The sequence below is a fragment of the Chenopodium quinoa genome, unplaced genomic scaffold (genome assembly GCF_001683475.1).
Source record: "Chenopodium quinoa cultivar QQ74 unplaced genomic scaffold, ASM168347v1, whole genome shotgun sequence".
Taxonomy (NCBI): domain Eukaryota; kingdom Viridiplantae; phylum Streptophyta; class Magnoliopsida; order Caryophyllales; family Amaranthaceae; genus Chenopodium; species Chenopodium quinoa.
The window spans coordinates 738,580-810,668 of NW_018742476.1; the positions used below are offsets into that span (position 1 = coordinate 738,580).

At 39.2% G+C, this 72,089-nt stretch overlaps 1 protein-coding gene across 1 annotated transcript; it reads right to left on the reverse strand.

Moving 5' to 3' along the window:
• Positions 1-11,149: 11,149 nt before the first annotated feature.
• Positions 11,150-54,611, reverse strand: LOC110719069 (probable serine/threonine-protein kinase At1g54610). Its single transcript, XM_021897980.1, has 8 exons — positions 53,540-54,611; positions 39,984-40,268; positions 39,571-39,888; positions 38,475-38,702; positions 36,569-36,669; positions 18,558-18,672; positions 11,942-12,400; positions 11,150-11,703 (listed from the first exon to the last, which is right to left on the reverse strand). The coding sequence occupies exons 1-8, from the start codon at positions 53,921-53,923 to the stop codon at positions 11,539-11,541; spliced, it is 2,055 nt and encodes a 684-aa protein (XP_021753672.1). The 5' UTR covers positions 53,924-54,611; the 3' UTR covers positions 11,150-11,538.
• Positions 54,612-72,089: the final 17,478 nt, after the last annotated feature.

Below are 72,089 nucleotides of genomic sequence, written 5' to 3' on the forward strand. Positions count from 1 at the left end.
CCCTCAAAAAACATGTTTATGGGAAGATTTTGGCTTCTGGACAGTCCTCAAGAAGGGTCAAAAACGATTTAGGACATCGATTCCACCCAAAAATCACAATTTTTGAGTCGAAATCTGGGTTCGTTGGCCAAAATTAGTAATATATGAGATTAAAACTAATTAAAATGAGCTTCTAATCTAATTACTAGAATTTAAATCCATTTTAAATCACCTTAATTAATTATTAGTTATAATAATTAAAATGAGCGCGGCTCCAATACCGCTGTTGGGTTTCGTAACGTCCAACGCTACGTGGAAGCGGAACCCGCCCAAGACCCCCCCACTAATTAAAGCAACTAAAATTGCAATCACATAATTAACAACATAAGAGAGAGAAAGAGAAAAGACATTCTTACCCTTGACGCGTGCTTCGCTCGATTCACGAGCTCTTACTTCAAAGCTCGAGCCACACAAGTGCGATGGCCTCCTACGTCTCGCACCCTTGACCCGACCTGAACGGTCTTAATCCCGAAGGTTGGTCGAGACTTAACCAAATAAAATCAGAGTATTACGAACTTAAAGGTTTTCTCACTAATGATGAGGTGCCTTATTGAGTTGAACTCAAGTAATTTTTCCCAAACCAAAAACTTCGGTATTTATAGGGAATGGAGACTTGATCTCCTTTCTCCCATCAATGTGGGAGATTTGCATTTTCCTCTATTTTATTTTAATAAAAAAAAATGCAAGACAATTAACAAGCTCTAAGTGTCACATGGAGGAAGAAAGTTGGTGAGGACCACCAAAGGGGGGGGGACCAAATTACCATGCTCCCCAAGCCAAACACCAACCCCTTAGTCCCCTCCCTTGACCGGTTGACCATGCCACATGGCTGGCTGGCAGCCTGTATTGGCTGCCAGCTGGCGCCTAGCACCAAGGCAGGGCAGCCGAGCCAACCAGCACGCATCACATGCGCAGCCAGCCAGCACGCATGCATGCGATGCTGTTGCTTTGTGCTACAACGCTAGCACGCACAGTTACGCACACGCACACACAGCACGCTACTGCGATGCGTGTGCTATGCAAGTACGCTGCTTGGTGCGAGGCTGCGAAGAGCTTGGCACTAGGCCCTAGCGTGCTAGCAAGCACGCAAAGCATGCATACGAAAGGCATGCACCACGCTTGCGATGCTTGCATGCTAAGCTCAGCCTACCTGCGGCTATGCGTGTAGCTGGGTGCAATGCCCACCACGCTAGCATGCATGGAGTTGGTGCCCTCGCCTAGCCTAGCACTCGCATGGCTACGCCAATGCGAGGCTACGGCTTTGCTCGTACTTGTCGCTTGCTTGATTCTACGTCTCGTCGAATTCTTGCGACGTTCTAAGCTTGATATTCGAAGTCTTTGTTCGTAAGATTGTAATGACTCATCTAATCCTTCAGATTGATTCGTCATTTTGGATCGGTTGTTCGATAGGGGTGCGACCCGAAGGGTTCAATCAAGATTAAGCCATAATATTAATTATACATTAATATTACTGATCGGAAGCGGCCTCCACCTAGGCATTCCGATCACTTGACCTCACTGAAGAATTAGCTTTCTAATAATTCCGAACCCTCTATCGGAATAATACACTTGTTGGAAGGACACCATTCCTTTCAAGAGAGAAGAGGGAGAGATTAAGGTTAGGGTTTTATTGGTTGCTTGGTATGTTTATGAACTAACTGATTAACCTAGGCAACTCTAATTATATATCATATATATATATATATAAGTAAAGTCCCAAATCAAGCCCAAACCTCTTCTCTAAGACTCATATGGAAAACCACCTATAGAAGGGCCCACTAATGGGCCTTTCTCTTTTGTCTAATACATCAATACTCTTGGATGTTACCTTGAGACAAGTTACTAATTAGTGAGAAAAAAGTGGGTTAAGATGAGAGATGTTCTTCTATGCTTTGTACTTATTATAGCTCTTTGTTATATTTAAAGTATCTTTATGAAAAAGTAAGACTTTTCTTCAAATAAGTATTTTACTACAAGTATGCAAAAATGAATTTTCAAAAATACAATTTTAAAAGTACAGTTTTGCATTCCTTGTTCTAAAACAAGTATTTAGATTATAAACTTTCATAAGTCTTTTAAAATCTTTTATTAAATATTTTGATTTCAATTCATACCTTATAATTAAATATATGAGACTATTATAGTTTTTTTTACCAATTTCTCCAAATGTAAATATTTTAAAATTTTCAAATGACGCATAAAAATGTTACGAGTTTTTCTCACTACTTTTGAAAACAAATCATTTTAAAACCTAAGTTCTTTAAGATGTCTGAATTGAATAGTTTTGTGTTGAGAAACTTGTTGGTTTTCCTTACTTGGCTTGATAGTTGTTAATAAAGTGTAAAATATAATTGATTTAATGAGTTAATGTTTTGGTCGAGTTACGGGGTCGTAACTCCTTTTAAGGGGGGTAGAGTGCGATAAAATTTCACGCATTTGCTTTTCGAGTTATTGTTTTGAGTTTTGTTGGAGTCTTTCTTGAGTTAGTTATGATCTTGAGTCTGGTTAGGATGTGCATGGATCTAAGAATTAAAATCGATTTCATTATTATTTTACTAAGTTTCGGGACGAAACTTCTTTTAACGGGAGTAGACTATAATACCCCGTATTTTTGAAAAGTATTTTCTAATTAATTGATTATTAATTATTTTCTAAAAAGAGTATTTTGGTAATTTAATTATTTATTTGAATTTTGGAGCCAAAATGATGTTTAAATTTTGGTGCCAAAACAATTTTCAAACTTAATTATCATTTGGATTTTAAATAAAATTAATTATTCGTTTATTTATTTTATATTAAACCAAATTTATATACTTATATTATATTCGAATATTTCATACAATATTACAATATGATTTTTACTTATTTCTTTTGGACGAATTTTAATTAATTATTTTCATAAAACCGAAAATTATTAAGAAATTTTCTGATTTTTGAGAAAATAAAAACTAATTTTATTTTTATTATTTGGTTCAAAAATTTAGAAAATAAAAATGAGTTTTGGAAGCTTAATAATTTTTGATTTTATAAGGAAAATAAAATAGATTTTGTTTGATTTAATTATCTTACTTTAAACTAATTAAATTTCTAAGTTTTCCTAATTTTATAAAACAATATCTTACTTATATTTGATCATATATATTTTGATACAAAATCTCCCATACTTATTTTCCAAGCAAGCTTTTATTTCCTTAAACTATTTTCATGATCATCTTACTATTTAATAATTTCCATAATCTATTTTTTTAATTATTATCCAAACTAGCTCACTTGCCATCTTTTATTTCATGATCAAACTATTTCCCCTATTTCCTTATTTCTTAATCACCATAAACTAAAACTTTTTTAGTTCTTAAACTCTCTTTTCCAAGTAACTCCATAAACTAAATTTACCATAATTCTTTTGATAAAATCTTGCCGTAATTCTTTCATTCATGATCCTATAAATACCCCCTCATACCTCTCATATTCTTCACGCTAAAACTCAATTCTCTTCTTCACTCTTACTCTTCTTTTCCCTCAACCTTTTCCTACTTTTCTTCTCCTCTTTTCTAAAAGAAAATCAGCCCTTATACATTTAAAGCCAATTTTCGAGCACATCTGATTAGTTTTTGGGGTTTTAGTGTTTCACAAAAAATTGTTCCTCTCGAAAAAATTTTGAGGTTAAGCTCAAGAATCATCCAATTTGGAGTTATATTGAAGGAGTTATGGCCTCTGAAAGTTCTGCCTATTATTTCCAACGAAAATCCAATTCTCTTTAATCCAATTCTTTTATTTTCTTCATGGTTAGTTTTCTAAAATATAAATACCTATTTCAAAGTTATAATTGAGGTATTATTTTTTTCTTAAAAAAAAATAAGAGTTTTATAGTCCATGCACACATTAGATTTGGCTTAATGTCCAGAGATGTTGTGATAACCTTATGCTTATGTTAATTGCAAGGTGTATTCGTGATTGAACTTTGGAAGTGCGAAGTGTTGATTGATATCCGGATTCAAGGTACGTTTAGGTGGCTAGATACCTCTGAAAGTGATAGGTGTGAATAGCATGTTTTATTGGTTATTGAATTAAATTGATTTGAATAATGATTTATGAAATAATTTGAGAATTCATGTTTTAAAATAAAGATGTTTGAGAATGGATTTTAATATTATGTTTTGAATGGTTTGAATTATTAAAAGGTTTAATTTTAAATTATATTTAATTAAATAAAAAGGATTTTGAATTATTTTATTATAAAGGTTGATTTTATTCAAAAGAGAAATTTCATGAGAATTATTGAATTATCCATTAAAGCTTTACAAGTATGTTTATTTAATCCCACTATGCAGATTTGTTGATAAGACTATGGACTTTGTATGACCTAGTCTTTCCTCAACGATAGTCTTTCAATATAAAGATACTAACTTGGGGGTGTACACACTTAGGAGAGGAAATTCGAATAAATTAAAGGAATGGATTTTCAACGCTCTGAAAACTATATTGATATTTATTGAATTTTGAGTATTGAGTTATTGGAAAAATATTGAGAATCTTAAGAATTAGTTTTGAATTATGAGTTTGAAATTATTGGAATTGGTTTTAAAAGCATGTTTGCAAATAAATTGAATTTACATTATCTTGCACTTATCGTACTTAGCATATTTTGCTAATCCGTATTTCCTATTTGTTTTGGTTCGTCCTGTTTACCTTAATGGTAAGCAGTGTTGACCATTTTCTGGTGGAGTCATGAATGAGCATATAGGAGTCCCGGGATTTGCTTCACTAGTCTAGGAATGTTGGTTTTTGTCTTAAGCATTTTGAGTAGCCTTGCGTAATCACGCGGCGGTAATACGCCTAACTCTATCTCTACGGTATAATTATATGTATTATACTAGTATTTCTGTAGAGGGAGATTTGGGAGTGTTACATAAGGCTAAACCCATCTTAGGCAATTCTCCCTCATTTGTTATTCATTATTCAATGGATGCAACTCCTACTTCCTTCCTAAGAATCCTAACTTTCTCATTCGTCAACCAATCCTTTCTTCATATGGTCACATATTCATTGTACCGTATGCTTCTTCGCCACATGCTTATCTTATGAATGTGATAATATGCTATAAAAGTTCAAAAACGAAAAAAATTGGCACCAACGACGCATAAAGCGTATACAATAACACAAACTATTGCCGAGTGCAAACATTAGCCAAAATTTCAACCAAAGTAAAGGTGCACAATGACACAGATTACACTATAGGTGACATAATTTTATCTTAATTGAGTTGCATGTGATGCCCATCAATATACAAAAATTTCCAGGTGTGTCCAAGACGTATTAGTGATAACGGCTTGACACCAATAATAATAGAATATTCACTTATTATGTTAGTATTAGTTCTAACATATTCTCTAGAAGCTTGTGTATTTGTTGCTATAATTAGCTCTATAAATACGTGGTAATGCTCTCTTGTATGAATAATCCAAGAAATAAACAAAACTTCTCTATCTCTTCCCCCACCCCCCCATCTCTCTCTCTCTCTCTCTCTCTCTTTCTCTCTCTCTCTCTCTCTCTGACTCTCTTTATGTCTTCTCTAATCTACCCTATTATGTTGTTGTAGGGAAATAGGTACTATATTGCGGAATTTCACGAATCATATCCGTTCACACCTAATCAGGATCTACAAGCATAACACATAAAAAATCACATAATTCATACCTTTGACGCGGGATTTCCACCAATGATTGACTGCATTTAAGGGAGAATAAGAGTCCCAAGTGTTTCTCCTGGCCTCTATTCAATCCACGGCTAGGATTGAACCTCCACTAATGTTAGTTTGTCAAGCATGAATGCTTCAAACCACCTTCTACGGAGATGAGGAGGAAACTGGCCACCATACACCACCACAACCACATTCCACACGCACGATAAGGGAGAGGAGAGATGTTGGGTTTCGTAGCATCCAACGCTACGCGGAAGAGAAACCCGCCCAAGACCCGCCCACTAATTAAAGCAACTAAACATGCAATCACATAATTAACAACATTAGAGAGAGAAAGAGAAAAGACACTCTTTCCCTTGACGCGTGCTTCGCTCGATTCACGAGCTCTTACTTCAAAGCTCGAGCCACGCAAGTGCGACGACCTCCTGAGGCTTGCACCCTCGACCCGACCCGAACGGTCTTAATCCCAAAGGTTAGTCGGGACTTGACCAAATAAAACTAGAGTATTACGAACTTAAAGGTTTTCTCACTAATAATGAGATGCCTTATTGAGTTCAACTCAAGTAATTTTTCCTAAACCAAAACTTCGATATTTATAAGGAATGGAGACTTGATCTCCCTTCTCTCATCATTATGGGAGATTTTCATTTTCCTCTATTTTATTTTAATCAAAAACAAAATAAAAATGCAAGGCAATCAACAAGCTCCAAGTGTCACATGGAGGATGAGAGTTGGTGAGGACCATCAAAGGGGGGGACAAAATTATTTTGCTCCCCAAGCCAAACACCAGCCCCTTGGTCCCCTCCCTTAACCGGCTGACCATGCCGCATGGCTGGCAAGCTGCCTGCCTTGGCTACAAAGGCTGCCAGCTGGCACCTAGCACCAAGGCTGGCAGCCCAACTAGCCAGCACGCATCACATGCGCAGTCAGCCAGCACGCAGCATATGCGTAGCCAGCCAGCACGCATGCATGCAATGCTACTGCTTGGTGCTGCAACGTTAGCACGCACACGCACACACAGCACGCTGCTGTGATGCATGTGCTGTGCGAGTACGCTGCTTGGTGCGAGGCTGCGAAGAGCTAGGCGTTAGGCCCTAGCATGCTAGCAAACACACATAGCATGTATACGCAAGGCATGCACCATGCTTGCGATGCTTGCATGCTAAGCGCAGCCTAGATGCGGCTATGCGTGTGGCTGGGTGCGATGCCCACACGCTAGCATGCATGTAGTTGGTTCCCTCGCCTAGCCTAGCACTCACATGGCTTGGCCAATGAGAGGCTACGGCTTGGTTCGTACTTGTCGCTTGCTTGATCCTAGGTCTCGTCGAATTCTAAATTCGACTCTACTTGCGACGCTCGGTCTCGATGCTTTAAGCTCGATATCCGACGTCTTTGTTCTTAGTACTCTAATGACTTATCTAATCCTTCGGATTGATTCGTCGTTTCGGATCGGTTATTCGATAGGGGTGCGACCCAAAGGGTTCAATCAAGATTAAGCCGTAATACTAATTATGCATTAATATTACTGATCGGAAGCGACCTCCACCTAGGCATTCCGATCACTTGACCTCACTGAAGAATTAGCTTTCTAATAATTCCGAACCCTCTATCGGAATAATACACTTGTTGGAAGGACACCATTCCTTTCAAGAGAGAAGAGGGAGAGATTAAGGTTAGGGTTTTATTGGTTGCTTGGTATGTTTATGAACTAACTGATTAACCTAGGCAACTCTAATTATATATCATATATATATAAGTAAAGTCCCAAATCAAGCCCAAACCTCTTCTCTAGGCCTCATATGGCAAACCACCTATAGAAGGGCCTACTAATGGGCCTTTCTCTTTTGTCCAATACATCACCAATAAGTGTGACTTTGTAGAATCCATTATATTGGGATTTAGACTATTTGACTAGCCCAAATATCATTGATTACGTCTAGCAACGGATAATGGCGACCCAAAAGAATGAACTAAGTATCCACATAATATTGATCTGATAATATATTTAGCAATTGCACTTGACGAAGACATAATTCCTTCAATCTCCCACTTGTATGAGATAAGTGTACAATTTTCAAATTCCTTAAATCCATTAGTGTCTGACTTGATAAAATGATTGCATCACATGTTGAGATCATATTAATCTACAAATCATTTCTTGAAACCTGAGTTTGAATAATTGTAAAACATATGATTACTATGTAATCCATTTGAGCACATCCATGCATTTTCTCAATCCTCACCCTTCAAGAGGCCATGACATTTTATCCTTTTAAAGGACGACTTGGTCCAATCTTTGAGCATTTAAAACTCCCACTCAAATTTTGTAAAAACCAAAAAGTACCCTATATAGTCCCCTTTAACGGCATAACGTTGGAATACAAGTTAAACTAATCGACAAGCAAGAATAGTGTTCCACTCATGTCTAATAAATCCACTAATATATTCGGAAGTTCTTTACCTGAACTTCAAGGTAGGTCAAAATTCGATCATGTATCATTTCTACATATCGATGTGGTTAACTAAATATCTCTATGTCCTTATAGCCTATGAAACTGCGCTATTAATCAATCTTACATGCTAGTTCATTTATTGAAACCATTTATGTCCAATTTATTGATTTCAAACTAGAAACTTATAAATAATTTATGAATTCAGTTCACTAATGGGGTTTCAATTACCAATGGCTCGTGTTTAGTATTCCCATCTAATTCACAATTATTGTTGGACATTTTATTTAATACTAAACCAAGATTAAATAAGATTGATAAACATATGGAAACATGATCGATGATTTTTGCAATTGTAACTTCCTAACACACAATCAAAACATTCACCATCATGTTCATTTCAAATGAGTCTTTTGTGTCTTTAGGCTATTGAATTAGTTTAAGATAATTTATGAGACATTCTCATCCTCATGAATTTTGCAACTTCTATATTTTATAATATATTTATCTCCATACACAAAATATCTTCCTTCATTATTTCACAAGGAATTTAGGAATTTCCAAATTGTATTCCAATGTTACATTGGTTTTTGATTGAAATCTATCACCACATGTTCTCAAAACATGTGATTTAAATAGACGAGTAAGGTTTTTTAGACTTGAGGGCAAGTCTTTTTTAAGGAGGGTAGTTAGGGCTGTCAAAAGTTGACACAACCGATAACCTGAAACAATCAACATGAACACAACCCAAAATAAGCGAGTTTGGGTCAAGAATTCTCGCCCCATTTACATAAGTGGGTCAACACGAACTGACACAAAATTAAACGGGTTAGGTTTGGATTGAAATTTTTGACCCAAAATCAACACATTTAACATGATAATATAAATGGGTTGAATGACAGACCGCTAATCCGAACCCAACACGCTTAATCTATTAATTAAGTATTAAAAAAAATGATTTTCTATTAAGAACTTGTAAGTTTGTAAATTGCCTCGGCACCATTTATACATTCTGATAATTGTTTAGTGGTTAATTTGGCAGACAAATTAAAATTTTCAACTTTTGTAAATTAAAATTTGGCGATTAATTTGGGACAATTCTTATGTATGGTTTTGTTGCTAAAACTACTAGCTTTAAACTCTTGTCGTATCTTTTGCTAACTTTAAACTCTTGTAGCATCTCTAATGAACTAATTATGTATGTCTATTTAATTTTTAAATTGAATATTATTTAGTTTGTAACATACTATGTGGGTAAAAGGATACCCGGATAACCCGTTTAGGGTTAGGTTTGGGTCAAGAGTTTTCAACCGGTTAAATAAATGGGTTAGGTTTGTGTCAAGGGTTTTTTTAACCCATTTAATATCGACACGAACACGAACCAGACACGACAAGATCCGTTTGACATCCCTATGGGTAGTATTGACTTTGGCTTGACACCAATAATAACAGAATATTAACTAATTCTGTTAGTTTTAGTTTCTAACAAATTCTGTTGCAACTTGTATACTTGTTATTCTTCCGTTACATAATAACAATTTCCTTTTTCATCCGTTTCATAATAATTGCAACACTTTCTTATTTGATGAGGACCCTCAACTTTTGTATAATTTTTCTCTCCTACCAACCCTACTTACATTACTTTTTTATTGTTTCTCTCTCCTACTAACAATTATATATAAGTATGTTTGCCTCCAATGGTCCCAATGACCGGTGACCTGCTGAAAGTATTTTTTTTTAATTAAACGCCACATGTCAACACGTGAATGATCCAAAATTAAAAATTATAAAAAAAACATATAAAACATAAAAATAAAAATAAGTAAAAAATAAATAAAAAAAACTAAAATCCCAGCCACCCTCTCTCCTCCCTTATCCTCGCCGGAACCCAAACCCCACCCCTTAACCTCGCCGGGAAACGGCTGGCCAACCCCCCTTAACAACCGAAAATGGCCGACCAACCTCTAACACCCATCCCCGACCCCCGAAACCACCTACCCTGTACATCCCCACCCCTAAAACCACCTTGAAAACCTGCTTAACCACTCGAAACATCACCGCCAAAAATCCCATCGCCGGCGCTTCTTCTGACAGCCGTCGCCCATGTCGTCAGCGAATCAATCGCATGACATGAGCTCGAGATATTCAGTGAGAGCCGTTCAGATGGGACGAGTCTCGGAAGGAATTGTGACCATTTTCGGTGGTGGTTTTGGGTTGTTGGTTTTGACGCTTCTTCAGTCTAGGTAGGTCGGGAATGGGTGGAAGAGCCCAGCCGACCATTTTCAGTGGTTAAGCGGGGTTGGCCGACCATTTTCCAGCGAGGTTAGGGGGTGGGGTTAGGGTTCTGACGTGGCTAGGGGAGGGGAGATGGTGGCTGGAATTTTAGGGTTTTTTTAATTTTTAATTTTTTTTAATTTTCAATTTTCGACCATTCACGTGTTGACACGTGTCATAGTCACTTGTTATAACAAGTCATTGACCGGTTGGGACTATTTAAGGCAAACCAACCCCATAGTTGGGATGACTAGATAATAAACTTAAGTTGAAATTATTAAAAGTAGATTGTCTGTAGTTGGGATTATTAAAGCGTATTTTTCCTTAAATATATCCCTACTAACTATACTTAATATTAAAAAATTCCCCTTTTGATCCCCACCCTATAATTTCTTAAAACTTTGTGTCAACTTACTATTGCAATTATTACGAAACAGAGTATACTAGAATTAGCTTTATAAATATGTGGTAATGCTCTCTTGTATGAACCATTCAAGAAAAAAACAAAACTTCTCTCTCTCTCTTTCTAACTCTCTTTATCTCTTCTCTATTCTACCCTATTCTGTTGTCTCAAGCAGTATAGATTAGCTCACGCAAAAATTTGTTTGACAAAAGTACTCACTCTTGTTCTCGAAAGATAAAACATAAGCTACTCTAATTCAATCAAGTTAAAGTTTCTTTTCTCACGTATTAACTCCCAACTTTTTGGATATATAGCATAACGGTAGGGTACAACAAAACACTCCAAAGGATGAAAAAAGAGGTTGGGTGAGGTTATAAAAAAAAAAAAGTAGCTTTGCTAATAATAGCTCATGAAATTAAACGAACATAACTTAGCTAATGAGCCTTATATAACCAAATTTACATATACATATGTATTGCTTGATATAAAATTTCATCACCACCACCCAACAAGTTGATGATATGTGTATTTACATGGAAGGTTGAATGAAACTTGACCTGTATCAGTATTAATTAATCGGATTATCTAGTCAGCAATTTGTTGCGCTTAAACTTATCATGGCGAGCTGCCTCTTGAAATCACTAATCATGCTCTTTAAGCATCTGTTCGAATCACCTAGCCAGCACTTTGTTGTGCTTTAACTTATCATGACGAGCACGACGAGCTGCCTCTTGAAATCGACGATCATGCTCTTTAAGCATCTGATCTAGATCTTTTGAAGGATGGAGTAGTGGGCCAGATAAGTGAATTCTGTCACTGTCAGGTCCAAGACTTTGCTGGATAGACAGAAACAGAAGAGATAACGCATAAGTTGACAGTTAAAATATTTCTAGTGCACTTCCCAGAAAAATTTGGAGCTTTTAAGTGGAAGACAGCCAGCAGAACATATATGTTAATATAGATATTAAAGGGAAGGAAGTTTCAATATGATGACTTTAATCAAACGATGCATGCAGTTTACACTCAAACTAGATATTTGACTAATGTCACGCACGAAACGGATAAAAAACTTACCAAAGCCGCTCTCCTTGGATGTGTATTTTCTTCAAGCTGATGAGAACCCATCATACTTCCAGAGTAGGGCAACCAATCATCATTTCTTACTCCCTCGAAATCATTAATAGGCCCTGAAAATCTTTCTGCTGCATCAGTTGCCTTTTTATTTTTCAAAAGGCCAAATCTTCGGCGATTATCATCAATAACTGAAGTCCTACTCGGCACCAAACTAGATGATGTTGTTACATTGGGTAGCCTTGAAAATGATGGAGGATTATTCATTTTCCCCTCACCATTTGACCATCGATCCACACGAGCTAATGGACCTGAATATACACCTCTCTGGTGAAGGCGATCAAAGATTTCTTTACTCACTTCTTTGACAGCTTCTGAATTACCTGGAGAACCAGATGAAAAATCCACTTGAACAGGCCATAACTCATTTTGAGGCTTTAATTGGGATTGACTCTTCTTTTTCTGCAATTCAATCATGGTATAATGAGCAAGAGGGCATATGAGCAAGTCAAGCAACAAATTGGAGGAACTTTCTAAAGAGAAACACAAGAACAAAATGACATACATAAGAGGATAGACAAAATTGCCTATCCATGAATATATACACATGATTTGCAAATTAATAATATATGGGACTTGCAGAACTGGAGGCAGCAAAATTTGAATCAAAATGTGAAGGATAAAAGGTTGTTCTAGAGACGTGTATCAATCAATCAAAGCCTTAATCCCATAAGTGGGGTCGGCTAACATGAACCAAATTTGATTATTTTGTGTAGTTATCGACATAAATCTTCCTCCTCCATCCCTTACGATCCAATGCTTCATCCTCATGCAAATCCATAAACTTCATATCCTTCCTAACTCCTTCTAACCAAGTCATTTTCGGTCTCCCTCTACCTCGTTTAACCCCTCCATGGTCCCACTCTCCCACTCTTCGAACCGGTGCACCCTCGGGTCTCCGTCTTACATACCCAAACCAACGCAAACGATTTTCCCTTAGTTTATCTGCAATGCCTGCCACACCTATTTTCTTGCGAATAACCTCATTTCTGATTCTATCTCTTAGAGTGTTCTCACACATCCACCTTAACATGCGCATTTCCGTAACCTCCATCTTTTTAATGTGCTCCTTCTTAGAAGCCCAACATTTTGTACCATAGAACAACACTGATCTTATGGAAGTCCTGTAGAATTTTCCCTTCAACTGTAAGGGAATGCTTCGGTCACATAACACTCCTGTGGCCGCTCTCCATTTAAGCCACCCCGTCTTAATCCTATGGGCCACATCTTGAACAATGTCACCATTCTTCTGGATGATCGACCCAAGATACTTAAAACATTCGCTCATGGTCAAATCATTTCCATCCAAAGTCACCACTTCATTGCTTGTCCCCCTCTGAGTACCAAAGTGACATACCAAATATTCAGTCTTACTCCAACTTAGCTTAAACCCTCTAGATTTCAACTTTTGCCTCCATTGCTCCAACTTGGCATTAACCCCATCCTTAATTTCATCCACCAAAACAATATCATCTGCGAACAACATACACCATGGAACCTCATCTTGAATTGGTCTAGTTACTTCATACAGAACGTTGCAAAAAGAAAAGGGCTTAATGCAGATCCTTGATGCAATCCGATTGTAATAGGGAAATCTTTTGTCAACCCTCCACATGTCCTCACATTTGTTGACACATCTAGGATACCTTTTTTCAACATTGCCCTCCAAAGTGCCTCCCTTGGCACCCTGTTATATGCCTTCTCTAAATCAATAAAGACTATATGAAGATCCTTCTTCTTTACCCTATAAAACTCCATCATTTGTCTTATCAAATGGATTGCTTCCATAGTAGATCTCCCGGGCATAAAACTAAATTGGTTATTCGAAATGCTTGTGCATGCCCTCAACCTATGTTCAATCACTCTTTCCTACAACTTCATAGTGTGGCTCATAAGCTTGATCCCTCGATAGTTAAAACAATCTTGAGCATCTCCTTTGTTTTTACAGACCGGGACCAAGGTGCTCTTCCTCCAATCTTGAGGGATCCTTGTAGCCCTCCATATCTTGTTGAAAAGGTTTGTTAACCAATCAATACCTCTTACCCAAACACCTCCATACCTCTATCGATAAACCATCAAGTCCAACCGCCTTCTTAGGCTTAATTCTCTAGGTAAAATGCCATTCAGCAATAAGGCCTCACATGAAGGAGGGAAATCACAATAGCAACACACTTCTCCGACATGCTAAAAGACAGGGCCCAACATACCAAACAACATTATTAAAACGTACAATCTATTTCTTACTTTGTTTATTTCAAGAAATGGTCAGCAAAAGATGATGAAATCATTTAAACGAAAATATAAGGCCATAAGCCTAAACATCAAAAGATACATGACTTACATACATATGGTACACTAATGGTAAACTATAATCTACAACAAATTATAGCATTTTGAAGACCTGAAGCTTTTATGATGCATCATATCCTAGGCCCTAGATATTTCCCTGTAAAACTCTTCTAACAAAGGCATTCTATATAAATCACAATTAAGCGATTTGAGGAACCTATTAAGAAAATACAAACATTCTTGTTATTAAAATGGGAATATTTACTTGTTTTACATGCTATTAGTCTACATTAGGACAATTATAAGGAAAATGTTATAGAGCTTGGAGTTTTGTTAAGTAAAGTTTTCATGATTATATAAATGATAATGGAAATTTTATCAATTACCTTATAAGATATCACATTTGCGAACAACTACCTTTTTACTTCAAAGTTTGTGGATAACTACCTTTTATTAAACTTTTGTTTTGGTACCACTACCATTTGACAGATTCCGTCATAATTTCCATTAACCCAAATGAATAGTCCTGATTTAAATCGAAAGAGCAAGAGCAAAAACAAGATGTAAAAGAACAAACTAAAACCACAATTCATCTATTGATTGTTCGAATTAAATAAATCTAGCATAGAGTTTACAAATATATCCTCATATTGAAAACCCATCTAAACTAGGAGTAAATTAGCCAAATTGAAACTAAAATAACTCACATTTTTCATTAGAATGCTATGTTACATGGACTCGAACTGAAGGTTCAAAGACTGGTACGGATTTGAGTCTAGTACGTTGATCTCAAATTTTTATGACACGGGGACTCTGTCTGAGATTTGAACACGAGTACGGGGAGGCAAATATTTAGTATGAAATAATATTTTCCAGCTTTTTTAGAATTATTTTGCTAAAGAAAACCTAAAAATATATAATTGGTCTTTTATAGAAAAATAATTAGTATTTTTATTTTAAAAAAGAAGAAAAGTAGTTTCAGTAAATTTGTAACAGTATTAAGAGGCAGGGTAATGAAAATTGTTGACCCATATGATAACACTCATAGAAAGACAAAAACATTTTAATTTACTCAACTATTTACTTTTACAACCCATTCTTTCTCTCTCTCCAAATCCACCTACTTAAATCAGATTATTTCTCCTGATTAATTTTTTTTGGCCATATGCATTATCTCTAGCCACTTTCTGACCACTTGATGTGAATTAAACACCTCCATGGGGATCGTTTTGCAAGGGCTTACAAAATCCCTAATATATTACGTATGTTTCTCTTTAATTAATATGCTAACAAGTGTATGGCCCAGGAGTTGCACCAGGTTGCTACTCTAATTAAATCTTGTGATTATATGTATTTAATAGTTATGCTGCCTTTTTATTTAAAGTAAACCTTGTGATTTGCAATTATATACATTTTTTTTCATGTTCATAACATGGTTGAAAATTGGCTTATATGGTTAAATAACCAACTTCATATAAGAGGTTAGGTGTTCAAATCTCCTTATCCTTGTGTTTTTAAATGAAATAATGTTGGTTGATAGGGCGATGTGGCATAATGATTAAGGTTGAATGAGTGGTGATGTGGCAGAATAAGAGGTCGAGTAGGTGATGTGGCATAATGAAATGTAGTCTATGTGGCACATAAACGTTCTTAGGAACGCCTTTTAATATAATAGTATAAATTTGTACATCTAGGATTTCAATAATTAAATATTAGAATTAGCCGTGTCCAAGGGTAATTGGTCTGGTTTAACTCGGATTTCGTACCCGTGACAAGGTCGTGTCGTGTTATATGCTCGAGTCCATGTAACATAGTTAGAATGTTTCAAACACCTTAAATTATAACTGAAAATCATATATTTATATATCAATTAATTAATCAATCAAAGCCTAATCCCAAAAGTGGGGTTGGTTACATGAAACAAAAGTGATTTTTCCGTAGTCATGCACATCATGTGATGTGACAAAGATTTATACCACAGTCACTGGCCTATCGTAACCCTCCTCCTTTATTAAGGCTTAGGATTGGCAACGGAAAACCCTCTAGCAAAGTTTCAGAGTTTCGAATCTATATAAAAGTTTTAGAGGTAAACAATAAAATTTAAATTTGGGGTAAATTGACAAAATATAGCATTAATTTGGCGTTTGAATTAACAAGATTTAGTTGTAAGGTGTGTAAATGGGATTTAATGGATGTAAATAAGGTTAATTAGGTTTGAATGCTTTGGATATAGGTTCCACAAACAGAAATTTTGATAAACTCCATTAAATGGTAGTGATAGTAAAACAAAAATACAATAAAAAGGATGGTGTTTACAAACTGACGTAAAAGGTATTGTTCAAAAACTTTGAGGTAAAATGTAGTTGTTCGCAAAAGTGATTGCTTAATAAGTAGTTGTTAACAACTTTCTTTGTAATAATTATATATCTTTGCAATGAGTATATTTCAAGGAAAGGGATGATTTAGGATTTAGGTGAGTGATGTGCATAAGAAACAAAATTTCATCCTCCACAACAACCTAATGAAAGAGAGTTTATGTAAGACATTTTATAGAAATTCAAAGATGAGGTCGTAAAAAGGGATGGCACCATAAAAAACTAGCACGAGATTTAGATATTAGTTGTTTGATACTTTAATTGGGCTCAATTTTGCAAAGATATAGAAGATACAAACCAAAATGTAATCACAAAATTAAATTTGAGTAGCTCAGCTATTGTATGGTAGCTCATGTTAAAGGGAAATTTCATAAAACAACTATTACACCATCTTATATGGGTCAGAATCAGGGAAATTAGAAAGATCATATTAAAAAGATGATTGCAACAAAGATGAATATCTTGAGATGGATGAGAGGGAACACTTTGTGGGATGGAATTTAATAAGAAGATTTTTAAAGGTTGATTATCAGCAAGAACTTTCTTCAAATTCCTTTTAAGGATTGTAACCCAGTTTACTTACAAGTGTATAGAATTGATTTGTTTGGAATCCTAAAGGTGTTAGAAAGAACCGAAAATGTGTATTTGGTACACAGTTTTGTTTCCTAATTAGATTAGGATTAATTCACTCATGTTCGTTATAAAGAGATTGTTGTTGCTGAAATGAAGTTGGATTGTTTTCCAGAATTTCTCTCAAGTTTGATGGAGTGAACTCTATAAAAAAATCCTTGGCAAGTCTAAACCCAATTAATGATTGGTTGTTTATGTTTAGTTTAGGCTGTGAAAGAAAAAATACAAGAATTAAAAAATAAAACAATAATTATTAAAAAAAAAAAAAAAACTCAGCCTTTCCTCAGTTAAAATTAGTATATGTGAAGCACTAAATTAGATTTATAACCCTTGCATTCTGAAAATTGAGAAAAGATTATTAAAAATCTTAGTCTAAATGCATCAAATTCCTTGTCAATAAAAGTTGCAGCATTTGAGGATATAATAAGATAGATTTTGCAAGATTTGTTTGGGATGTGTGATAGCGAGCAATAGATGCACCAGCAATGAAAACTAAGTGATGAAAATGGATTTACATGAGCATATATGATACAGATCTTGCCGACCTTAAGATAAAACTTAGAAGACAACTTCTAAGGGTGACTGTAATGGCAACAACATTGAATTCCAGGTTAACAACCTGTTCGAACTCTTTACAATAATCCTCTCGCTTAGGTTTAAGCACAAAAGCTCAACTCATATTCGCATAAAATCAATCTCTACTTCTAAAATAATACAATGATCCCTTTATTCAACTAACATAAACCCTAAAAAGATGGATAAATTCTTAAAAATATCAAGATAAATTTAGATTCCTAATGAAATAAATCAAATAAAAATAATGATGATCAAACTATACTTGCTCTCGCATCAATATAGCACTAGATAGGAGTGAATGGAGGAAAAATATTTGTGGACCACAACAGATAATATCTTCGTTCATGTAGCCAACCTCATCTTTTTCGGATTCAGGCTTTATTATTGGTATTGTTGTTGTATACTCTTTAGTCTATTATCATTTGTGAATGGTGACCAAGAGAATAGGCTTACCACGTTAAAGTTTTGTTATTTCTATTTTCGAAGTCTGACTTTTATTTTTCTAATCATTGTAAATCCTTGGAACTGCATCCTCTAACATGATTACTAGGATTCATTCCAACACTCTGTACAAGAGTTAGTTCAGTAACCAGCTTAAATTGAGCAGCAAGAGATTACTCAACTAGCAAATTACGTATGTAATATAGCCTCATACTTCATACTGAAAGAAAATACAAAGTTTACACTACCTGCAATGATGAAACAAAGTCCGCATTAACTTTGGCCGATACAGTAGCAATAGATTCTTGTGAGCTTTGCTTTCCTTGGTCAACCCTATCATGCCTACCTCCTGAAGCATGACGTCTACAAAATCAACAAAGAAAACATAGCCAACCAAAATTAGGGAAATCATACTTGATGAAAAGAGGAGGGGGGAAGGGGGTGGGGTGGAGACACTGAGAATTGCAAGCTATACATGTGAATTTAACTATAAAGAAAAAGATCATAGCTATAAATTGTCAAAACTTTAGACCAAAACTAAGCATGTGAATATTATGTGTTTAGGGTAAAATTACCCTAGACATGTGGACCGAGAGTGATACGTGTCACCCTAGGCAGCACTCAAAATGAGCCAACCACGATAAGACACGTGGCACCCCATCATTGGGGAAATGGCGGCCTTCAAAGGACGTACTCCCACACCCCTATAAATAGGACATTTATTATAGTGGGAGCACAATCACAATCAGATTTCTACTATTCATCAATTACTACACAAGCATTTACTGCTCTTCTCTTGGGGTGCGAAAATTTACCTTGATTTTCCGCCTACTTTCCTTATTCGAACACTTACTTGACCGTCGAAGATAGAACTCCTTCCGTTTGTTTCAGGTAGAGCGCATTCGGCAAGCCAATCTTGGAGTTGTAACTCTCCCGCAGGATACAACAAAAAACCCCAAAACATTTGGCGTCGTTTATGGGGAGGGTACCTCTAGGATGGCATCTGACGAACCTGTACCACATTCGATCAATGAGGAACTGTCGAATGAGGCAAAGGTCCATACGGACCAAGACACAAAGTAAGAGCCGGAAGCCGAAGTCCATACAGACGGCTCACTCATAGTAAAACACATCCGCTTCAAGGATAAAAAGGAGAGGAATGCTAATGGCACGGGCAGCACTAAGTCGACTCCACATCACACGTTCGGAATTCATGGAGTTTATGACAAACTTCAAAGGAGAGATGAAAAACATGATTAAGATTTAGACGGCTAGCCTAGCAAGGGCCAATCAGCTAAGTAGCCGTCTCAATGACAGTCAAGGATAGGGCACCTACTCCTCATCCCAAACGGTAGGAGGGGGCAACCCGGCTGGACAAAGGTTCGTCTTCCAAAGACGCCTAGAAGAAAGCCCAACCAGCATGAAGAGCCGGATGGCAACAAGAAAGCACACATTGACGATCAGTAATTCATTAAGCACAAAAAGCAACACACAGCATCTACCCCGACCATGCCAGCACATTGAGGAGTACCTCACTAAGGTACTCCCAATCTGGGCAAAACTACATATCAAGCGGTCAATCCGTCCACACTAGCCCACATGTCATACGATCGGCGCCATATAACATACAACATCAACCCCAACTACTATACGGCTCATTCGGTCAAGCATTTAAACAACCTGGCTTCTATGGACCAAGTCCAGCCATTGAACTGACACCTCCTAAAACTTAGAGAATAACCTTCTGCGTTCTCCAAGAAGATAACCGAGGCGGCACAGCCGGCAAAGGTTAAGAATGTATTGGTTGATACCTATGACGGCATCACCAATCCCGGAAGATAACCTAATGGCATATACCAACCTCATGTATTTAGGATGATGCTGCATGGTGCAGAAACTTTCCCGGCAACACTAAAGGGCATTGCCCAAAAGTGATTCGGCAATTTGCCAGCCGAATGCATAATTAATTTCAGCATGCTTGCATTCTTATTCGCCTCAAAGTTCCCCATGAACATACTAAGGAAGACAAGCATAGAGTTGGTGGTGGTTGTTCTGAGGGGCTAAAATCATATGTCAAGCGGTTTAAGGACTATCGGACGAAGCTGCTTACATACACTTCTTTAATAGTCTGAAGGATGGCTCGGCCTTTAACTTCGACCTCGTTCGGAAGAGGATATTCACTCTTCCAGAAGCCTAGAGGGAGGCTGAGGCCTATACAGGCATCAGAGTTTTGCTCCTCAAGCAAGTAAACGGATCAAAAGCGATCCGAAAAATCAAAAGGGAGTCGGCATGACCAACCGACTTACAAGAATGAAAAGAATAAAAAGAGAAGTTTGGGCGGTTGATGACTTTAGTCAACCGTCAAAGAAGAAGAAGAAATAGTTTAAATCGTATGTTCCCAAGTAAGAGTTTACAAGGACTGTTACTCCATCCTTATGGAGATCAAAAACTAGGTGCACTTTGATATGCCCCCGGCAATGAAGGGTCCGACAAAGTACCGAGACAAAAACAAATACTGCCACTTCCATTAGGAAGTAAGCCATGACACCAACGACTGCTATAGTCTGAAGCGATTGTTGGATGAATTGGGTGAAAAAGGGTTGCTAAAGTTATACGTCTCTAAGTCCAAAGTGACTCTAAAGACGAACCTTAAGCATCCACCAAAGAAAGATGACAATGGCTCAGACATCGACTCCGGGTTCATTTGTGTGATTGCAGGTGGCTATGCCTTAGGAGGTCCGACTAATCGCGGGACCAAGGACCATACAAGGAAACTTGTGTATTCGGTTGAGGATGAATTGCCGAATGATGAATCTTTTCCGGATGAGGTCATCACTGAAAAAGACCGGGGCAAAGTCCGCCAGCCGCATGATGACCCTATGGTCATTGAATGCAAGGTTGCTAACCTTAGAGTCGGCCGGATTTTGGTAGATACAGGTAGTTCTTTTGATATTATTAGTCGGGAATGCTGGCAAAGCTAATATACGACTAGAGCAACATGCACACGGTTTCTCACCCCCTAGATGGTTTTAGGGGTGGAGTCACTTATCCAGTGGCAGAATTGACTTGCCAATAAATAAGACTAGGAGACGAGGGGAAGGGTTGAACTATGGTCAGCTGGTTCTTGGTTGTTGAGTAGATGATGGCTTACAACATAATTCTTGGCCATCTAACATTCAATGTTTCTAAAGCCGTCATAATTCCCACGGCAAAAGAAGATGGCAAGGTCGGTTCTCTCTAGGAGATCGCAGGGTTGCAAAAGATGTTTATGATGAGAAGGAGCTCAGTGTGTCCCTCTAGCAGGCGGCAAGAAGAGCAAGGCCGATTGATGGTGCCTGTCAAAAAAGAAAAGCAACAACAATTACTAGATAAACTCCATCCCCATACGGCGGGTGATCACATTGACATTGTTTTGGACAATACACGTCTAAATCGAATGTTAAGGTGGGGACGGTTGCTTTTGCTAAATTGGGGGCAGACTATAGGCAGATCACCTTGCTAATCTCTGAGAAACATTCACCACAATCAAGCAGCACAAGGTCATGCTTAATCCTAAAAAGTGTATCTTTGGTGTTGAAAATAGGAAGTTTCTCGGCTTCTTGATTGATCAAAGGGGGATAGAGGCAAATCTTGAGAAGGTACAGGCGGTCATTGACATGATGTCCCCTCAGACCGTCAAAGAAGTACAAAAGTTAACGCGTTGACCAGCGGCACTAGGGAGATTCCTTAGTCGATTGAATGACAAATGCCTCCATTTTTCCCAAGCTATTAGAAAGAAAGTTATATTTGAATAAGGGGAATGAGGCTTTGACGGCATTCGAGAAATTGAAGCAACATTTGCACTCCTTACCGAGGATTGTAAGCAACTTGCCAAAGTTGACATTGTAAGTGTATTTAACCTCCCCCCATGCCCTCCTCCTTATTGAGAGAGACGACAATCAGCTTCTTGTTTACTTTGTGACCATATTTTTCAAAATGCAGAGGTTCGGTACTCTAGGGTTAAAAAGTTTGGTCTTGCGCTCTTTAAGGCGATTAAGAAGTAAATACCCTACTTCTTGGCACATCATAACCACCTTAGAGTCATCCGACCGCATGATCAAATGGGCTATTGAAATTCAAGGTCTTGAAATTTCCTACAAACCAAGGAAGGTGGTTAAGGGTCAGGCGTCTGCCGACTTCATCATTGAAATGATACGACCAAAATGAGGTTTTGAAGGTTTATGTAGACGGGAGCTCTACCATGAATGGCTATAGTATAGGAATTATATGTCAGTCTCCTTCTGAAAAGGAACAAATATGAGTATGCACTACGGTTCAAGTTTCAAGCTCCAAACAATGAAACTGAATATGAAGTCCTGGTAGCCAACATTCGTATGTGTAAGGCGGCAGGGGCTGATTCATGATCAAATACCTACAAGCGGTCAAAATTAAGGTCGGGACACTTTATAAATTCTACCTGAGTCAAGTGCCTTGGTTAGAGAGGAGCCTTGGTTAGAGAGGCATCCTGTGACACTCCACAGTCAATTTTTTGGGAGGTGATGGAAAAACAAAGCATTGAATAAGATCCTATTAGTGTACATGACCGTAGCTCAGATGGATGGCATCCGAGCTTATCTATTTAACGGCACCTTTGTTTTAAAAGGCGCGAGGCACACTGCGTGGAGCCTAGGCACAAGGCGCAGGGGCACGCCTTTCGTAAATGAGACGAAATTATTTTTATTATTTATTTTTATATATATTTCACTGCTCTCTTGGTATTAATTATGTGAAACTGATTCTAAATAAAAAAAAATTAATATTGGTTAAAAAAAAGCTTAAATTTATTTGTAAAACAGACTTTAAAAAAATCAAGTTTAATTTTTTTTTTTCAAAAAAAAAACCTTTTTTAAACAAAAAAATCAAGTTTAACTTAAAAAGCTGAGTTTTTAAAAACAAAAAAAAATCCAGAAATAAGGTGAGTATAAAGTTGTATCCTCTTAAAGGGGGGAAAATGGAAAAAGGTGGTTAGAAACGTCAAATGTGAATAGGGATGGCAACGGGTCCTAGACTAGGTCCTTAAATTTTAGACCCGATGGGTCTGCGTCGGGTCTGGGTCTAAGTTTAATGGGTCGGGTCTGGTATGGGTCCAAAAAGTCAAGACCCGACCCAGATCAGACCCATGAACCCGTTTTTTATTTTTTTTATATATATAATAAATATTTATTAGATATAATATTAATAAAAAATAAATAAATAAAACCACTTAATCAGATATACTAGATTAATAATATACTACATAATTAGAGGTTGCGAAGATCGACTTTAGAGAACGCAAGCAGCCATGAAACTTGGTTTTTAAGATTTTTTTTTTTCATGCATTGTCTTTAGTTTTTAATGAACAAATTATTTGTGTGTCAAAAATATGAACAAGTTTTTTTTAATGCATCTTTCATTATTTTCAAGTAGTATAGTTTTAAATTTATAATATATAAAAAAGATTATAAGAAATTAATAAAAATCATAGTTAGACCCGTTTTGGACTCGTTTTAGACCAGAGAATCACTAGACCGGATGGATCTGGGTCTGATTTTTTTAGACCCAGTGGGTCTAGGTCGAATCTAGGTTCACCTCCAAAATTCCGGGTCTTAGTCTGGTCAGTGGAACCGACCCAGACCCGACCCATTGCCATCCCTAGATGTGAAAACTGAAGAGAGAGAGATAGGAGGATCAAAGAAAGAGAAAAAAATCGAAGGAAGACTCATCAGGCAAAGCTTGCCTGCGATAATTCCGGTGCCGAGATCTACCGGGAAAAGCTCACCCACAACTTCTTTTGTGGCATCACAGCTAATTTTCCCAATTCTTTCGGAATTCGCAAATAAAGGTTTCTTATATTTAGTGCTTTTGATTTGGGAGTAAAATTAAAGCTAAATTATGCAATTAATTTAGGTTTTTTGTTCGAAATTGTAAAACACGGACGGGGTAAGTTTTAACAAAATTTTTGGTCTATTTTTATATATTTAACAAAAATCGTCAATCTCTCTCTCGCATTTGACTGTTAAGCGACCTAGGCGCAGTGCCTTGCGCCTTGGCAAAGGCAGTCTGAGTCGCACCAAGGGGCGCGCTTTTGATACGAGCTTGCGCCAGAAATGCTTAAAGCTCACTAACCTACACCTTTGTGAGCCTTGCGCTAAGGCGCGCTTTTTAAAACTAAGGACGCCACTGTGTCGGATACTTATCCGAAGATGGTTACCATAAAAAAACGGGCAGCAGGCTTTGTCATTCATTAAGGAGAATTGTTTAAAGAAGGTTTTACCAAACCTCTCTTGAAATGCATAACCCCATAAAGAGGGCATGAGACTATGGATGACTTGCATCAAGGCCATTGCAAGGCCAAATGGCAAGGCTATTTTTGGCCGACTATGTTAGCCATACGTTCAAAGGTCCAACAGTTTAGGGCCGCCTTTGTTCTATTAGGCGATCTTTGTTAACCATCTAAATCACGTTTTCGTAGAGCAATGTTCCACCTCAATGGAAGCTACTCTTTTTGAGTGGACAGTTGATTAGATTTGCCGACAGTACTCACCACACACGGTGCTTTGCCCATTCTGAGGAAGAAGCATCCAACTAGTAGGGCTTCATACTCAACTTCATTGTTTGAAGCTTGAAACTTCAACCGTAGTGCATACTCATATTTTTCCCATTCAGGACATGTAATTCCTGCACCACAGTCGTTCATGGTAGAGCTCCTGTCTACATAAACCTTCCAAACCCAATCTAGATTCTCAAGAGTGTCATTTCAACGATGAAGTCGGCAAACACCTAACCTTTCACCGGCTTCCTTGGTTCGAAAGAAATTTCAAGACTTTGAATTTCAATAGCCCATTTGATCATGCGGCCGGATAATTCTGACGTTGTCATTGGCCGCTTGAGGGGATTCATCGGAGCACAACCGGTTGTTCCAAGAAGTAGGTTTTTAGCTTCTTGACCACTTTAAAAAGAGCAAGACCAAACTTTTCAACCATAGAGTATCGGACTGTGCATTTTGAACAATATGGCTCACAAAGTAAACTAGAAGCTAATAGCCATCTCACTCGGCAACGAGTACATGACAGCGTCTCCTTTGGCAAGGGGCTTACAAGCGTTGGCAAGGACTGCAAATGTTGTTCCAATTTCTGAAATGTCGTCTTAGCCTCATCTCCCCATTCAAACATAGTTTAGTTTTCTTTCTGATAACTTGGAAGAAATAGACGCATTTGTCACCTAAACAATTTAGAAGGACAATCCGGCTAAAGAATCTCCCTAGTGCCACCAGACAACTTACTTCTTTGACGGTCCGAGTTGACTTTATGTCAATGACCGCCTTTACCTTCTCAGGATTAGCCTCTATTCCCCTTTGACCAATCAAGAAGCCGGGAAACTTCCCAGACTCAACAGAAGATACACTTTTTGGGATTAAGCATGACCTTATGCCACCTCAGCGGTGAATGATTCTCGAAGGTGAGCAAGGTGATCCACCCTTGGATTTAACAATCATGTCATCAATGTATGCCTCAATATTCTTGTCAATCATATTCTTGTCAATCTGGTTAACAAAGAGCGCATTCTTCAAACCAAACGCCATCGCCGTATAACAGAACAGCCCTAGTCAGTGATGAATGCCGCCTTTTCCCGATCCTTTTTTTACAGGGGTATCTAATGAAAACTTGAATAGGTATACATGAAGCTCATCAAGGCATGCTGGGCTGTAGAATTGAACAAACTCTTGTTCAAATCAGTGTAGTCAACACACACACGCAAGGTCCCATTCGCCTTTCTGACCAACACCACGTTGGCAACCCAATCGGGTTAAAAGCATTGTTGAATACACCCAATGTCCAACAGTTTTTTTCACTTCGGCGCCTGCTGCTTGACTTCTCTCCTCGCTGAGATTCTTTTTCTTTTCGGGTCAAATGCCTGGCATCTCTTCCACTTTAAAAGCAAAAATATCCTTGAATTCCTTCTACAGATTTTGCAAGTCTGCCCCTAATTTAACAAAAGCAACCATCCCCACCTTAACAGTTCGTTCTAGACGTGAGTCGTCCAAAGAAATGTCAATATGTTCACCAGGGGACCAGACCTTGGGCTTGACGTCGGAGAAGTAGCAATCTCTTGCCACCCTCTGATTCCCATAGAAAGAATCGACCTTGCCATCATCTCTTTTAAACTTCATGAGCATGAGGGAGGGAATAATGAAGGCCTTGGAAACACTGAGAGTTGGACGGCCAAGTATTAAGTTGTAAGTCGTAAGCTGCAAAACGACCAAGAACCGAACGACCATAGTTCGCCCCTTCCCGTTGTCTCCCAGCCTTATTGGCAAGTCAATTCTGCCGACTAGATAAGTGACTACCACTAAAACCAATTAGGGGGTGAGAAACTGTATGCATGCTACTCTAGTTGTATTTTAACTATGTCTGGCAGATTAGAAGAGCTACCTGTATCTACCAAAAATCGCAGGTTAGCAACCTTGCATTCAATGACCATAGGGTCATCATGCGACTAGAAGACTATGCCCCGGTCCTTCTCAGTGATAATCACATCCGAGAAAGACTCATCATTCAACGGTTCATCCTCAACTGAATGGATAAGTTTCCTTGCATGGTCCTTGGTTCCGCGAATAGTTGAACCTCCTGAGGCCTGCAATCACATTAATGAACCTGTTGTCATTATTCTTAGTTGGCGTGACTTCTAACGGCTCTTTTTTAGCCAATTCATCCAACAGTCGCTTCAACCTAGTAGTTGTTGGTGTCATGTCTTACATTCTCATGGAAGTTGCAATATTTGTTTTTGTCTCAGTACTTCGCCGGACCCTTCATTGCCGGGGGTTTATCAAGTGCACCCGATTTTGATCTCCATGAGAATGGAGTGGAAATCCTTATTAAAATCGTACTTGGGAACGTACGATTTAACTTCTTCTTTTTCTTGGATGGCCGCATCAACCGCTCAAACATCTTTTCTCTTTTTATTCTCTTTAATCTTCTAAGGCGGCTGATCTTGCCGACTCCCTTTTGATTTTTCAAATCGCATTTGATCCGTTTGCTTGCTTTGAGAAGCAAAGCTCTAACGCCTATATATAGGCCTCAGCCTCCCTTAAGGCTTGTGGAAGAGTGAATATCCTCTTCAACAAAGTCGAACTTAAAAGCCCACCCATCCTTCAGACCCTTAAAGAAGTTTGTGTAAGCATCTTCGTCACAGTCCTTGAATCTGAATTCTTTCCAGATTGAACCGATTAACATATGAACAGAGCCCCTCCCTGTCTCCTTGAACTACCGCCCTCACTTCTTGGTTGATATGTTCATAGAGAAGTTTGAGGCGAATAAGAATGCAAGCGTTTTGAAATTGTTTATGCATGGCAGATTGTCGAACCACTGTTGAGTGTTGCCGGGAAGCATCTGCACCATGTAGCATTATCCAACCCTTGTAAATACATAAGGTTGGTATATGTCATTAGGTGGTCTTCTAGATTGGTGGTGCCGTCATAGGTACCAACCAATACATTCTTAACCTTAGATCTATCGCCTTGATTATCTCCTTGATTTTGGGGACTTGATTTGCTGCCCGGAGGTCAAGTTGTTTGATTAAACAGGTCATGTCTATTAGGGTACATACGGCGTTGATCGTATAACATGTGGGCCAGTATGGATGGATTGACCGCTTGACATATAGTCTTGCCAGATTGGGAGCACCTCAAAGAGGCATTCCTGAATGTGCTATCCGGCGGCATGGTCTAGGTAGATGCCGTGTCAAATAACTGCCGAATCTTTTCTTACTGCCATTTGGCTCTTGATGTCGGATGGGCTTTCTTCTAGGCATCTAAGGAAGACGAATCTTAGCCCACTCAATGGCCGAGTTGGCTCCCTCGTGTCGCTTGGGGTGAGGAGTGGGTACCCTGCCGTAGACTGATTTTGGCCACTAAGATTGAGGCAGCTTCTTAGCCAACTGGCCTTTATTAGCCCAGTCGTTTAACTCTTAATCATGTGTTTCATCTCTCCTTTGAAGTTTGACATAAACTCCATGAATTACGAACGTGTGATATGAGCAATCGGCTCTTTAGTCCAGTCAACTTACTGCACCCGTCTCATTAGCATTCCTCTTCTTTTTATCCTTGGAGCGGATGCGTTTTACTACAAGTAAGTCGTCGGGGCGTGTATGGACCTAGGCTTTTGACTCTGGCTTAGTATTTTGGTATTTTGGTCTGTACGGACTTTTGCCTCATTCGGCACTTCCTCATTCATCGAATGTGGTACAAGTTCGTCAAATGCCATCGAATGAAGCTTACCCAGTCTTTAGAGTGATACCCCACAGACGACGCCAAATGTTTTGGGGTTTTTGCTATGTCCTGCGGGAGAGTTACAACTCTGGCTTGCCGAATGCGTTGTACCTGAAACAAACAACAGAGTCTGAGATCCGCCTTCGAAGGTAAAGTTAGTACCGGATGGAGAAAGAGGTTAATTGAATGAAGCTTACCCAGTCTTTAGAGTGATAATTCGAGCAAAAGCCCCTTGTTAATTGAATGAAATCAATTCAATTTGACCCCCAATGTAAAAACCATAATTTTTAAAAAACCCTAATTTATGGGTTGCTTTATAATTGGAAAATTAGTTGGTTGGAGATCAATTTCCGGTGGTTTCCAGCAGTAGATACACCAGGCGGCCGCCAGCACCAGTGAAGCGTGAAGCATTCCAGGTAAGGTTTTTTTGTTCCTTTTATATTCTCTTTCATCGATCTTTGCTCTTCTCTATTCTTTCTTTTTCTGCTTCTTCTTAATCTCTCCTCTGCGGTCTCTACCCACCTACAATAATGTAAAGTTTTTTTTCTTTATTTTTTGTTTTGTTTTTGTTTTTTTAATGATCTAAGTAACAAAAGCCTGCTCCTCGAGACTGTTAATCACGTTACCAGTTTGACCACCTTCCCTTTTTTTTTTTTTTTTTGTACCAAAAGAAAAAATAGTTTTAATAACTCCGTATTTACTACGCTTAAATTTAACCAAAAAAGCTGTAAAATTTCTTCAAAAAAGCAATAAATAAAATAATCATCACTTTAAATTGATTTTAAATAAATTTTTAATGCAAAAACAGAAGTAAAATAAAAATAAATTAAAATTAAAAAATTTGCGCCTCATATTCAAGAGGCATGCGCTTTCTCTTTGCGCTTTGCTCCTTGGCTCCACGGACCCTCTGCGCCTCGGTGCGCCTTGCACTTTTTAAAACTAAGCTTGGGAAATATAAGTTGGCACTCAACAGCATTTAAACATGTATAATGACATAATATGACATGAGCAAATACTGTAATAAATTTAGATATATTGATTTATCTACTCAAAGGCATTTCATACAAAAAATTAAAAAATATTAAAAAAATAGAAATTCTCAATGGTAACCTTGTTCTTTTGACTTTCATCAATGGTTAACTATATGTCAAAAACAAACTTTAATTAACCATGGTTACGTATCTCCATTATCTTCTACCCATCATCAACTTCACACTATCGCCATTATTTTCCCTCTCCTCGTCCTTCACCTCCATCTCGTCTCTTTATCTTCTTTTAAAAATCTAATAAAATTCGAAATCTAACACAAAACAAATTAACCTTTCTCAATTAATTCTATGCCAACCCATCTGAACTTTTCATTTGGAGAATTTTTTATTATTAATATTTGGGGATTTTTCTTTCAGATTATTTTTTTGGATTTTCAAAGTACTGATTTAACCGTACTCCATATTTTCTTCCTCTCTTTGATTTGCAGTATACCTCAATGCATTACCATCATTTACATTTTCTTTTTAATCGCAAATCCCAACAACACAACCTAATCATCATCATCATTATTCACATAGCTAGGATTAAAGAATGGAAAAATTGCGAGGAAGGTCCTTTTAAGGAGACGACCTTGTGAGGAAGGTCCTTTTATGAAAAAGGTGGCACCAAAGGTCCTTTTAAGGCATTTGGGATGTGAGGAGGGTCCATTGACCAAAACTCCGGCGTTAACTCCCATTTTCCGGCCAAAATAAACTCACGTGCTGGGCACGTGACTTCTTTAGAATTTTTTTTTTCTATTTTTTCCCTTTCCTTGTTCTTCTGCCGAAACAACCAGACCCAGCCGGCAGCCGCCCTCCTTGATTCCCTCCCACCCAATTCACCACCAACACATCCAGCCACCCTCACACCAATTCAGGAAAGGACTGCCATAGCCTATGAGGGGTTCCATCCATCCCTAATTAAGGAAGAGCGAAGGGGAAGGGACTGCCATGTCCAAACAACCACCTCCTCCCACCACCCAAGTACTTCGATCCCCCGCCCCTAACTGCCGCCGCGCCTAGAACCCCTCTCCCCCGCGCCGGCTCTTGTGCTGCCACTCCCCCAACCCCCTAAACCACCAAAACCCCAACCCGAAAACCTCCTTACTCAAACCCGAAACACCTGAAAAAAGCAACCCCACCGCACAAACCCCCTAATCGGCCCATTCCCACCCTCGAAACCTTAGACGCTCGGGTTTTGATGGTGGGGGATGGTCGTTTGGAAGGTTTTGCAGTGGGGTTGGGCTTTTTAAAGCATTTCGGGCTGTGATGATGGTGGGTTTAGGGTCGAAATTAGGTGATTTAGGGGGTATGGGAGGGGAGCGCCGACGCCGGCACGCCGGAGGTCAGGATTAAGGCGCTGGCGCGGGGGATGCCAGGAGGTGACGGAGGTAGGGGGTTCTGGGAATAACCGTGGCTGGTGGTGGGTCTGGCTGTTCCGGCAGAAACAGGGAAAGGGAAAAAAAAGAAAAAAAAAATCTAAAGTAGTCACGTGCTGTGCACGTGACTTTTTTTGGCCGGAATTTGGAAGTCAACGCCGAAGTTTGGTCAAAGGACCCTCCTCACAACCCAAAGTCCATAAAAGGACCTTTTGTGCCACCTTTTTCATAAAAGGACTTTCCTCACAAGGTCGACTCCTTAAAAGGACCTTGCAATTTTTCCTTAAAGAATGCTCTTCACTCCTACGAAATACACAAAGCCAGACAAAAATTTGCAGAAGGGGTGGTAGTGGCAACGGTGGAAGCTTATGCTTTAGTGGAGGTTAGGTCTTACTATAGAGGTGGTGGTTTGATAGGGAATTGAGGGGAAAATAAGGAGAATGAGTGGGGTTGACAGGTTTTTTCATATTAATAATTTTTAATTGAGTTTGCCTTCATTTTAATAAAGTTAGATTTAATAGAGTTTATAATAACATTAAAACTCCAAAGAACAACAAGTTATTATCATGTGTCATCCTTCCTTCAACATGATCTGGTGCCACATGAGCAATGACATGGCAAGTGCAAGTCTTATATTAATCTTCAATCTGCAATAACTTTCTCATTCTATTCAAATGTTTACCAAGATTTGAACTTCAAACCTTTCACTAATAATATATATAGCTTAACATCTAAGCTATATTATTTTATATCCATTCATTCACCCTAATAACTATTATCTTGTATTCTATATGTAAGAGACTTAAATTCAATAAATAAAAACAACAAAATTTTAAGCAATAATTAATCTGAATGCACTAATATCTGTCTTTATTTTCCATTACATATACATGCTATGTCTTATTTTTTAATTATCCATAGATCTCAAAAGTTTGGTTCATGGTATCACTTGGTTTTGTTATTGTTGTTCTTCTTGTAAAATCTGACCACTATGTTTAATCTTATAACATTATTGACAACAATTCTAATATCTAACGCATTAAAAGTACAAATACTTGACAACAATTCTAACCTCATATTACAATGACCTTTGGGCTAATAATTAGTTGCTAACTAAAAATACATCATTAAAGCCAAATTTAATAAATTATAAAAGTTTAAGGCTACCATTAATAATCAATTAAAAAAAAAAAAAATTTATACCAATGAAAAAAAAAGGAAAAAAAATAAAAAAAAGAAAGCAAAAGTATAGGGCTGCCATAGAGTTTTTCCCCAAATAAATAATGTAAAATGACGTAGATGTTGCATTAATGGTTTAAATGGCTAATCTTACATTGACATTTAAGGTTTCATTGACATAATAGAGTAACAAGAAGTTTGAAACAAATCAAAAAAGAAAGGCTAGAATACCTTATTTTTTCAATGGGGAATATTTTAAATCATCTCACGCACTTTTCACTTAACTCTACATATTTTGTGATGTGCAAGATAAACTTCAAATTTGTGTTTCAAGCAAGCTTTTAAATTCTAAACTTTTTCTCCACAATTTCTCCTACAATACATATTCTTTCTTTATCTCCACAATTTCTCCTACTTTTTTATTCTGTCTATCCAATACTTCTTCATGCAAAATACAAATTTGAAACTCAGAAGAAGGGAGTAATATAATTGCTTCCTTAGAAAAATACAAAATGACAAGTAATTAACCATGGCAATACCTACATTACAAGTACTCAATCTTAGTCTAATAATTGAAATTGTAAGTAAATTAGAAATTTGCGTTTTGTGGATCAACTTTTTTTTTCTTTTTTTTTTTTTTTAATCAGAATACTAAATTAACAACTGGTCATGCCCAACCGCCAAAAAAATCCTAATTAGGTTAAATTTAATGCTATTATAATGATTTGGGGGCAACTGCATGGAACTGACACAACAAAACCAATACAGATATTCTTGAAAGGAAGTTACTCTTCCAAAGGAACAGCTTGTCACACACAGGTGGGCTAGTGCATGCTGTGCATTACTTGTAAATAGTGTGAATGCACAGGGAATCACTTTTTTTTTCTATAATACTCTATCCGGATTTTTCTTGAAGGTCAAAGTAGAATTCACAAGCTTTTCCAACGAGTAATCAATAACTTTTACTACCTCTGTTACTTGTTAGTAAGGAATTTTTTATATCTCATAAAAAATACCTCTTTGTTGCAACTAAATAGTAACGGAGTAGTATATTATAAGGATGAAGTTATGGCCTTATGAATTTAAAGCTAGCCAAATCAACACAGTAACGTATTCTGTTGCCTAATCTAAGTGTTTCTCATCAAAAATTTTGAAAAGTTTTAGATTTAGTGAAATGCATTTTAACAATGTTTTCAAAAGAGTTCACAACTTTCTTCTTACTTTGGGTATATTAAGGAGTCTAACAAGGAACATATCAGTCGCAGACTTATCTTCCAACAATATATTATATATAGGGAATGGATCATGTGAAAACTAGTCTAAGGCTGAAAACTAAAAACAAGCAATCTAGACCATTAATTCTAATCTGACGGAGGTGATTAATTTCGTGTATTAGACATACACTCCCTTACTTCTTTCTCAGTTTCTCCTTCACGCATCTTCTCTCTCTAAAATTTCAAGCAATTTTCTCTCTCTCTCTTCATGTTTTTGATGGAAATTTTATCATCAAATTGGTAAGTTTATCAATTTTATCATCAATTTCTTCGATTGTTTAAATGTATATGTTCAATTTATTTTATTATTTTAATTTTTTCGGTTTAATTTCTTCAATTATGGTTCGATTTTTCGGCTTTAGTTTTCGCTTTTTGTTCGATTTTACAGCTTAACTTCTTCAGTTGTGTTAGATTTTTTGTGCTAAGTTTTATTAGTTTGATTTCGATTATTTAAGCTTAAATTAATCAGTTTTTGCTCAATTGTGTTAAATTTATTTTACCCTATGATTTTTTCGATTTATTTTTGGGGATTTCGGTGGTGGTGGTGGTCTAGGTTTGGGGGTTTTGGTGGTGTTGATGGTTTCGGTGATTTTCGGTGGGTTTGTGGGTGGTTTCGCTGGTTTTGTGGGTGGATTCGGTATTTTTGGTGGGTGTCGGTGGTTGTGTTAGTCTGGGTTTGGGGTTTTGGTGGTGTTGGTGGTGGTGGTTTCAATCATATAACAACGTTCATTCTTTTCTATGCTTATATAACTTCATATTCTATTGCCTCTCTGTTTATTGAATTCTAAGCTCTAGTTTCTCAGGTTGTATGATTAATTAATTGAAAACTATCTTTAATAAAGAATACCCATTTGATAATTATTAGTGTTTTAGCTCAAATTTTTGTGCTTTCTTCTTCATTTTGATGTGCTTTCTTCTTGCCTATTTTGATTTGTGCTGCAAATTGGCTTTTTTTTTTTGTTATAATCTTTGAAGTTGTTTAATTTTTGTTGTCAAATGTATGTGTTAATTCTTTTGATTGGCCTTGTTATAGTGCTTCAAAGCCAATTAATGAAGAAAAGAGCAGATCATTGGGCCGAAAAGCTGTATCGACTGCTCTGCTTTGTCTTACTGTGGATGTTGCTTTGAGTGCCATTGATGACCTTGCTATCTACCAGGGATGTAGCAGGTATGATGCAGCTCATTATTCTTTTGATTGGCCTTGTTATAGTGCTTCAAAGCCAATTAATGAAGAAAAGAGCAGATCATTGGGCCGAAAAGCTGTATCGACTGCTCTGCTTTGTCTTACTGTGGATGTTGCTTTGAGTGCCATTGATGACCTTGCTATCTACCAGGGATGTAGCAGGTATGATGCAGCTCATTATTCGTTTATTCATGGCCGGTTTGTTGAATTTAGAATTAGAAATGGAGTGAAATTGACTGTACATGATATTGTACTATATAACAATGTGTGATTCATTTATATGTTTCATTGATTTGGACATTGACATTTCTAGATTGTTAGTTGTTAGAATTCACAAAGAAGAAACTCCTTAGAAATTAATCCTATTAATCAACCCGATACGCAAGTCATCTTTTGTCAATTCTACATACAACATTTTTTTTTTTTTTGTGTGCGGAAGGTTATTGTAAAATCTCAAACATAAATTTAAAATTTGTGCTGGTTTTAAGCCTCTACGTTTTTGGCACGTTCAAAGCCTATTAGCTCAATTGGTCGAACACCGTGTAATCACGGGATGTAGGTTCGAATCCTACATAGACTTTTTTTAATACCCTTTATTTTTATATTTAGTGACCTATGGGTAAATGGTGTCAAATTGATATAATTACCCGAAATTTATATATAGTTACCTTATTTTCGTATATAATGACCTTAGAATCATGGAAATGTTGTAAATTTTTTTTCAGTCACCGTATTTTTATATATAGTGACCTTTATTTTTGTATATTGTAACCTTTATGTAAATGGTGTCAAAAACTCAGTCGATATAGTTACCTTATTTTTGTACATAGTGACCTTAATGTAAATGTTGTAAAAATTGATATAATTACCCTATTTTTGTATATAGTGACCTCTGTTTCCTGTTTTCACCATAAGCCCTATTTTCAGCGGAACCTCCCCGTATATATATATATATATATATATATATATATATATATATATATGACTTAATGTTTGATATTTTATAAAATATCTTTAAGATTTTAGTTTTCTATTTTCTAATTTTTCTTGTACGTAGTTCTATAAAGACAAGGGAATCATAACAAATTTGACTGGGTATTTAAGTTATTAAGAAGTGATCTGTCCCTTCCAAAATTATGTTTTCTATATTCTCTTCTTAAGTTCAATTTAGATTTTAAAATTTCACTTGACGTATGTTCTTTAACGCCAGATAAGGACATATATCTAATACTTTGGGTTGTAAGCAAATTTTAATAATTTTTAATCAGATTTGATTATTGCTCCACAATCAACTTGTGTCATTATCTTAGTGTGATTCAAAGGCCCCTAGCCAGCATCCCCCCCCCCCCCACCCCCCCCCCCAAAAAAAAAAAAAAATTATAAAAAATATTAATAAACATTTGTTTGTAAATGCTTACTTAAGCAGCTTGTTAAAAAATATTGGTCTGTAATAGCCTGTATACTTCACTTTTTTATTGCATAAAATAATGGTATACCAGAGCTCCTTCCCCTCAAAAAAAGGTTGACACCAATTCTTTAGAGCACTAACTACTAACTGTTGTGAGGGGTAAATAGTCTGGATATCTGGAACCATGCATTTACTTCTGGTTTCCAGAACTAATACCATCACACATCAAAATCCTTTTTCCAAACGTTCTCAAAGACTGAGGTTTGTCATAAACTCATAACTGTATAACAGAATACAAATCAGCTTACTGCCCCAATTGTTGACCATTTTTCCTATCAGTTAACTCTTGATATCAACACAAGACTATCTTAATTCGTATTTTATTTCCCCTTCATTCATCAAATTTTCATTATGGTAAGGAGCAGGTGATTCGTCAAATATAGATCATTAGGAAATATGATTACACTCATAACAGACAGAGGACAGTAATACAATAATAATGAGCTCCAGAAAATGGAAGTACCTTCTGATTTCTTCCTCACGTCTTCTTGCATCTATCTCTTTGCTAGGGGGATATTTAGGCAAGGTTGAAGGATCGCAAGCATGGGGCTTTGACGTAAAAAACTGCAAATTAAAACAGCAAATGATATCAAGAATAATAGCAGGTACGACATAATTCACCAACTGAAAAGCAACTACCTAATTTGATATGTGCTCTTTGAAAATCCAAAGCAAGATAGACAAACATAATCAAGTACATTCACATGGTAGAAGCAAGGCATATGAGTACAAAGCAAGATGAAATAAGAGCGTAAAACAGGCAGTAGTTCTTTATCAACAAGAAAGAATTTTTACGTCGAGAGAAATGAAATAATAGTGTTACAAGTTTTGACAAGGTGTTTCAACAGTAAACAGTCTAGGATGAAAATCAATTCGAGAGAAAATGCACTTCAAATTTTCTAAAACAATTTGGGAGCTGTACCTAGCTCATTTCGACACTAATATAATGCACATGGACCTGTACTGTTATAACCGCTACTGTTTAGTTTAAGACAACAGAATCTGTCCTATTTTTGCACCTTTGAGGAATTTGACAATTGCAAATCACAGAAACAAAGCCTTAATTCTGAGGAGAGGGTAGCAAATGCTGGTGTGATGAGAGAGAATAATCAATAATTAAATAAGAGGAGATATGAAAGATCTTAGGAATATCCTCACTAGGACTAGCATACAAGGGGTTTAGGACTTCATATTGCTTCACTGGTATTCAGTTCAAGGCACATCATCATGAAACAATATGACATTGACAATCCACCATTGGCAAGTCCAAGACATGGGAGTCTCTACTCCAATGTTTCTCTAACAGACCTTTTTCCGAATAACAATCTTCTTCTCACAAAGACTCATCTTCATAAAAATCAAAATCCCAGATCTTTTTCTAGAGCCACATCAGCCTTTAGAAAAAAATAAGAAGAATCTATATATGAGTTGACGCCTTAGACCAATTTGATTTTGTAGAATATTGTGCATCCACTCTTGCTTCTCCCTTAACCTCAACAGCCTTTCACTAATCTTTATAGGCTTATCTAGAGTCCATTCACCTCGCTAACAATCAAACAAACTTGAGAATCACAATGTCTTGTGCCATAATAGAGAAAGACCATATATATCGAACACTCAAACAGCATAATCAATAACCTCACCAACCTTCCCTTACTCTTTTTCACCCATAACAAGGGAAACAATGGGAGGAGAGAGAAGGGGGAGGGGGAGGAGGGGAACACTGCAAGCAATCTCCTCTTTGTTTAACTATGTGCAAAGCTAAAATACTTGATCAAAAGGAGGATGAATTAATACTTCCTTTTAATAATGATCACTTTCTAAAAATAGAAGTTTCAATTTAGATGCATCACTTTCTCTTTTAGTAACTAAATTCTCCCTATTTCACTCCTATCACATAGGCCCTCTTTATTTTTCTCTCTATCTCCCTCTACTCCAAAAATTGCCTAGGAGTTCGCAATTACAAAAGTGATGAAACTAAAAAAAACAAAGGAAGTACTTTAAGACCAACAGTCAACCAAACAAAGTGAGCAACACCATCTTTTGACAAAATTGCGTTCAAATACACAACAATGAGTTCAACATGCTACAGCAACTAGTGTTATTGAGGATGGTATCAGCTACATGTTATTGATAATTCCAAGGATGTTTTGTAATGTCTGGTAAACAGAAGAAAATTTGGGTACAAAATTCAATAACAGAAAATTAAATTTTATAATATTGAGAGCACTCACAAATCATCACAATCTAAGATACTTCAGATTCAATTTTAAGCATAATTGCAAAGAGATTATATCAAAACATGAAACCAGATCCTAATCTCCAGAGTTTACCAGGATTCAATTTACTTCATCTATCAATTCACACACCTCACTCTCAAGAGCAAAAGCAGCAGTTCCACGAGAGGCAGGGTCTATAGAGAGTAAAGTCTCGACAAGAGACAATGCAGGAGCAGATATGTCTTGAAATCTTTCAGCAACACGTCTTCGATAAGGTCTTTGAGGTTTGAAAGCTGTTGAATGGGGTAACTTTGATTTTTCCCAAAATTCCTCGGGTGGAGAACCACAAAGTTTGAAAATCTTGTGCAGTTGTTCAACCTATTAACATATCCAAACTTCCTTTAGAAATACTTTTACCGAAAGGAAAAGCTTTAGTTATAAGAAGTCTCCAACACAACATACAAGCTAATCAATAAATTTATACAATAAATGCTTTAGCTGTTTGTCATCTTCTTTCTAAGGCATTTGAACATTCACAGTGCAACTTTGATGCAGCATAAGTACAAAACAAAACAAAAAACAAAAAATAAAAAGAAAAATAATTGTTTAAGAGTAATAATTTTTTTAATAGCTTGGAGTTTGCTAAAAAAAAATCCCTGTACCATGACAAACATGTTACAGGGACTTTTTAAGCATTTACCCAGTACAAGCAGCACTACAGCAATCATCTCATCCCGTATCAAATTCCACATACACCTTATTAAGTGTTTCAGTAAACAAACACATTCTTTTGATTGTATTTGCTCTCCTTTTGCCTTTACTAAGAATTACCTACATCATAAATCTCTTAAGTATGCAGAATGGGAATAGGATCATAATTCAGAGGTTGGTCATTTTTCAATTCATGGGGTGGGGTTTTTCGGTATACATTTTTAGATTATAATTCACCACAGGAATTTGCACAGAGCTCTAACTCATTAAACTATACTAGTGATGCAGTAATTAATAGGTGGGTTAAATAATTGTTAGATTTCTTTCTCAAGCAGTGGATCTGTAAAGACAAACCGATTAACAGAAAGGCATATTTTGCATTGAAAAGGTCAAAGGGGAATAAGAACGAGAGTCGTTAGTGGCCACCACTTGCCATTTCATGTGGGTTTCTTTTGCCCTTCATTACCACATGACATAACTCTACAAGTTGCATTCCCCCCCCCCCAAACACACACACACACACCATGTATATTACCTCTGTCCTTCCAGGCATAATGGGTTTTCCAGTATATAATTCTCCAAGAATGCAACCAGCACTCCACAAATCTACTGAAACCCCATAATGAGTTGCTCCAAGCAAAAGTTCAGGTGGTCGATACCATAAAGTGACCACTCGACTTGTCAATGGCAGGTTCTTCGAAGGATCGAAGAAAGTTGCTAACCCAAAATCCGCAATTTTCAAGATGCCACAATCATCAATCAACAGATTTGAACCCTTTATGTCACGATGCAATACACCATGTCTATGACAATATTCAAGGCCAGAAAGAAGCTGCTGCATAAAACATTTTACCTGACAAAGAAAACCTATTTTAAATGAGGAATTATACATTCAACATATATATTCTAAAACACAAGTACACAAGCAAACAGTTATAATGTTGGTACCTGTGGCTCTGTAAACTTCAGGCCTGGAAGTGATGCGATTCCTGTAAGGTCATGTTCCATGTACTCAAATATAAGATATAAGCTGCTAGACGTAGCAGATGCAATTAGGCCTTCCAATTTAATTACATTAGGGTGATCTAGTCTACGTAGTATAAGGATTTCTCTTGACATGAACTTTACACTCTCCTGATCGAGATTATCAAATCTTACTCTTTTTAAAGCAACGATCTTGCCATTTATAAGATCCCGAGCCTTGTAGACACTACTATAAGTTCCCTCCCCAATCTGCAAGAATAGATGCAAACATACCTTAACTAAATATGCATAATCCAACCATTGTAATTTACGTATGTATAGAAAAATGAAGGTAGTATTCTGGATTTAATTTTTGAGTAGCAAATTAAAGAGCAACAAACACAATTTTAAACGATGAAGTAAAATTATAAGGAAAAAAAGAGTAGTTAATAATAGACAATAAAGTTTTCTCCGCAATATGACAATAAGAGTGAGTAAAAACCTAATAGACAAAAAAGTTTTCTCCACAATAGAACTATAAGCAGTGGCGGAGCCACTTTGTGTCCTGCCCTACCAGATTCTAAAAATAAAAAAATTAAAAAAAAGTTAGTAAAAATTTATTTAAATAGAATACAAAGTGTAATTATAGCGTTAAAACTTACCAATAGTCTAATGGTTCAAACATGACCTTGTCTACCAAGGGCCATGGGTTCTAATCTCTTACCCAACATTCATTTTCTTTTCCTCTCTTTTTCATTTTTTTGTTTAATGCCCTTATTATTTTTTATTTATTTCTTTTTTTTTTTGGCTTAATGTCCCTATTTTTTTCTTTTTTTTTTCTTAATGTCTTATTGCATGCGAGACGTAGATATATCTTGCTTTTTAAAAAAAAAATTAAACCTTGATAAAAGGGTTCCAGTAGTAAGGTGCCCTATCCGCCACTACCTATAAGAGTAAGAATAGTAGACAATAAAGTTTTCTCCGCAATAAAACTATAAGAGTAAAAGACTAGACTTTGTCCAGTATAGCTTTGTTTCGGGGTGTTTTTGTCCTACGGGAGAGTTAAGTCACCAAGACTGAATCGCTGTACCTGCAAAACAACGGAAGCTCTTGTTGGTAGGAGTTCCGCCTCCGACAATCAAGTTAGAACCGGAAGTAAGGTAAAAAGTGCGGAAAATAAAAGTAGATCTTCTCGGATCCTGAGATCAGGTGTTTTCTCTATTGTAAGAGAATTGATTGTGATGTAATAATTGAATGCATCCCAAAATGGGGTAAATCTCCCTATTTATAGGGTCATTGGTAAATGCGCCCTAACCTAGGTCATTCTGACCTAGATTTGGTGGGTTACGCTGCTTTGCGGCTTTCTTGGGAATTAGGCCCGGAAAGCCATCATTCCCAGATAAGTATTTGTATGCCACGTGTCAGGTGAGTAGGTGAGTCCATTTCAGAATTAATCCTGAAACTTTTACCCCTCTATAAATAGTTTTCACCCCCCTCATTTTCACCGCTTGCTTTCCCTCTCTTTCGTCTTGTTTTTAATTACCGTCTGTGTTTGTTATTCCTTGTTTTCAAAATGGTTTCACAAACACACACGGCACGACCTAGGATAGCTCTCAGCGGTCACCAGGGACGGCTGAATCTAGGACTAGGAGTGTTGCCTGCCCCCACTTGGACTCCCCTTTGCACACATCCCCGAATCCGATCGTCTCATCTATGCAGGACACTATGGTCAGAACTAAAAGGACGGCCAGGGCCCCATAGATGGTGATGAAGACGACGGCACTATTATGGTGCCAAGAAGTGAGGCTTTTTTATCACCCACCCAGCACTACAAGCACGCCGGATGACTCCATTCTAAACGAGTCAGATGATGAGTCTGACAATAGTACAGAACAAGGGTCATCCTACTCAGATGTTGTTTCAAGCGGTTCTAATGGTAGAACTGAGCCGCCTGTGGCCCATGAAAAGCTAGAAAGTTCTGAGTATGCTCACCTCTCTTGAAAGAGGACAAGGGAAGGCTTCTTCCTTGCTCGAGAAGAATTCACTCCCTATTTCACCCATGTCTCTGCTGGAACTCAAAGAAACATGCTCAAGAAGCTAAATGACTTTCGGGCCGCCCATGTTATGGGCGCCGGACATGAAATTCATGTTCCCGACGTGGATGATAAGGTAGTTTGGCCGTTTCAACAAAGCTATGGAGATAAATGCTTCGGATACTACGAGGCAGCTATACAGGCAAGCTTAAGGTTCCCTCTAGATTCGGATGTAGAGAGAATCCTGGATAGGTACCGCCTGGGAGTTTGGCAGCTTGCCCCCAATTCATGGGTGAACATACTTAGGTATGTCGCCGCCTGTAAGATGCAAGGGGTAGAGCCGGGCTACGAGGCCTTTGCTTCAATGCATTACCTTAGTAAGGCTCCTAAGGCAGCCGACTCTGGATGGTACACCCTGACTTGCAACAAGGGGTTTATGATGACCCTAGGCAAGGAATCAAAGTGGAAGGAATGGCGGGATAAATTTTACATTATCTCCTCCCCAGACACCCGAAGGAACTGGAAGTACAACTCTTGGAACCAAAACCCATACCTCCAAGCAAAAAGTTGTCCTCCTGCCTGAGGAAGGTTGGGACTAAATATTGACGCCTGGTTTGTTTAAGGTCACCACTAGAACCGTTGAGGGAGGAATGAAAGGGAGATAGTTCCCAATAGTTACATCCCTAGATTTGAGTGGTTGAGGGACGGCACTTATCTTGCCGCCTGTGGCCTTAGTGCAGAAAAATCCAAAGGTAGCCGGCAGCATATTGTTTGCTTAAGTATCTCTCTTTTTTTTTTTTTAACCTAATTGACATCCGGCCTTTTTGCAGAAGAAGCAATGAAGCAGCTCTCTCCAACCAAAAAATCTGCTAGCTCAGCCACCGCCGCCTACCGCCAGATGATCGGGCAAAAAAGCCAGATTGAGCATGTAAGTTTTTAACAAACTTAAACTCCTGTGGCATACTATTTTGCCTTGCATTAACATTATTCTTTAATTTTCGAGGGGTCGACCAAGCCGCCTGTACCCCCTAACTTTGGGGAGAGGCCACCAAAACGTCCGCTTGTTGGGGAGGACCGGACGCCTTCCAAGTCTAGGAAGTCTGTGGCGCAGAAGGAGCCAGGGGAAGATTCTCATCCCACCACTGGTCGAAGCCCTAAAAATGTCGGACGTCTCTAAAACGTCGAAGGGTGGCAAGCCACCCACTACTGCTGTCGGCTCAACAGCTGCAGGGGGACTTGCCTACAGGCGTCCTCGGAGGTTGAGCTCCCAGGTATTAGTGCCTTCATTCCATTACCTTACCCTAGTAGGGTAAAATCTAATCACCAGTCACAGCAGCTGTGAACACACCCAGTCTACGCCGGGCTTATGTCAACTTCTCACCAAGTGTTGAATGTGAAGATGTTGTTCAGAGGCCGAATATAGAGCAGTTTACTAAGAATATGCTCAAGGTCGTCTCTGCTGAGGAACGGGAGTCTATGAGGGGGGTTGGCACCCTCAACTTTGATGCCATTTTGGCCCTACTTGCTGAGGTAACCTGTTTTTAAGTTAGAAAATATTTATAACTCCTCTCATGCAGTCTGTTTATTGATGATCCTTCTTTTGCCGGATGCAGGCCGTGCTGCGAGTGAATGGGCTTAAGAAGCCATTCCAGGATAAACGGAAAAAGGTAAAGGCTGCCAAAGACCAAGTCGTCTCTTCTACTAACAAGGCCATGTTTGATATTTTAAAAAATGACGCACTGACCTAGGACATACTGCATTCACCTGCGGAGGCCAACCTGCGAGAGGCGGCCCAGAGAGGGTATCTGAGGGAAAACTGAAGTGTGAGAAGCTTGGGGATGTTAGCTGGGATACCTCTGCCGCCAGAACGAGAGTCTGAAAAAGAAACTCGTCAACCAGGAAGAGCAGCTCACGAAGAAGTACCAGCCGGGAAGAAAAGAAGTTGTTGGTCTCTCATAATGAGGCCGAATGTGCTAGGACGACTACTCTATCTCGGAGTATCGTTTTGACGAAGCCACCGATGCGCTTAACGAGCAACAACTGCAGCAAGAAATGGAGGATGCGTCCGAGGATGAGGATGTGGCTGAGAATGAGGAGCTTGAGCATCAGGAGAAGCATCCGGCTAATGCAGACGGGTAGCCAAATGATAATGAAGATGAGCCCTCCCCTCAAGCAGATTAAGTTTTAATCTTTCCTTGGCCGGATAGCCTGACAATTGCTTTTCTGGCCTACGTGCCGAGTATATATGTATCTTTACCGACTGGGAAGTCGGGTTTGATTAACAATTCACTTTTCTTCACCAATTTTAAAATCGGTTAACACTTTCTTTTGACCAATTATGGGGTCGCATTTTAATATGAACAATCGGCCATTAGGTCGGTTTTCCTACATAAAAATTTTGTCCTTGCATTTTTATTATGCATAAATTTTGCTAAGTGCGTAGCCTTTTTATCTTATACATGCAGTATACCGGATGTTTTTTCCCCTGGACGGATGTGCGCTTGATTTCAAAAGTGGGTTGATTGACTTAGAAATTTTTGATACTTAAAGGAATATGACTAATTTCCAAGTCAATCAATCACTATGGTGATTGCCCCAAACCAAGCGAACAGTCATCCATTGAGCAGCCGGCAGGCGGTCATTGACCGTATCCAAATCGACATTTGCCGAATGACTTTACATGCTAAGTTCTGGACTTAGCATTCAATTTCTATTTGAATCAGCACTACCTCAATTGGGCAGACGGACTATCTAATAGGGGAATCTGCTTTTGAACCATCTGTATTGCCCCTGAGCAATAAAAGGCGGCTAGCAGCGGTGTTGATTTTAATCTAAGGTGGAATAATGGAAGGACATCGCGTGCATTTGCGTTGGGCACGCAGTTATTTAGGCAGTATAGGTTCCGTTTTTAGATTATTCAGGTCAAACGGCTATAAGTCGGCCCTTATTGGGTTGATGAATTGGGTCGGTTTTTTTTTTAGTTAATAGAGCAATGTACCACCCAAATGGGATATGCTCTCTGCGACGAATTCACCCGGATGGGCGTCATCGGATGTCTTGCTCTTGTTGGAGCAGATGATTGGTTTAGATTTGGTCGTCTGCACATTGCAAAGGCGGTGTTCCCATTGGGTGACATATCTAATAAAGCAAAAAATAATTAATATTTGAAATAAAAAGCAACTTTTCGTTGATAAGCTTTTCATTTACAAAAATTTACAAGTCTCAAAAGTAGTACTCCTTTAAGTTGTCTACATGCCAAGTTCTAGTTTCCAGACGGTAGATGCCGCCTCTTACTTCTTCATAGATCCGGTAGGGGCCTTCCCAATTGGGCGTCAACTTGCCTTGCTTATTAGCCCTACCGGTTGCCTCCATTTTCTGTAACACAAAGTCCCCAACCTTTAAGGGTTGTTTGTGTACTCTCTTGTTGTAGGCTCTTGTTATTCTCAAACAGTAAATCTCATGACGCAAGGTGGCGTTGCCTCTTCATCTTACAATATGACTCGAAGAGTCGGCTCATAATGTTCGATTGGTAAGACGGCTTCAGCACTGTATACCATGAGGAATGGGGTTTCGCCGGTTGCCCCTTTTGTTGTTAATCTGATGGCCCATAGGACATGAGTTAACTCTTCTGCCCATCCCATAGACTGCTAGCCCTTTCAATTTTCTTTTATATACCGTTTGAGATTAGCTTGTTGAACGCCTGATCGTCTGCTTGGGGTCGGCCAATTGATGCAAAGCAGTGAGAGATCCCTTGGTCTTCCAGCCAATTATTCTTGAGGGTAGGCGTCTTGAGGGCCATTGTTAAAGACCATAGACATAGGTACCCCAAACCGGGTGATGATGTTCTTCCAGATGAACAAGATGACATCCTTTATCTTAATGCCTTTGTCTGCCTTAATCTCTACCCACTTGGTGAAGTAATCAACAGCGATTAGAATATACCGCCGTCCGCCTGGCGCGATTGTCAAAGGACCCAGAATGTCCATGCCCTATTTGGCGAATGGTATTGGGCTATGAATGGCCGTCAAATCGGTGGTCGGACGGTGGATGAGCTTGCCAAATCTTTGATACTTATCGCACTTCTTCACCATTTCCATGGCGTCTACCTCAAGAGTGGGTCAAAAGTAGCCTTGCCGCCTAGCCCTTTCTGCTAGAGCTCTGCCGCCTATGTGTGAGGCACAGTAATGTAGATTTTCCAAAATCTCTTACCCCCTTTCTAGGGTGATGCATTTCAAAAGAGGCTTCAGTAAAGCCTTTTTAAAAAGTTCTCCATTGTGAATCTCAAAGTGATGTGTAAGCAAGTTGAGAAGATTGTTTCCAAATGATCGGGAATGTGTGTTGAGAAGGTTTAGGGGAACTCTCACCCTTAACTTGAGGATATAACAGTGAGGAACACTCACTCACGTGTTTGGGCGTAGTAGTGATTAGGGAACTCTCACCTAGTCGACAACTACCAGTTTAAGTTTTAGGAACTCTCACTAAAACACAAACTCTTCAAATTGAGGTAACTCTCAAATTTGGAAAATAAACTTGACTAGCACAAGCCAAATTCGGATTATACACTCGTGTGTTTTTCGCAAATTTCTGGAATGTCTTTCATTGATCATTAGCATGCTATTTATAGCTTTTAGTACATCATTTAATTGCCACTACACTTAGCTAAAACAAGCAATAAATCAGAAATAACAAAGCTGAAAATAAGGGTAGATTAAGTGGCTCATAACCGTCCAAAATAATCCCCATTACAACTAATTATTGCTCTAATTAAGGGAGCTTAAAACAAGGGAAGAATAACTCCCAAAACGTTCAGCAAATTGACTCCAAAATGCTGTCCAAATTCGTCCTCCAAAGTAGCCTTGAAATGCGCCTTTGTAACCTCCCAATTAAGCCTTCATTCAAGCTCCTTTTTTACGAAATTAAGCCAGCTTGAAACTCTCCTTAAAGTATGCATTAAATCAGCCTACATTCCCCCATTATTGAGGTAATTAGTCACGCTCAATATGGTGCAACCATTTGAGGAATTATATGGACCGTGCACGCCAAAATCCATAGGAGTAGCATCGAAGAAAGACTTGGACAAAATCAATTCCCTAACGTTCAACTCTTGGACTGGAATATTCGAACCTTGACCACTTTGGTCACAAAGTTGGCCCACGTTTTTTCATTGCGACCATTTTTGGATATGCATCTAGCAGAGTGTAGAGTGTCGTCTAGCATATAGGTCTGGATGTCGTCCATCCAGGTTGAACTTCGGTCCAGTATTCCAATGGGATCCTCTTCAATACTACGTTTTTCCAGAAGACTAACCGAGGTGTATCCGGACGATGCCAGTTTTGACAAAGCATCCGCCTGATTGTTTTCTGACCGAGGCACTTGACTTAAGTTGAAATCGTCAAGTGTCTCGGCCTAGTGCATACTCATATTTTTCCTCCTCAGGAGACTTACATATTATCCCTGCACCACAGACGTTCATAGTAGAGCTCCCGTCTACATATACCTTCTAAACCTGATTAAGATTTTCCGGTTCAACCGGCCTTGTCATTTCAACAATGAAGTCGGACCCTTCACTACCTTCCTGGTTCTAAAGAGATTTCAAAACTTTGCATTTCAATAGCCCATTTGAGCATTCGGTCAGATGACTCTAAAGTTGTCATTGGCCGCTTGAGGGGTTGGTTTGTATAGACCACCACCAGATGTGCTAAGAAGTATGGTTTCAACTTCTTGACGGCCATGAACAAGGCGAGACCAGCATTTCAAACACTAAGGGTACCGGAGTTCAGCATTTCAAAGAACATGACTAATGAAATAGACCAGGAGCTAGATGTCGTCTCTCTCAGCAAGGAGAACAACACTAAGGGCATGATCTGAGACGGCTAAGTACATGTAAAGCGTCTCTTTGGGCAGAGGGCTAACAAGCCTTTACAGGCGAGGTGAGTTCATGTCAATAACCGCCTGTATCTTCTCTAGGTTAGCCTCCATTCCCCTTTCATCAATCAAAAATCCGAAAAATTCCCAGCCTCAACACCAAAGACACTTCTTGGGATTGAGCATGACCTTGTGCCGCCTGAGTGTGGTGAAAGTTTCTCGGCTGTGATGGTCCGTCTGTAGCTTGGATTTGACTATCATATCATCAATTCACGCCTCTACATTTCTTCCGATTTGATTATTGAAGACTATATTAATCATTTGTTGGAAAGTAGCAAGCGCATTATTCAAGCCAAACGGCATCACGATATAACAGAATAACCCCTAATAAGTGACAAATGCAGTCTTTTCTTGATCTTTCTTCCACAACGAATCTGGGAAGTGGATAACTATCTTTCGGACATGCCTTGTTCAGAGTAATCAACACACATGTGCCGGGTACTATCCGACTTCTTCACAAGAACAACATTCGCAACCCAGTCTGAAAAGTGACATTGTCGAATGAATCCGGCGTCTAACAACTTTTTGACCTCGGCGGCTGCCGACTAAGGTCTTTCCTCGCTGTGATTTCTTTTCTTTTGCCTAACAGGCTTTTTTTTTGGATCCACGGCGAGTTTGTGGACGGCGAGATCCATGCTGATGCCTGGCATCTCTTCTACTTCAAAGGCAAAAATGTCCTTGAATTCTTTCATAGTGCAAGTCTGCACCCTGTTTTGCAAAAGCAGTCGTCCCAACCTTTACAGTATACTCCGACATGTGTTATCCGGAACGATATCTATATGTTCTCCAGTCGGCCTTTCTCTTCTTGCCTACTGTTGGTGGGGCAGAGTCTGCTACCTTGACATTGTCAAGGTCTATTGGCTCCTCACCCTCGCCCACTGCTACCACCGTGGGTTTGACGTCTGGGAGATAACACTCTCGAGCCGCCTTCTGGTCTCCATTCACGAAGCCAATAGAACCATCATCTTTCTCAAATTTCAGCAGCATAAGGGATGGGATAATGACGACCTTGGATTTGTTCAGAGTTGGACGGCCCAAAATGATATTATAGGCGGTCAGCTCTTCTACGACCAAGAACCGGACGACCATATGGCGCCCCTCTCCCTTCTCTCCTAGCCGAATGGGTAAATCAATTCGGCCGACTAGGTGCACAACTCCACCCCCAAAACCAACCAAGGGGTGAGTAACTTTGTGCATGCTACCTGGCTTGTACTTCAGCTTGGACTTGGACAGACACTTCCAGCTGATGATGTCGGATGAGCTACCGGTATCAATAAGGATACGACCCACTCTTTGGTTGGCCAACTTGCATTCAATAACAATGGAGTCATCATGCGGCCGGCAGACTTCACCCGATCCTTCTCAAAGATGATGACCTCAAGAAAAGTGTCGGTAGACGCATGGCCCTCATCGACCGAGCTGACATCCAACTGCCTGTCATGGTACTTGTGTCTCTGACAGTTAGGCCCCCACTAACAAAGTCGCCTGCTATGGTGTAGACCGGCTCCTTATCTGTGTCCGGACTACTGGTGGGTTTTGCTGGCATTTTTTACGACTGTCTAGGGGCCATCTTCAAGATCACCTTGGACTTGAGGATGTAGGACTTTAGCACCCCCTTATCAGCCAATCTGTCTAGCAACCGCATGAGGCTGTAGCAATCGTTGGTATCATGGTCAATATCCTCATGGAAATGGCAGTACTTGTCTTTATTCCGATTTTTGGCCGGACCTTTCATTACTAGGCTTCTCAATGGTCACCCGGTCTTTTATCTCCATGATGATGGAGTAGCGGTCCTTGTTAAACTTGTACTTGGGAACGTACAGTTTAGACTCTTTGCTTTTCTTCTAGGATAGCTGATGAGAATCGTTTTCTCTTCTTGCTCTCTTCAGCTTTCTGAGCTGGTTGTTCTTGCCGACTCCCATTTTGTTTGTCAGACTTTTTGGAGTCCGACTGCTTGCAGGTGGAGCAGAGCTCGATCGTCTGTACATAAGCTTCCGCCTCCATCAGCGCCTCTTGAAGAGTTGAGATTCTCTTTCGGACGAGGTCAAACTTGAAAGTCGACCCGTCTTTCAGACCTTTGAAGAAGTCTATGTAAGCAACATCGTCAGACAATCCTTGGATCTGGATTCTCACCAAATTGAAACCGTCAGACGTATGAACGGAGCCCCTCCCTATCTCCCTGTTGTACCGCACCTAAGTCAAGGCATGTCTTTTTAGTGGGTATGTTTATGGAGAAGTTTGAGGCAAACAAGAACGCAAGTATCCTAAAATTGTTGATGCACCAAGCCGGCAAATTGTCTAACCACTACTGGGCAATGCCCTTCACCTGCACCATGCGGCATCATTCAACCCCTGCAAGTACATGAGGTGGGTGTATGCCAACAGGTGGTCTTCTGGTGGTACCATCATAATTATCCACCATGACATTCTTAACCTTGGTCGGCTGTGTTATCTCCTTGGAGAACGCAGAAGGTTGTTCTCAAAGTTTGAGTAGACGGAGCTGCGGGTCCAGTGGCTGGACGTTATATGTCGCCTAACCCCTGAAGAGGGCAGGCTGCAGGTAAGGCTAGGCTAATGGCCTGTATGGCTGACAGGGCACATATGGGACTGACCCTATCATCTGAGGACCTGTATGACGAGCCTCACAGGCTCTCCTCATCGAGGTATTCTGGAAGCTCTCCAGGAAAGTCAACGTCAGAAGCTGAGTCAGATAGTTGCTGGTTTCTCCTTTGCTCAATAATAAGTCGAGCATCAGCGATAGTCTTCTTGCTGCCATCCGGAGTATGCCGGATGGCCTTCCTCTTTCCCTACTCAGGGAAGCGAAACTATGTCCAATCGTTCAAAGGCCGAATCCCCTCCTTCGTTTTAGGATGCAGAGTGGGCTGCCTATCTTTGACCGACTTAGCCTTCACAGAGTGAGAGGGCTTCTTGGCCGACTGACCCTTGCTGGAACCAACCATCCTCTTGGAGATCAGGTCCTTCATTTCTCCCTTGAAACTCGTCATAAATTTCATGAACTCGTCTCGGGCAGTGTGTTCTGTCGCCTGGGCTTGGTCGGTTGACTTACTCGAACCCACCTGATCAACGACTTGTTCCCTATTATCCTTGAAACGGATGCGTCTAGTTTTAAGGGATTTATCTTTGACCGTATATACTTCGACCTCTAGATTAGAATCGGTATCATGGTCCGAATGGACCTCTGTCCTCAAGAGGCGATACAGTCTCTTAAGAAACCATCTTAGAGCTAATCTCCCCACAGACAGCGCCAAATGTTTTGGGGTTTTTTATGTCCTACGGGAGAGTTACGTCACCAAGACTGGATTCCCTACCGGTTGTACCTGCAAAACAACGGAAGCTCCTGTTGGTAGGAGTTCTGCCTCCGACGATCAAGTTAGAACCGGTCGAAGTAAGGTAAAAAGTGCGGAAAGTAAAAGTAGATCTTCTCGGATCCCGAGATCAGGTGTTTTCTCTGTTGTAGGAGAATTGATTGTGATGTAATAATTAAATGTATCACAAAATGGGGTAAATCTCCCTATTTATAGGGTCATTGGTAAATGCGCCCTTACCTAGGTCATTCTGACCTAGATTTGGTGGGCTGTGCCGCTTTGCGATTTTCTTTGGAATTGAGCCCTGAAAGTCGTCATTCCCTGATGAGTATCTCCATGCCACGTGTCAAATCCAGGTGAGTCCATTTGGACTCCTTTTAGGGTGACACATGGCACACTCTCATTGGACCATGTGGCGGGGTAAAATCCCCAAATCAAGCTTTGCTTTGCAAGCAAGACAAAATATTAAAGAAACCCTAAAAATTCATGTCACTGGCATCTTTACATAGTTAACACATAAGAAATTAATTAGCTCCTAAAGTAGTAAATTAAATCCCTAAGTAATAGTCATCGAGAAACTCGAGCCACAATAATTTAAATTTTTCTAGGAAGAGTGAAAAGAGTCATGACTTATGGTTTGTACTGCTGGGATCAGAAAAATACTTGAGGATAAAATTTGTGTACATAATTGAAAATGTATTAGGCTTCAATTTTTTCACATGAAAACCCTTTATCTCACTAGACTTGTTCTCTTCCCCTTATTCAAATGATAATCAATAAATATAACTTAATTTGTTAAAAATAATTTCAGTAAAACTAAGCTAAGTTCAAAATATATAAGTTCAACAAAAATTAGTTTAGTTAAGTAAAAACAAGTTTAAATCAGTAACATTAAAGAACAAATATAATATAGTATCAGTAAAAATAAGTTTTAATCAATAAAAATAATTAAAAATAACAGGGCCTAAATTAAGGTTACTAGAACTCATTTGTTGCAGTAAAATATAAACTCCTACTCAATTTATATGAACAACTGTTTTAATGCTGAGATAAAGGTATGGATGTCCCATTGAGTTTGCCCCATTCCTATGATAGCGTTTCCTCCGACCCAACCCCCCCCCCCCAAAAAAAAAAAAAAAAAAAAAAAAAAAAAAAAAAAAAACCCATGAGCAACCACAAGAAACAAAAAAGGGGATATAGGTAGTCTTAGTGGGATGTGAGAGAAACATGAGAAGATAATTTTTAGTCCATGATTATCTCACCAATATTGATACTTCGATGGGAAAATGTAGTTGAAATTATTGCAACATTAGTTGACACAAGATTCACACTCGTATTATCATCATGACACTAGAAAAATTGTAAGAAGCAAGTAGCATGGTATTAAATTTCAGATGCGGTCGCAATCATGGTAATAGTCACATAACCACTTTTGCGGGCAATGTGGGCGCGACTGTTGCAGCCTAATATATCTTTCGTCGCAGTAAGCTCAAATTCCTATACATGCTCGCGATGCAGTGATACGATTAAGATTTAATACCATGGCAAGAAGTTGATATTTGTCATCGTTTTCACCTTAGGTCCAATCCAATTACAAATCTTCAAGTAGATACACATAAAAAATATTGGCCATTTGTCTAAACTTAGGGGCATTTATGATCCTAAATAGCTCCCAAACAGCTCAAAAATATTACTAGACAAAACTGCTTGACTTGAAAAGCTCATTACCAGGCTAAAAAGCTTAGAAGTACGTTATAAGTATTTTATTTTACATATTATAACAGCTCACCTAAAATAAATAGTAAATATAGTTACAATATTGTTAAGAAACCCAAAAGCAATAACAAAACTGTAGTTATATAAACTAACATAACATAAAAGATTAAAAACTCAAGTTGAATTTTAATGTAGGTCAAAGTTGAGAATTTAAGTTCAAAAAAGCTCAAGACACCACTCGAAATCAAAGCTTTATCACGGCTTAGCTTATAACATCTAGAGTTCTAGAGATAAAGACATGGAAACCAAATAAAATCTTTTGTAAGTCTCCATGCTAACTAGCCTGAATTTTATCCTTTAGGTATCTCTTCATAATTTATATCACAAAACTAACCAAATGAAGAGTCACTGGTCCACTACTTATAACTTTATAAGTATACAGATACACAATAATGACTTAGGAACATCAAAGTTTTTAAATAGAGGTAAGGGGAACATTAAGAAAGTAGAAACACGAGTAAATTGGAAAGAAAGCGCATACTTTGTTCAATCTCTCGAAAGAGTCTGCACGCCGAGGAATCCAACCCGAGACAGCTTCACCAGCAGCCATAGCAAGCCAAGTAGGCCAACCAGCAGCAACCTGCTCACCTTCCCAAGCTTTAGGAATTACGCTAATATCTGATTGATGCACCAAAACATCTTCCGGTTTCACTCTACTCTTCTCAGAACGGTCCTCACATAATCGAATCGAAGTGTTTGCCTTTCTATCAATCAAAGACGTTCTACTATCACTTCTGCTCATCATTTGGGGACCTCCTTCTCTACTCGAAGACGTCGTTCGAGACAGTCTCTTACTCGGTACTCTCTGCCTAGGACTCCCACCACCATCTTCAACAGCCTTGGGCTTACTACTTACACATCCCATTGTTGTATCAATGACACAGCTAAATTGAACCCTCAATTTAATATGTACATACTTTCACACACCTCAAATCAACAACAAATTATGCAAAAACACCACCAAATTATAGAAAATCTAACAATACCCAAAAACCCAACAAAATCACAGCTCAAAACTTGCTTCTAAATCGCACCAAGTATTACATTTATGCACTTTCCAGCCCATCAAAATTCATTAACCAATCTTCAAGCAATCAAAAACCCACGAAATTTGGAGGAAATTAAAGCAATGGATTTAAGAATCGGAAAATACCCAGAAACTCAAAATCCACAAGAAAGTATTTGGGACCTTGAAAGCTTGAACTGAGTCAAATCGTGTAACTGGTAGCGTGTAGAAACAAGACCCAGCAAAGGAAAAAATAAAAATAAAAAGTAATTAGGGTTTCAAAAACCAAATGGTGGGCGCTATTTGTTTACTTTTTCAAATTATGAATAAATTAAATCGGTTATTCAAAGTTTTGGAAGAATCGAATCGAATAAGAGAAATTTCTCTAGTATTATAAGTGAATGATACGGCAGGTTTTCAACATTCACCCATGAATGAAAAAAATAAACAAACAAATCTCTAATTTCTCTATCCAACCGGGAAACCGTTATCGGTTTGTTTAATGTCTCAGTCAAAATTTTGGTACTCATAAATTATTATTGGAAAATTATACTTAATACTCTCTCCATATTTTATTACTTGTTTCATTTCTCCTTGTGCGTAGGTTAGGAGGATTAGTTAAAAAAAATACGTAATAATATAGTTCCTCCGTTCTTTATTACTTGATCTGTATTCCTTTTTGATAAGTTTCTTTTTACTTTGACATGTTTCCTTATTTGGCAACTTTAACACTGCACTTTTACTTATTTAACCTCACCTTTTAAACATCATTAACCCACCATTACCTTCCCTCCTCTCTAACCTTAATCACTCACCCAAACTCTAGATTTTGAAACCACCTTTCCTCCTCCAAGTTATCCATGGAAACTACTGTCACCACCACCCTTATTTATAAAAACACCTCCAAACATCAATTGATTTGGGGGTTTTTGGGATTCCCTTGGGATACAGGTCTTCAATGTGTTCGGACGGTTGCAGACACTTGCAAAACAACGGATATTCGCCTCCGACAGTCAAGTTAGTAACCGAAAAACAATGGGTTTTAGATAGAGAAAGTAGAGAGAAGTTGGAGTACTTAATATACCTTGAATAATAAGTCTATATTCACCCCTCCCATCATTAATGATTAAGGTACTTATGAAAGGAATGATGTCCTTCAAACAAGTGTATTATTTCGATAGAGGGTTTGGAATTAATTAGGGAAGCTAATTATTCAGTGAAGTCAAGTGATCGGAAAGTCTAGCGGAGGTTGTTTCTGATTAGTGAGATTAATATAATTAATCTCACAGCTTACCCTTCATTGAACCCAACGGGTCACACCCAATCGCGTAACCAAACTAAGGCGACGAATTAATTCGAAGGGTTAAATACGTGAATAAAGACATTACGTACTCAAACGTCGGATTTCGAGCTTAGAGCGTTGAAGACGAACGTCAAACGTCAAGTTAATTCTGTGAGCCAACGAGACAAGAAAATAAGTCAAAAAACATATCGCAAGTCACACATAGTCGTAGCCTCGTGATGGCCTGGCTAGTAGCTAGTTGTCACAGTCAATTTGGGTCGACCTAGGCAAGAGTGTCGACCACCCCGCATAGGAGCGCAAGGCCTTCGGGATCTCACTTGCCTACACAAGCAAGTGCATGCTCGATTCAAGGGGAACGAGCCAAGTGAGGCTAAGACAACTCACAATCATGTCTAAGGCTTGTGAGGTTATGCGGATAACCCCCAAGTGCTTAGGCCATGGTGCTAGCAAGGGTTTAATCAGCTAGGCCTTAGGCCTATGGCTAGCACGCGCACACGCGCACCAAAAGAACCTCAGAGTATTTTGATGGGAAAAACTCCATAACAACCTTTGGTATTGATTGCGGGGACTTATTAGGACCATAATAGATCATACATGGCCATAGGGCCAAGGTTGGGTTCAAAAGATGGGCTTGAGAGCCCATTATTATGTTACCGTCAGTTGGGTGTTCACTAGTATTTCCAGGCTAAAACAAAATAAAGCTCTATTGGGGGCGAGTGCTCACTCAATAGGTCAGTGGCTGACCTAAGGGTGGCCTTATGGCCGAGAGCCTTGGGCATGGTCTTGGATATATGAGGGCCTATGGGGACTATAACACACATGGATGGCTAAGGCGAACACTCGATAGGACAAACCGACTCGGTGGTCCTAACTAGGGCAGACGCGGGTGACCAGTAGGGGCTTATGGCTTAGTACGGTGCATGCTAGCCCAGTGGTGTGTGGTTTAACAAAGGAATGCTCTTGGAATCATGTAAGCATTACTAGAATTCGGTCAAATTGCGACCGTTTTTCTACGACTTTCATGAAAACGGTCGCAAAATATGAAATTTACGACTGATTTTTATGTAGTCGTAGCATTGCGACCATTTTCAAAGCGGTCGCAGATTTGCTACCATTCTGTGACCGACATTCAGCTATTAAACCGTCGCAAAGGTATTTCAACATTTTTTTAAAATAAAATACGTGTGTAAAATAAATTCAAAATAAAAATAACTTTGTTGCAACCGCTAAAAGTGGTCGCAAATTTCACAAATTGCGACCGTTAATGTCTCGGTCGCAATTTTGTGAGAGGTTATTTTTTATTTTAAAAAAAAAGCGTATAAAAGGGGTGGCCTACTCACCCTAATCCTAATTTCTTCTCAGTTCTCACGCCTCTTTCTCCCTCTTCTGTTCTCTTTCCTTTCTCTTTCTTCTTATCTCTTTCTTCTCTTCTGCTCCTCCCTCCGTTCTCTTTTTCACCAACGCTAGCTCGCCTGTCCTCCTCACCCTAATTTTCTTCTTTGCTTGCGTTCTTCACCGAGCAATAAACAAATTTTGTTATTCAACGAGCAACAAACAAATTATGGTGTTCATGGTCAAACTCGATCATAAAAATTCCAGATCTGGAGTTTTCTTGGTAAACCCAAAGAGGAAAATATTTTGAGAAAGGTATGTTGATTTTCAAAACAAAATTGTTGTTTTTGTTTATTTTCGAGTTTTGTGGTTTTGTTCGTTCTTTGTTCGATTTTTTGGTTGAATTTATGCGGTTTAATTTTTTTTTTTTTTTTCAGTTTTATTAATGTGGGTTTTATTTATGTTCAAGTTTATTTATGTGGGTTTATTTTTTGTTCGAATTTATTTATGTGGGTTTAATTTTTTTGTTTGTTTTTGTTTATTTAGATTTATGTGGGTTTTATTTCGTTTTTCGTTCGATTTTTTGTCGAATTTTGTGGGTTTAATTTTTTTGGTATATTTTTTAGGTTGAATTTTTGGTCGTTTTTTTTGTTTGATTTTTGTTAATATTGCGCTTGATTTTTTTTAATATTGGGTTTGATTTTCGTTTTGAATTTTGGTTTGATTTTTGTTAATGTTTATTTTGGGTTGATTTTGGTTTGTAATTTTGGTTTTTTTGGTTTGATTACTGTGGTTAGTTTCTGGTTTGATTTATGATTTTTGGGTTGATTTAATTTTTGGTTGATTTTTGTGAATGATTTTGGTTTGTAATTTTGTTTGAAATCTACTAGGTTTTTGGGTTGATTTTGGTTTGATTTTTGTTGGGTTTCATTCATTTCTAGTTTTTTTTTCTGTTGGGTTTCATTCATTTTGGTTTGATTTCTGCATATAGCCGTCGCAAACTTTAATATTTGCAACCGTCACTGTACCAGTCGGAATTAATAACATTTGCGACCATTTTAGTACTGGTCGTTGAAAATAAAGGAAACGGTCGCAAATTTATTGCGGCCGTCAATCAGTCATAATAATGTATTTTTGCGACCAAGAAAATAACGGCCACCACGTTACGACCGTCGACGGTCGCAATTAATTTCAGCGACCATTTTTGCTATTTTCAGCAACTGTTTGAGGCGGTCGCAAAAACCTTAATATTTAGTAGTGAAGGATGTCTCTATGGTCCACCACTACGGTGGAAACTATGGGGACTCGCGCATGGAGGAACAAGTGCGACCCAGTCAGCGATGACTATGGTTCCTACAATGGAACCATGGACTTGTGTGGCCTTGGGCTGATATATTTCATCAACCCAATTCTATTGGATATCAAATTCCGTGCGGCTTTTTATCTTTAGAAATCATCGCAAGACGACAGAACCAACGTGCCACGTTAGTTCCATCGCGTCGCGATGGACACTGGCACGTCGCGATAAGTCTGTCACCCCGCGTTAAGAGTTATTCTATTTTGATTCGAATTTTGATCTTTTCTGATCACTTCGACTCTCTTTTTCCCCTATAAATAGAGGTCGTTTTCCCTGTTTTATAGATCAGCTAGAACCATCAATTATAACCCATAATCACTAGCTCCAATCATCATCAATCATCCATGTTCTTAGCCAAAACACATCCTTGATACATCCCAATCAGTCACAATACCTCCTTCGCGAGATTCAGATACTCCAAACCATACTCAACATTGCCTTCGACCTCGACATGAAAGGTTGATAGTTCTGAGGGTTTGGTCCCAAATCTATATTTCAATTCTTAATTAATTGAGTTTATTATTTACTTTATTGATTTAACTTTCTTGAAGTTTACTAACGTGTGTATTGTTTTTAATAGCAAGAAAGTCGAGGCATCAAAGTAAGTAATTCGACTACTTAATTATTCTTTTGATCTTCGAGTAGAAATCATGCTTAGGATGTTATTTTGATTGTTAGTATCATGTTTAGGATAACGCTTTGATTTTGCTATCAGTGACATGCTAGGATTTGTTATTAATCCGTTTAGTATCATGCCTAGGATCTTACTACTAACAATATTTTGATGATGCTTTTATGATGATGATTGTTATATTAATAATATGTTACTTGATTATTCATGATTTATTGATATTGCTTGATCACGCACTTTTTTGTAGGCTTAAAGAGAATTTGTAATTGAAATCACGCCTAATAAGATAATTAATAATTTGATTCAGGTTCAATATGATTTTAATTCGAGTGATCACTAATATTAGATTTGATTGTGCATTAATAATCAACCAACGTAGATTAAACAGGTTTAGGATTAATTTGATGTATTTATGTTGATCGAAAAGCGTGCATGAATATCTAAGGAATTAAGTAGAGGCCAATTTAGGACGGGTTCAATCTCTTTTAGGTTGGATTCGTACCATCATCCCCGAACATCCAGTCATGGTTTCGGACCACTATGGAGTTAGCAATCTCTATGATCGTGAATGGGGTGTAACGTTCACACCCGTGAACGGTTTACAAGTTTCTAAAACTTGTTGGGGACTTTTTTTTCTCTAGCTAGCTTCTTTTCCTTAGAGCGCCTCCATGCTTAAAAACATGAACCACAGTAGGGCGTGAGATGAAAAATTCCCTACACTTAATCATCGTGGTTAGCATGCGGTTGCCTTGATTCTAGGGATTGGGCGAGTAGTGGGGCTAGTGGGCGGTTGAGGTAACCACCTACGTTGCACCACTCTCCCTAAAATATCGGGACAACTATGCTGAGTTGGCACGTGGCTAAGTATGGTTCCTAAAGTATAGGACCATGATGTTAGTAGGTTGACTAATGGTTACCTTGACCGGAACTTTGACCGAAGTCAAACGGGAACGCGGTTAAGCCATTACTAAGGCGGTTCCTATAAAATAGGAATACCTAAGTAGTGGGGTGTTACCTGGAACGTGGGTAGTTATTCTGAGGGAATGATGCCACGTCATATGGCAGTTACACCACTCACTTAGTGTTCCTAGAAAATAGGAACACTAAGAGAGAGTGGGTAGTTATGCTGATCAGGCGGTTGAGCGCCACATAAGCATACTAATGCATACCTCCTAAAATATAGGAGCATGGCATAGTGGGGATTGACAGTTACCATGTAGTTATGGAATCATGCTGAATGTGGATAACTCCCCTTGGTACGTGGACAAGTCTAGATGCATCTAAGTAACCATGCAAGTAGTGGGCAGTTACTAGATCATGGGTGTAGTGGGCATTGTAGGTAGTTATCCTAGCTGACTGGGATGTAGTTAGTGCCTATAAATAGGCCAAGGCATTCATTTGTTGGGCAGCGAATTTTGGGAGCTCTAGAGAGCGAAACTCCTTGTATTTGTAAGCCACGAAAATAATAAAGTGTTCTTACTTGTGTTGGTGCTTGTCTCTTACTTGTGTGTATGTGTCTTATTTTTTAAGTGTTAGGCTGGTCTAGACTTGGTCTAGGCGCCATCACGGGAACCTCATAAGTCCCTAACTTAGAAAAAAGTCCACAAAATATCCCGTGACAATTGTGGTCCGACCTGCCGAAAAGCCGAAGTTCCACTCGAAGTTTCGCATCAAGATGAGGCCTCCATCTCGTTCAGGAAAACCATCATGGTATGTCACCAATTGACATTCACTCCGGACATTCCCAACGTAATGTCGATCAAGGCTACGGCGAACAAGCCTCCCCGCCCTACAACTGCTGATATTGAGCAGAATGCCTTTGTGCCTCCTACAAGGACAAGCACCCCTCAGTCTACAAGGGAGTTAGAGGATCTACTTGATGATGATCCCTTGTACGCTATGGTAATAACTTACCTTGGAGATCTTGCAAGCGAAGTGTTATACTCTAGAGTGAGGATGAGGGGAACATGGTGATTCCATCGCCTGAATACAACCTAACAACTCCAGAGTATGCTCGCCTCAAACCTGAATTTGGTCCCTTCGCCCCTTGAAGGTCAATCATACTCTTTGTGAAGGTTTCTACTTATTAATTTAATCTTTACTAAAAGAAGTAGAAGTCAAATTGATTAAGAAGAGAGGGTTGAGCGCGTGGTTTTCTCTCTAAGGTTTTCACCTTGGCAGCCATGACAGTGGGTTCTCGCACCCAATCTGTTTCGGGGTTTTCTGATGTCCTGCGGGAGAGTTACAATTCCGGGACTGGTATCCTTGCGCCTGTACCTGCAAAACAACGGAGAATCCTTGTGGTGGGAGCTCCGCCTCCAACGGTCAAGTTAGTACTTGTTTGAGGAGTGATAAATGCGGAAAGTAAAGCTGGGAGATCTGGTTCCTCTAGGGGAGGAGTGATCAATGTGTTTAGACTTCTCTAGGTGAGAGTCATCAATTGCTGAATCCCCTTTAATGAGGATTAATTAAGTATTTATAGTCTTGAGAAGCGTGCCAATCCTAGGTTTAGGTTAACCAGGGCAAATTGGGCTTCTCTCGGACTTTGGGCCTTGGTGGCCATTTTGCCTATTTGGCATATGGGAGGCCACGTGGCGTGGCCTGATTAGTCCATATTGGACCTCTTAGGGTGACAAGTGGCGGACGCTGATTGGCCCACGTGGTGGACACGTGGCAGGTCCGGATTGGTCCATTTGTCATGGGTAATTTTTACCCTAAACATTTGCCCCTCGAAAGGAGTAATTTCTCTTTCCAGGAGGGATTGCTCCTTTCGAAAGTTAGACCCTCGAAGCTTTGCTAGGTCGGCATCTTGTCTAGTTCTAATGGGAGATGGACTTGATTAACTTAGAAAATTTTGATACCTTTGGCGGTATGACATTTTCAAGGTTAATCAATCATAATAATGATTGCCGCCGAACTAGACAGATGCCGATTCTTTGCTCCACTATGCAGATAGCCCCTGATCAGGTGGACTGTCAACTATTGCACAACGGTAAGCATTTAGCATTATTCGGCCGTTGGCCTCTTTTGTTTGAGTAGTAGGAAAGCCAGGCGGCGGGGGCCGGATAGTCCCCTTGATTCGCCAAGTTTTTCTTGGCTATTAACTCAAAGGTTGTTAACCTAGCAGGAGTAGTGGTTGAGAGCCCCTGTTTGCTAAAAACAGGCGGGCGACTCATACCTTTTAGGCTCCATACTAAGTTTGAGAGAGTGACTATGAGTTAACATGGGAGTTACTCAGTCTCCGTCACACTCGAGCTTGAGTAGTAGAGGTACCAGGCGGCGGAGGCCGGCTGATCCCCTTGATTTGCCAATGTTTGTTGGCTATTAACCCAAGGAGTGGTTACCTAGTAGGAATAGGGGTTTGAGTGCCCCTGTTTGCCAAAAAACAGGCGGTCTACTCAAACCTTTTAGGTTCCATACCAAGTTTGAGGGAGTGCCTATGAGTTGACTTTGGTGTTACTCAGTCGCCGTCACTCCTGCTTGAGTAGTAAAGGTACCAGGCGGCGGAGGCCGGCTGAACCTTTTGATTCGCCAATTTTTGTTGGCTATTAACTCAAGAGGTACCCCCTGCATTTATCCCAAGTAATACAGGGGGTCATCCGACTTAGATGTCAACTGCTACCACTGGTTTGGTTAGTGATAGAGTTATCCTTGTCTCAAAAACGGCTACGTGGTTGCCCTTGGGGACAGTCGTATAGGTGCCGTGTAATTAGTTTATAGAGCAATGTTCCACCCAAAAGGGAGCTGCTCTCTGCGACGAATTTCATCCGGAGGGATGCCGCCGGACGCCTGCTATTATGTTGGGACAGGTCGTATTAGTTTAATTTTAAGGGAGGATCAGTCGGCCTGGCGCCTGGGCTGATCATCGGGCCTGTTGCCTTAGTTAGTTCTTGGCGAACGTAGGTGCTAAGTAAGAAGAGGGCAGCCGCTTGTTTAGGCACATGGTCGGCCTGGCCCAAATCTTTTTTAGCTAAGTATAAGGGGGTGGTTGTCTGTTTTGGAAACAACCGTCCCTCTTCTATGGAGAGTGGCCGACTGTATGTCTAGACGGCATGCCCTCTGGTGGAGTAAAATAACCAATGGAGAGTAGCCGCCCATAAAGGTACAGGCGGCATGCCCCTTTGAAGATAAAGAGTAAAATACTCAATGGAGAGTAGCCGACTGTAAAGGTACAGGTGGCATGCCCCTCTGAATCAGTATCAAGTATTGAAATCATTTCAAGTGTTAGAGAAGATGGATCACCTAGTTCCCTTCCATAAAGGATGGATGGTGTTATTAATGAGAGTTGGCTGCTTTCATAGCTACGAGACTTAATTGTATAGGGGGTCGGCTAGTATTCATGCCGCTTTTCTTGCCTGATAGACTGTCAGGCAAACAAGTGGAGGTAATCCACGAAGAAAGACGGTCTTCAATAGAGTGCCGCCTATGCTGCCTGGTTTAATAACCTTAGGAAACATTTTTTAGGGCATCTTATACTTTTTTTTTTTATTTTTTTTTTTCATAATAATGATTGAGGTCGCCTAAACCAAGGCTACGAAACCATGATAATCATACCACCAGACATTCGGCATGCCGCTTGCTTTCATTTGGCAAGACATCCAATCTTCTCAGCTTCAAAATCACGATGCATGATCATGATGATGTTGGGCTTAGCATAATGATGCTAGTTGTACTCGTACCCATGATAATTTTCTTGATGATAATTTCTTTCGTGTAACAACCGGCTGTTTAGAGCTGGCAGGTCGGGTGCTTAGTGGCTGGGTTGGGGCCGGCTGCCGCCTGCTGGCTTTGAGGAACGATGCCTAGGAGCCGGTTGTTCAAGCATAGGTGTCATAAAGCTGTCTGTATTGAGGCAGTTGGGAGCCTTGTATTTTGACGCCTGCTTTCATTAGTTTAGCGAGGACACTAGGTGTAGTTAAACAGCCAAAGGCTTGACTAGCTAGGTGCATCTCTGTGCTCAACCACTAATGCCGGCTGTAGCCTAAGGCCGGCTTGGCTTGTGCGGGCGCCTCAATGGTGGACTGGCAACGAGGGCCGCCTATTCTGAAAATTTACAAACGACTTCTCAAATTCAGGCGTCCATACCCATCTTGCGTATCCAGCCATGCATAACATTCTCTCGTTCTCGCATATGCTGCTTTATTAGAGCTAGCTTGAAGTTCGACATTGAGATATCGTCTTGCACATTCTCAAACAAGGAACTTTTTGGTGTTAAACGGTTTCGGACACCATTAATAACCAAGGTGCGCAGCCGGCAAACGAGAGTTTGAGTTCAACATTTTACTTGCATTTTACTTGAGTTTGAGTTTGAGCTCATGCCTTTTCAACCAAGTGTCGACTGTTTTAGGTGAGTCGGTGTACTTAACACATGCGCCTGGCTGGGGCTGGGCTAAACGCCATCGGCTCTCAGCAATTTAGTTGGTAAGCTAGGCAAGTGATACAATTGGTGATAAGGCCGGTTTATTTTGCCATGATGTGTCGGCTGTCCTCATAGCGTTCTTGCCAATTATATATTAGCCGCTGTTCATTAAAGAGTGCCGGCATCTGGCTGCTCCCACAAGGTGAGTTTACTCGCCCATCGCCATATCTAGATGGTCTTCATACACTAAGTGTGAACGGTACACACTCAATCATACGCTTGTAGCTTGTATTAATCACCATAATGGTTATTGATGGTATGATGCTGCTGCTTGTATGAGAGAAAAGGGGGTTGGTTAGCTTCTCTTGATGGCTTAACAGCCGGTGGTACAGTGCTTCCCCTACATACATACAGCCGCCTAGCTGCCTACTTTGTACATACACACGAACTCATTCGACTCGGCAATGTAACTCATGCCCAACATCGAAGTGCCGGACGCATGGTTGAGGTTGATCGTGGCTACCACCTGCTACTTCGTGGTTGGGACTAGGCCGGCTGCCATTTAGCCGCCTGCTTTATTGGGCGAGACGCCAATGCCCAGCTTTCACAATAAGATAATTAGCACATGAACAAGTTTAAGCATTCACTCTCATGGCCGATTATATTACTACGAGCCAAGCGCTACTCCTCTCGGCAGGCCGTGAGGTTTGAGGTTTATATGTGCGAGTATGTTGGCTGTTTACTTTTGGAAGATCAAGCTGGAACCAAACTCATTTGTATCAAGTATACTTGGCATTATATTTTTGAGCAAAAACCATGCGGTTATACCATAAAACATCATATAGAGCAGGCTGGTCTTATCACAATAGCAAAGATCATAGATGCTCGCATGCCGGGGCCGTTTTTGAACCTCAAGTAAACCGAGCACAATGGTTTTTTTTGGGTATGGCCGGCTGTAATCTTGAGGAGCACTTGTGATTGTGTAATTATTCACGTCATTCTTGCTTTAAATACATATAGCCGGTTTTTCAAGGCTACCCTCGACGAGCACCGGCTGTTTGGCTGACCGAATGCCGACTAACTCTATAATGTCGCCTGCTCTCAAATGCTGAGAGTGCCGGATGTTTTATCAAGAGCTAACTAATGTTGCGTAGAGATGGCCGGCTGCTATTCATGCACCTAACTCTTGTTTTTTATGGCTGGTTTTCGGTTTTGTTTCAGCCAGACCAAGACCCACTAGTTGACCCGCATATGATGCAAGCTGGAAAAAGTTTCATTTGAATTGAAATACATATGGCATTATAAATGTTGGGTGAGCATATATGGAGCTGGCCGGATGTATTGCTTGCAGCCTTTGATGCCGCCTATATCAAACAGATGCTTGGCATGAGGAGAAGTCCGCCTGGTTAGAAGCTCACAATCGACTTCTTCCAGAATTTACTCAGTAATTAAGATTCACCTTGGGTAAGAGCTTCCTCACGGTAATTGCAACGGAAACAATTGACAATCCTCAATAGGGTGCCGCTTGTTTTTACATGACTAGCCGTTTAATCATTGCTTTGGTTGCATGGGCCACCTGATTTAATCATTACCGCCGCCTAGTTGGCTGATACTAGGCCGGCTGTTTTTAGCGACTGGATGCATTTAACAAAACCATTGTGAAGGCCGGCTGTTTTAGTGCCTCTAGCTGGGACTGAGTTGGAGATGGCTGTTCCGTAACGTTCAGGTTTAATAGTGAAGGACCGAATGTTTCAGGGTTTTCTGATGTCTTGCGGGAGAGTTACAATTCCGGGACTGGTATCCTTGCGCCTGTACCTGCAAAACAACGGAGACTCCTTGTTATGATCACATGGGACTTTGCCACCTAGTTGGTCTAAGTGACGTGTGGCTAGCAATGTGCTTCTCACATAATGATATGAAGTAGTCAGCGCTTGATTCCATGTTTACCAGCCTACAAGCTTGACCATCCGACTCCCAACATTTGTTCGTATGACGCATGCAGTACTTGGCCGCCTGGCCGGATGCTCGGAGGCTGGTCTTCTACCGGCTGTACCCATTGAGTGTCATGCTAGGCGCATGTAACTTTAATCGGGGTTGGTTAGACCTGGCCGACTGCTTATATTGTCGCCTGGTCTATTAATTTAGCATGGGCAAGAACTATGTCGGCTGTACCCTGTGAGTGTTAGCACACTTTTGTGAGGGTGAGTGCCGCCTGTCTGACTCTCATGGTTAGATTTTGAATACCTCATGGAGGTATGGTGGAGACTGTCTTGAAAATCAGACGTAGAGGCCGACTCTGATAGTCGGTCATTCTTCTTCTGCTCCAGCAACATTCGAGCATCAGAGAATGTTCTCTTTAACTCGTCTGGTTGAACATAACGGATGGGCTTTCTCTTCCCTTGTGAAGGGAAGTGATACTTCGTTTAGTCGATCACTGGCGACTGCCTTACCCCAGGCTTTGGCTAGGGGGTCGCCACACGATCCTTAACAAGTCTAGTTCTCCCGGGGTGGGAGGACGTTCTGGCCGACTGTTCCTTTGCGGGAACAGGCGTTCTCTTTTTTATTAGCTCCTTGATTTCTCCCTTGAAACCTCTCATGAAAGACATGAGTTCGTTCCTGGTAACAGGAGCAGACCCCTCAATCGCCTGTTGATGCTCAGGCGGTGGGACGGGTACGTCGAGCTCTAAGGGACCCGTCGGGGGTCGTGTGAGTCTCGACATCGATTTCATTGTCGGTGTCCTGGTCCGACTGAACCAGGGGGTCGTCCATGGGACGCTTGTCACTTAGAATCGGTACAGACTGTGATGCCATCTCGAAAGTACTCTCCCCACAGACGGCGCCAAAATGTTTCGGGGTTTTCTGATGTCCTGCGGGAGAGTTACAATTACGGGACTGGTATCCTTGCGCCTGTACCTGCAAAACAACGGAGACTCCTTGTGGTGGGAGCTCCGCCTCCAACGGTCAAGTTAGTACTTGTTTGAGGAGTGATAAATGCGGAAAGTAAAGGTGGGAGATCTGGTTCCCCTAGGGGAGGAGTGATCAATGTGTTTAGACTTCTCTAGGTGAGAGTCATCAATTGCTGAATCCCCTTTAATGAGGATTAATTAAGTATTTATAGTCTTGAGAAGCGTGCCAATCCTAGGTTTAGGTTAACCAGGGCAAATTGGGCTTCTCTCGGACTTTGGGCCTTGGTGGCCATTTTGCCTATTTGGCATATGGGAGGCCACGTGGCGTGGCCTGATTAGTCCATATTGGACCTCTTAGGGTGACAAGTGGCGGACGCTGATTGGCCCACGTGGTGGACACGTGGCAGGTCCGGATTGGTCCATTTGTCATGGGTAATTTTTACCCTAAACACAATCTTCTCCGGAAATTATGCAAAATCAACAAAAATACACTAAAAAATACAGAAATGGTAAGAAAAACAAAGATAATTCGCCTCTTTCTGAGATAGCTGCGGTTTCAACCTCGAACCCTGATATCGAAAAATTCATGGAAGAACAGATTCTTTCTCCAAAGGCTTTGGTTGAAGAATTGGAGCAAAGGGAAAGGGTTAGGCAAACATTCTCGGATTGGGTGAGTGTTGTGAAAGCTAGAACGAGGTGCAGATCGAACATTCAAGGTAACCTAGATTATCAGATCCCTGTTTACATGCGATTTCTGCTTCTAAGAATTTGTAACAACAATTGATGTGGTAATTGATGAGTCTAAAGCAATTGATGATGTTGATGATATGAATTCTAATAGAACTGAAATTGAAGATGATGATTGTATAAAAAATTAATTTGGATGACATACAAGATGAAATTGATTTTTGGAATTCGTCTATTGTTTGCTATATTTGTGGGGCTAATCCACCTTTAGCAATAATGGAGGGTTTCTTTAGAAGCATTTGTAGGAATTTAGGGGTTGATAAAGTAGCTATGAAGGATAAGGGTATTTTCCTAGTTAGATTTTTAACAATGGAAAACAGAGACAAAGTGCTTAGTGGTTAGAAAATTTTCTTTGATAATAAGTCTATGTTCCGAAAACCGTGGAGTGTTGACATGGTAATAGCTCTTAAAGAATTTCGAATAATCCCAATCTGGGTTTAACTTAGAAATTTGGATTTGAAATATTGGGATGAGAAGTCGATGAAGAAGATAATGGGGAAAATTGGGAATTCGGTGAAAATGGATGTAACTACAGCAGGGAGAGAGAAGCTTCAATCTGCCAGAGTTCTTATTGAGGTGGGTTTTGACAAAAATTTACCAGTCTCTATTTCATTCATCAATGAAGTACGGAAGAAAATTCAAGTTGAATTGAAATATGAATGGAGGCATGTAGTCTGTATGACATGTAAGAAGCTTGGACATACTACTGAGGTAGGGGTGAAAGTTCGGTTTTCGATTTGGTTTATTGCTCAAGCCAAAACTGAACCACAATACTTTAGTTTTTGAATTTTGCAAACCACACTGCGCCATAGTAGTTTTGAAACCAAACCACCTAAATTTCGGTTTTCTAAAAATAATCTGAACCACACCGATTTAAATTGTCCAATAAAATCAACACCTCAGGAAAAAAAAAATCATCAACATCAAGGAAAACTGTAGGCGTATCAAGCAGTAGCAGGCAACGGCACAGCACAACGGCAGTAGCTTAGCAGAACAACAACAGTCGGACTTTTGATTTGAATCTAAAAGACATGAGTGAAGCTTTTGATTTAAAGAGGACTCGGAGAATCAAAGGACTAGAGTGAGAGTGGTTGGATGGTGGACGCTGGAGTGTCAGACAGTGGACGGTGGACAGTGGACGCCGGAGTGAGAGAGTGAGAGTGAGTCAATAAGAAAGTGAGAGAGGCTGAGAGGAAGCTAAGTGAGGAATGATAAATTAGGTTTTTTTTTTCAGCTTTATATACTTAGGGTAGAAATTAGATTGGGCTAGGCTATAATTGGGCTATGGGCCGAAATTCGGTCTAGATTTCGGTTTTTCAAAACGAGAAACCGAAATCAAATCGAAAACCGTTTTTTTTATGAAACCACACCGAACCATATTAAAAAAAATCGCACCGAATTTCTAATTCGGTTTGGTTTGCGGTTTAGTTCGGTTTTTAACCGCATTTGTTTCACCCCTATGCTGAGGTATGTAGAGGGAAAATGCAGGAGTAGAAGAAATGGATTCCAAAAACAATAAAACAAAAAAATACTGTTACAAACAATTTGCAGAAAGAAAAAATTAACCAGAAAACTCCAAAGAAGGTTATGGACGTGCAAGCTTTGAGCAATGCAGAAGAAGAACAAGAAGTGAATGCAGATGAAAACTTCAAATTGGTGGTAAGACCTGCCTGGAAATCAGTTGGAAATGTGAAGCAAGTGAACATTCACAATGCTTTTGGTCTTTTAAATGAAATTCAAGTGGAGGAAATAAAGAGTAACCATGCTGCAGAGGGAGGAGTACCTACCCTCTGACAGTCATGGATAGAATCCTCTCTTGGAATGTTATAGGAGCTAACTTACTTGCCTAACAAACAAAAGAAAATAAGGCAATTTATTATTGCTAATTGTTTAGGGTAAAAATACCCTTGACATGTGGACCAATGCCACTACGACACGCATCCCTAAGCTCAACGCTCAATGAGCCAATTAGAGCATGACACGGGTCACTCAATGATAGAAGGGGGAAAACGGGCTTCAAGCCCATAACCCTAGAAACCGTAAAACGGTGGGAAGCCTATCTACTTAGGTTAAATAACCTAAAAGGCACATGTCCCAATGCACTATAAATACTAATCAATTACATCAGTTGGAATGCAATCAATATCCTCCAAGTGCAATGACTCCCAAAAAATACTCTCCCTTCTCTCTACTTTCTCTCTCTAAAAATACCCTTTTCCGGTCACTAACTTGATCGTCGGAGGCGAGCCTTTGACACACCAGAGGTTCGTTGTCTTGCAGGTGACCAGGCCGTTTGAGTGTTGCATTGCAGATCTGTCTCCCGCGGGACGTACACACCCTCCTCTCGGGTACGTAAAAAAAACCCCAAAACATTTGGCGCCATTTGTGGGGAGACACATATGTAATGGCACTAAGCGGTTATGGATCACCGAAGCATTAGGATAGCCTCAATTCTTGATAAAAATCCATACTTGGTGAATAAAATAATCCAAGATGTATGAGACATGATCAGTGTTAACTCATCATCCCGGTGCAAAAGAGTTAGATGGCCAAGTACTACAGGCGTCATGAGGACAAGTGTCAAGTACTACAGGCGTCAAATTATGAGGCCAAATGTCAAGTACTGCAGGCGTCATGAGGCCAAATGTCAAGTACTGCAGGCGTCATGAGGCCAAATGTCAAGTACAACAGGCATCATGAGACCAAATGTCAAGAGTTAGACAGTCAAGAAAATTATCTAACTTGTAAAAAAAAAAAATTATATAGTGAGTCGGCCAAAATTGGCCAACTACACTAATCTTGTAGTGAGTCGGCCAAATTGGTCGACTACACTAATCTTTTAGTGAGCCGGCCACACGTGGCTACTCTCATACTCCTAAGTCTTGACAGCTAGCTTACTTGTTGTTTCGGGTGTTTTTAGTCCCTCGGGAGAGTTACAATACTGAGTATGTATGCCTGACGTCTGTACCTACAAAACCACGAAACTCCGGTTGGGTGGTGTTCCGCCTCCGACGATCAAGTTAGTATGATTCCGGATGGGTACACGTGCGGAAAGTAAATGGGTATTTCTCACTAATTCAGAGAGATTCCGCAATTAATATTGCTCGGGTTTTGTGTATGTATTATTGAATGTGTAATAAATGAGGATTTTCCTCTATTTATAGCAGATGAGGATCTGCTCCCCCATTGGGGTACGATGCCATGTATTATTGATTCAATTAGCTTTTTAGAATGCATTTTACTTTCATTTGATTCAAATAGCTTTGTTAGAATGTGTTTGACATTTATTTGATTTAAAGAGCTTTGTTTAAATGTATTAAACTTTCATTTGATTCAGTTTGCTTTGTAGAATGGATTTCACTTTCATTTGATTCAAATAGCTTTGTTTGAATGTGTTTGATTTTCATTTGATTCAATTACTTTTGTTTGAATGTGTTTGACTTTCATTTGATTTAATAAACTTTGTAGAATGCATTTCACTTTTATTTGATTTAAAGAGCTTTGTTTGAATGTATTTAAATTTCATTTGATTCAAAAAGATATGTTTGAATGTGTTTTGACTTTCATTTTATCTAATAAGCTTTGTTGTCTGTATTTGACTTTCATTTAATTTAAAAGCTTTACTTCAATGTGTTTAACTTTCATTTGTTTCAATTAGTTTTGAAGAATGCATTTGACTTTAACTTGATTCAAAAAGCTTTGTTTGAATGTGTTTGACTTTCATTTGATTCAATTTGCTTTGTAGAATGCATTTCACTTTCATTTGTTTCAAATAGCATTGTTTGAATGTGTTTGACTTTCATTTTTTAAAAGCTTTGTTTGAATGTGATTGACTTTCATTTGATTCTATAAGCGTTGTTGAATGCATTTGACTTTCATTTGATTCAAATAGCTTTATTTGAATGTGTTTGACTTTCATTCGATTCAATTAGCTTTGTCGAATGCATTTCATTTTCATTTAATTTAAATAGCTTAGTTTGAATGTGTTTGACTTTTATTTGATTTAAAAAGCTTTGTATGAATGTGTTTGACTTTCTTTTGATTCAATTAGCTTTGTAGAATGCATTTCACTTTCATTGATTTAAATAGTTTTGTTTAAATGTGTTTGACTTTCATTTGATTTAATAAGCATTTTTGAATGCACTTGACTTTCATTTAATTCAAATTTCTTTGTTTGAATGTGTTAGACTTTCATTTGATTTAAAAAGCTTTGTTTGAATGTGTTTAACTTTTATTTGATTCAAATCGCATTGTTTGAATGTTTTTGACTTTCATTTGAATTAAAAAGCTTTGTTTAAATGTGTTTGACTTTCATTTGATTAGATTAGCATTGTTGAATGCATTTGCCTTTCATTTGATTCAAAAGCCTTATTTGATCGTGTTTGACTTT

Excerpts from the sequence above, each read along its gene's own strand:
- LOC110719069 (XM_021897980.1), bottom strand. The coding sequence starts at position 53,923 with ATGGGATGTGTAAGTAGTAAGCCCAAGGCTGTTGAAGATGGTGGTGGG. Across the intron at positions 39,889-39,983 it reads TGAAGTTTACAGAGCCACAG|GTAAAATGTTTTATGCAGCA; the intron begins GTACCAACATTA and ends TTTCTTTGTCAG. Across the intron at positions 18,673-36,568 it reads CGTGAGGAAGAAATCAGAAG|ACGTCATGCTTCAGGAGGTA; the intron begins GTACTTCCATTT and ends TTGATTTTGTAG.